Source organism: Arachis hypogaea, chromosome 16, assembly GCF_003086295.3.
Source record: "Arachis hypogaea cultivar Tifrunner chromosome 16, arahy.Tifrunner.gnm2.J5K5, whole genome shotgun sequence".
NCBI classification, from domain to species: domain Eukaryota; kingdom Viridiplantae; phylum Streptophyta; class Magnoliopsida; order Fabales; family Fabaceae; genus Arachis; species Arachis hypogaea.
The window spans coordinates 14193816-14265320 of record NC_092051.1 but is presented as its reverse complement, the minus strand read 5'-3'; the positions used below and the strand labels follow the sequence as shown (position 1 = coordinate 14265320).

The 71505-nt window shown below is 35.7% G+C and overlaps 7 protein-coding genes and 1 pseudogene across 17 annotated transcripts in view; 2 read left to right on the top strand and 6 right to left on the bottom strand.

Moving 5' to 3' along the window:
- Positions 1 to 281, top strand: part of LOC112756443 (auxin-responsive protein IAA30) — an 877-nt gene extending 596 nt beyond the window's left edge. Inside the window, exon 2 of the mRNA XM_025805037.3 lies at positions 1 to 281. This exon is cut by the window's left edge and continues 72 nt beyond it. The gene's annotated coding sequence lies outside the window, so the exon portion shown is untranslated.
- Positions 282 to 1064: 783 nt separating this feature from the next.
- Positions 1065 to 2608, bottom strand: LOC112759127 (chitinase 10). Its single transcript, XM_025807951.3, has 2 exons — positions 2132 to 2608; positions 1065 to 1614 (listed from the first exon to the last, which is right to left on the bottom strand). Exons 1-2 carry the CDS (start codon positions 2575 to 2577, stop codon positions 1248 to 1250), a joined length of 813 nt encoding a protein of 270 aa, XP_025663736.1. The 5' UTR covers positions 2578 to 2608; the 3' UTR covers positions 1065 to 1247.
- Positions 2609 to 31461: 28853 nt separating this feature from the next.
- Positions 31462 to 32742, bottom strand: LOC112756710 (uncharacterized). The gene is made up of 2 exons (XM_025805334.1): positions 31726 to 32742; positions 31462 to 31605 (listed from the first exon to the last, which is right to left on the bottom strand). Exons 1-2 carry the CDS (start codon positions 32740 to 32742, stop codon positions 31462 to 31464), a joined length of 1161 nt encoding a protein of 386 aa, XP_025661119.1.
- A 2465-nt stretch (positions 32743 to 35207) lies between these two features.
- On the bottom strand, positions 35208 to 35789 carry LOC140180003 (uncharacterized). Its single transcript, XM_072220382.1, has 2 exons — positions 35629 to 35789; positions 35208 to 35550 (listed from the first exon to the last, which is right to left on the bottom strand). Exons 1-2 carry the CDS (start codon positions 35787 to 35789, stop codon positions 35208 to 35210), a joined length of 504 nt encoding a protein of 167 aa, XP_072076483.1.
- A 2216-nt stretch (positions 35790 to 38005) lies between these two features.
- LOC112759593 (5S ribosomal RNA) lies at positions 38006 to 38124 on the bottom strand (annotated as a pseudogene).
- Positions 38125 to 47439: 9315 nt separating this feature from the next.
- Positions 47440 to 49174, top strand: LOC112757396 (probable WRKY transcription factor 47). The gene is made up of 2 exons (XM_025805985.3): positions 47440 to 48142; positions 48221 to 49174. Exons 1-2 carry the CDS (start codon positions 47756 to 47758, stop codon positions 48986 to 48988), a joined length of 1155 nt encoding a protein of 384 aa, XP_025661770.1. The 5' UTR covers positions 47440 to 47755; the 3' UTR covers positions 48989 to 49174.
- Positions 49175 to 54909: 5735 nt separating this feature from the next.
- Positions 54910 to 58589, bottom strand: LOC112757394 (probable polygalacturonase). 11 transcript variants are annotated; one of them, XM_072219868.1, is made up of 8 exons: positions 57872 to 58121; positions 57279 to 57368; positions 57054 to 57169; positions 56800 to 56920; positions 56547 to 56721; positions 56323 to 56393; positions 55411 to 56085; positions 54910 to 55301 (listed from the first exon to the last, which is right to left on the bottom strand). In XM_072219868.1, the coding sequence occupies exons 2-8, from the start codon at positions 57322 to 57324 to the stop codon at positions 55273 to 55275; spliced, it is 1233 nt and encodes a 410-aa protein (XP_072075969.1). In that variant the 5' UTR covers positions 57325 to 57368; positions 57872 to 58121; the 3' UTR covers positions 54910 to 55272. The 11 variants fall into 11 exon arrangements, with proteins under 11 accessions (XP_072075969.1, XP_025661769.1, XP_072075968.1 ...); XM_025805984.3 differs by having other exon boundaries at positions 54910 to 55304; positions 55392 to 56085; positions 57872 to 58104; XM_072219867.1 differs by having other exon boundaries at positions 54910 to 55304; positions 57872 to 58104.
- Positions 58590 to 68178: 9589 nt separating this feature from the next.
- The window catches only part of LOC112757364 (proline--tRNA ligase, cytoplasmic), a 4396-nt gene continuing 1069 nt past the window's right edge, over positions 68179 to 71505 (bottom strand). The window contains exons 5-13 of the mRNA XM_025805952.3: positions 71387 to 71503; positions 70892 to 71079; positions 70492 to 70558; positions 70189 to 70311; positions 69950 to 70102; positions 69581 to 69865; positions 69258 to 69476; positions 68590 to 68683; positions 68179 to 68429 (exon numbers count right to left, since the gene is read on the bottom strand). Coding sequence (XP_025661737.1) covers positions 68365 to 68429; positions 68590 to 68683; positions 69258 to 69476; positions 69581 to 69865; positions 69950 to 70102; positions 70189 to 70311; positions 70492 to 70558; positions 70892 to 71079; positions 71387 to 71503 — 1311 coding nt within the window. The 3' untranslated portion in view covers positions 68179 to 68364. The remainder of the gene's footprint in view (positions 68430 to 68589; positions 68684 to 69257; positions 69477 to 69580; positions 69866 to 69949; positions 70103 to 70188; positions 70312 to 70491; positions 70559 to 70891; positions 71080 to 71386; positions 71504 to 71505) is intronic.

Below are 71505 nucleotides of genomic sequence, written 5' to 3'. Positions count from 1 at the left end.
ATCTCTATTTGTTTTCGATTAATTAGGTAGCTTCAGAGACACCACTGAGGTTTCCAATTTTGTTCTTAGTACTACTACTACTAGTTTAGTCTTAATTACAAGTGTTGAATCATCAAAACTATGCACAAAGTTAAGTCCTCAGTTATATATACTACATGCATAGCTTGCTCACTAGTCACTCCTTTCTTCTTTCCTTCAACAACATGTATAATTAATTAATTAATTAATTCCTGTTGTACATTCATTCCTAATTAGTGTATGTCACAGCTTCTTTTTATTAATTAGCTTTTTATAAAGGCAAAAGATAGATTGACATATAAAGGTTATATTCCATGAACTAGAAACAAGTAAAGGTTATATTCCATGAAATTTGGTAAGTATTTGTTGAGTTTAATTAGGGCCAAGTTCACCTAAATTTTAAATAAAAAAGTAAAAGCTACAATTTAATCAATTGTGATAAATTAAGGACAGTTTGGAAAGTTTAAAAAGTTATTTTTTTTAGTTTTTTATTTATGAAGAGTAATAATATTAATGGCTGATGTAATTTTAAAAATTAAATTATAGCTTTTTAAGAAATTATTTAAGTGTTTATGGAGAAGCTAAAAAAATAATTTTTTTTATAATAAAATTTTTTTATCACATTTCTTTTAAAATAAGCATTTTTAGAACTAAAAAATTAAACAAAATAATTTATTTATAAACTATTTTTAATATAAGTATTAATTATTTAAGTTATTTTAAAAAAAAAATAGCTTAATTAAACTGTTTATCAAAACTAAACCCAATATCTAAAAATAAATAACCAGCTTCAATTAAGGGACACAAATCTCGTGTGTTAGAAGTTAGAAGTAAATGTAACTACATTGTTAAAAAATCTGAAAATCCTTGCCAAAACATTGCATAACAAAACAACTTTAAATAACACACAAGATCAAGACATGGCGTCGCATTAAAATTGATATTATGAGTGTATTACAGCATTTGGTGCTAGGGGTGGAAAAAACTGTTTCAACCATGGGGTATCGTCAGAAACTCAGAATCACTTATTTTATTAGGAAATGGTTGGCACAAACATTTTATTTATATAATCTAACAAACAATATTAGAAAATATCTTGATACATTTGGGTCCACTACAAAGGGAATAAAGGATAGGATAGATCCATATATATCGGACAATTATTGAGGAATTTTTTACTAGAAAAAGAATAAATAAAAGAAAGATTAATAAAGAGTAGTTACAATTATTTACAAGGGTTTCTGAAATGCACAATCCAAGTTAGGTCCAGTATCGACGTTGAACAAGTTGGTATATCTTTTGAAAAATCCAATCCTATCCTTGACCCTTGGATCATTGGGGATTCCACATTCAAGTGCACCATTGATGATGTTAGTAACCAAGCCATAACCAGCTGTTCTGTTTGCTGCTATGTCGGCTTCTGAAGGCACATATTTTCCAACCATAACATTGTGGCAAGAAAGTGTTCCTCTTGTCTCTCTCATCCAAAACCACAGAGCACTTCTGAATGCAATCACTGAATTGTTTGACACAATCTCAGGCTTCCTCAACCCATCAAATCCCAACTCCTTCCCTGCTGGACCATAATTGTAGTTCCTGCATAAATCCATAAATATGTTGCATACTTTTTTTCAGTCATACTGTATACACAAAGTATCATTCATCAATTAGTCACTACGTGTAGAAATATGTATTTGGTAATCTTATAAAATCTTTTACTATACTACATTCTACTCAGTCGTGCGTGCGTGCAATTTATTCACGTAGTCAATGTAAAACGTAGTTATTTTTACTAATATGACATTATGTGATTAAATGCACGTGTTACACGGACATTACATCAAAATTAAATTTCATAAATTTGATTATTTAATAATTAATTATGTAGTTAGAACAATGAATAAATTAATATGCATAATATATACAAATAAATACAGATTTGTTGTGTGCACATAGTATTTTTTATTTTTCTAAGAATAAAAACTAATTACTATATCAGTCATATTAGATGTATATAAAAAATTGGTCACTATATTAGAAAATATGTTAAAATACACATTTAAAATGAATTGATTTATATAGAAATAATGCATGATTGGTTTTGCTTGCATACCAAGAAAGTTGAATGGGTCCTCTTCCATGGTAAGATTTTCCTGGGAAACAAGGCCATTGTTTGTTAGTAGAATCACAGTAGTTACTCTGAGGATTAATCTCTTCCTTAAAGCAGAGACCCCAAGCATATGGACCATCAGGTGCAGTAGCCCATCCACCAGTCGTCTCATGAGAAATTTGAGCAAGAAATGCAGCGATCTCACGCTTCCGTGTGTCTAAACTGCCGGTGGTGCCGAATTCAGGGAAGGTTTTCGCGGCGCGAATGAAGGCCTTGTAAGGGTAGAAGTTCTTAGCAGGGCATGCATTGTCATCTTTATGTAGGAACATGGTATCAAAAAACTTCTTTCTAATGAGAGAAGAGATTGGTTTCGCTTCCAAAGAAGAAGCGAAACAGGGCAATAAGACACAGAGGAAGAGAGTAAAAGAGAGCAATGTTGAAAAAGCCATTTGCTGAATATAGTTCAAAAAACACAAGCATCAAGGAACTTTAATTTATAGATAGGTATAAAGAGGGAATCTTTTCATGTTCAGAGTACCTTTTATTTGCCTAATAGCTTATTGCAATATAAAATTTGTTGTTGACAAATTATGGGAATCAACTGTTGAATTAGATACCCTCCTCCGCCGGCTGGGTTTTAGCCATGTTTCAATTCGTTGGATAAGATGAATCATATAATATATAGTGACAGAACAAAATGAACAGTAATGCACGGTGGTACTTAGTTCCGTTTAAGTGTTTGTCGTTGGTCAATGGGGCGGAATTCGAACTCCCGACACTTGCTTAAGCGGACTAGTGAGCTAACTATTAGACCAACCCAACTTGGTTAAATCTGACTTAATTAAAAATAAAAAAGAGTAATACCCCAAATAGGTCCCAAGGATTTGGTCGTCCGACAGATTTGTCCCCCAGGAAAATTAACTAAGTCTCTGGTCCCCAAAATTATTAGATATATGTCATATACGTCCCTGATCCAGGTTTAACTGGTTAATCGAACAGTCTCTCTCCTACGTAGAGGTGATTAGTGTGACATGTCAGGTTAAAAGCTACCAGGACACATTGGTCCCTACACACGTGTCCAAAACGACGTCGTTTTAGGACTTCTTCAAACGACTTTGAGTGGGACAGATTAGTCCCCAAACTTTCTCATGCCAGTGTTATAAGACGGCAGCGTGTGGAAAATGTGGAGAGCCTGGCCACAATGCTAAGACCTGCAAGGGAGCTCCTAAGGCTGGGATTAATCCTAAAAAAACAATCAAGGAAAAATCCAAGAAAAATTCATCTGCAACACAAGAAGAGGTTCAGGTTTCTCAATCGGCACCCATAACTCAAGTATTCATGATTAACACTTATCTTGTTATACTAAATATTCTATATTGTGCGGCTTGGGATCTGTGATAACTTGTTTAAGACTCAGAATTTTTACAGCCATTAGTTGTTCTATTATAAGGACCATCTTGACATATAATATTATTGATCAGGGACCTGATTGACTTATAGTATAAATTCTAAAGGATCTATTTGACTTATAACATACATCATAAAGGATTTAATTGTTCTAACAAATTTGCTCATGTACGAGATTACTCAGCCTGAGACACCAACAAATGCTGCTAAACCAAATGTTGGAATGAATGTAAATGCTGAAACTGTAAGTATGCTTGATAATGTGTTTCACTATTAATTCCTAAATACTAGATACTAATATCTTATGTTAGAATACTCATAATTGTTTAAAATTCTATCAGGGAAGACAGACTCAGCCTCAACCTCCACCTCAACAACCTTTCAGACGTCTAAAGCAGACAATAATTAGGCCCAAGAGTCAGAAGAGTGTGAGTGATGAGACAATGACAGCTGCAAGTAGTGGCACAACCTCCAGAATGTTCAAATTCATTCCAACTCCCGGACTGAATCTCTCTAAGAAGAAATAATGCTTCCTTGAAATTTATTGTGGAAGAGACAAGACCTTGTTTGTCATTTTGAAGAAAATAGACCTTCACTTTTAAGTCTTTTTGTGTCACCACTTTAATGAGTGTGTGTAGAAGGAAATGGACCTTCTTTAGTTTGTAAACATTTTGATACTACTTATGTGCATACTTATGTTTATGTCCCTTTATGTTAATATTTTGATACATGACATTTGAATATTCTGGTTTGGATTATATACTATATTTTATAATATCTACTTGGCCAACTTATTTACATGCTACTCCGATTTGGATATGACTAACTTCTGTTTAGTATCATTGTCAACCTCTAGTGTCCATTTAACTAAAATGATTCATTCAAATACAATATTTTTTCAACAAACATACAATGCTAATTTCTTATATAACCACCACATAGATACAAAATAAAATCACAACTACAAGTGCACCCATTATTACACTACTAAACAACCTGAAAACACTATCTTTCTTGATTTTTGAACTATCTTCATTCCTCTTTATCAACATCTCCTCCAATTGTTTCACTCTCTCCTCCAAAGTATAATTCAAACCTGCACCAAATTCTTCACCCTTACATGTCTCCATAGAGGCCAATCTACTGCTTTCAACTACATCATCCACCAGACACCCAAAAATCTCATCAAACCATACAAAAAAATTACAATAACCTTGCTTCTCCTGCCATCAGAATAACAAAACAAGAATCATAACATTAGCCTTAGTCTTCAATTTTCAAAATTATAGCACCACAAAAATCAATCACATTGAAGTACCTTGAAGTGAGGACAGCCAAAGAACAGCCTATTTGGGTTCTCTGTTGTGCGAGACCTAGATATTACGGCATATGTATTGCACTTGCACTTAGGATGTTCTCCTCTTCTAAGTTGCCCCCTTAGAAAGCCAGTCGAACCGCTGTCAACACGGAAGACATCATCAATAGTTCTCCAACCACGTCTCCGACTTGCAACTGATGTGTTGCCTCCACTCGCCATCACCTTCTTCGAAGCCAGAAACTCTCTCTCACATACTAAGATACATGGGTTGGAGACAAAGAGACAGAGGTTAAAGATGAAGACCTAATTCATGTTGATCTCCCTTTTGAAACGGCAACGTATAGGTCCTTATTTACACGCTGCCGTTTTATAACACTGGCATGAGAAAGCTTGGGGACTAATCTATTCCACTTAAAACGACGTCGTTTGAAGAAGCCCTAAAACGACGTCGTTTTGGACACGTGTGCAGGGACCAATGTATCCTGGTAGCCTTTAACCTGACACGTCACACTGATCACCTCCACGTAGAAGAGAGACTGTTCGATTAACCGGTTAAACCTGGATCAGGGACGTATATGACATATATCTAACAATTTTGGAGACCAGGGACTTAGTTAATTTTTTTTGGGGATAAATCTGTCGGACAACCAAATCTTTGGGACCTATTTGGGGTAAATAAATAATCTAATTAGACCTCTAAATGTAATAAAGGAAAAAGGTCTGAAGCCTTAGCCCATATCAATGTGTTTTTTGTAATTTGTTTGAAGGCTATAACCACCTTAAATGGGCTTGGTATATGTTGAAACTTGGTTTTTGGGTTAAATTATAGGCTTGGGTAAGGGACCCAAGTTGACAATGAATATATTAAAAAATGTTTATTTAGTTATAAAAAAAAATGTTTATTTACATATTTAATTTGTGGAAGTAAAACCTGTCATGTCAATACTCAATAAAAAAAATGTCAACATTAATTAATTTTTTATGATAAAATTATTTTCTTTAATTTTTATTTTTTAAAATTTAGAATTTAAATTCTAAAATAATTTTGATAAAATTAATATTAATTGAAAAAAAAAAAAGATTTGGAATCAAAGTCTTTGAAAATTTAAAAGCCAGAGTGTAATGAAGCAATTAAAAGTTGGAATAATTGAGTGCAATGTTTCCAAGCTGTGAAAAAGGTGGGGCGTTGTAGCATGTAGGTCATTATCAAAGCAACGGCAATGTTTACTTTGTTTTGGTCAGTATCTTGTCGCGTTATCCTTCTATATTAAAAGTCAAGTATTGGGCCAATTTTTGACAAAGGGAAAACCCTCCACTCAAATCTATTCCGTCAAACACTTGGACCACTATACCCCCCTACATTTATGCCAATTATGCTCTTTTTTAATTCCTCACAAAATTAAAGAAACTTCTCCTAACATGCATGCTATATCTATGGTCCATCTTATATTCTTATTTAATATCCAAGCAATATATATGATCCCTTTTCAATAATTTCATTTCATGAATAGAAACTAAAATTCCTTTTTCTTTTTGTATGGGAATACAGATATTAAATCCTATCATATGCATACAGTATTAGTCAACAACAAACCTTTAAATAGAGCTCAAATTTATGACGAATTAATCTTTAATCTACCGAATTTAGGGATATTGTGAGAAAAAAATATATATTTTTCTAGAAGCATGTTGGTATTCCTATTATGAGATGGGTTTGAGCAATGGATAAGAGTGTGGATGGATCAATGTGTGGCTCTTTAGCGCTATGCTGAATTCCTTGTATAATATGTAAGTCTGTGTGTTTTGAACATTTATAGTATTTTCAAACTTAATTATTAAGCTAACCACTTTAATTTTACTTTGATTCCCCAATCAAACACTTAATTTTGGTCTCATCATATGTTTCTCTCTTGTATCTAGTATAAAAGAAATTAAATTCAGTTGCAATAAAGCATGCGTTTCTTTTTCTCAAAGTTTTTTAATGGAAGCGCAAAATTTTAAATCCAAATCCCTTGCAACTAAATAATAATCCAATTCATCCAATGGCTTGGTGAAATTATATTTGTTATATACTTCTTAGTTACTGCTTGGTGATTGGTGGTTTAATTTTCCTACACTTGAAAAATAACATTATTTATTTCATCTCAGCTGTAATAATCATTATTAAAGAGAAGACCTAGCTCTGATCTATAGCGATTATTTCTTATCGAATGCATTAATTATGCCTTTTGAAAATGTCGCTAGCTTGTCGATATCGGTACGTATATATATACACACGTCACGTCGCAATTAATTAACGCCAAGCGTAGTACACCGGCACGTATATGTATGTATACGTATATATGTAGTTATACACTTATACTGTATGTAGTAATTAGTACTAGCTAGTAAGGATTATTGTGAAGTGAAGTGGGGGCTTGTTGAATTATGGGTCACTCATCACTTTCGTTTTCTTCTACTAATTGAGTTCACGCAAAATATCAAAGCAAGTGGACAACGGTGCATTCAAAACAAAGAAGACGACATCACTTTGGAAGAAAATAAAGTATTTATATATAGTCTATATGGTTGAAAATGGGGACGATGTATCCTCTCATCTTTTCTTTTTATTAGGGTTATTATATTTTATGTGTTCATTTTATCTAATATTCATATTTTTTATTCAATAAAACATAAAAATTTCTACGTCCAACTTAATAATAATAAAAAAACTATTGACTTGACATACAAATTAAAAAAATATATAATTGAGTATAAATAAATAAGAACAATCCAACATGACCAGTATATATATTATTATTTTTTATCAATAACAATAATTTATATCTATATTTATAAAAATTTTGCATACAAGTAACATATAATTTATACTTATATTTATCAAAATTTTATATACATAAATCAATACAATTTAATTTATATTCATATTTTTCAAAGTTTGCACACATAAATTAATAAAATTTATTTGTTAAAGACAATTTAGTATCTGTACTGATCAAATAATGACCAAAAAGAAAAATACTAAAAGATCATTAGAATTTATTATTTTTTACTATTAGTTAATCATCAATATTTAAAAGTATGAGATAAAATATATTGTTAAATTACTAAACTAAAAAATTAGACTAAACAAATTAAGTTAGTGACTAAATAATAACCAAAAATAATAAATTATGATAAGTCCTAATATTTTTTAGCCAAAAATATTAAAAATTATCAACCTCCAAAAATTTTTCATAAAATAATTATTTATGAAAATATATCTAAAATTTATTAAATAATTTAACATATTTAATAGATAAGAAAATATATATACGTGAGTAATCGCATACAAATAATACATATATATGGAAGTGAATAGATATAACATATAAGTAGGTCGCCTCTATTTCCAAATTGTTAAGAGCAATGAGGGTTGGCGTCTCCATATTGCAAACCGTGACTTTTAGGTTAAAAGTCGCCGCCCTATTTGGCTATGCATACAATTACAAGATATCAAAGAAATCATAACATATTTCATTAACCTTGTATTTTGGGTGCAATGAAAAGCATCTCTTTGTCGGTTTTTTATGACTATTTATTTAGATATATATTATGGTTTTCCTTTAATTCTAATCAACCACGAAATTGGGGTTGCAAAAGCGTGTATTACTATTTTTGTTAATAGGTTATTTTTTTTATTTTTTATTTTTTAAATCTTGCAAACGACAATGAGATTAGGAAAATGAAAATTGACCCGTACTCAACTATGGTTATAAGATAGATAATTAAAGTTTATTTTACTTACTTTCACTTAGTAATGAATGCATAGCAAGGACAAAACATACCTAATGTGCTGGATGCCTCCGGTACGGATTGAGAGATGGATTGGGAATTTGCAGGTCGAGGCAGATGCCGTATTATTTGACTGGAGCAATGGGGGTGGTACCTGCAAAGACACTCCGACGCTCAAGTCAGAATGGATCTAAGAGGTAGAAGGTGTGAGGAATGAATGAATACCTGGAGGGACCTGGGTCCTCTATTTATAGGTGATGGTAGCTATCTTATCTTATCTTGTTTGGCTAAGATAAGGGAGACGTTTGAATTCGAAAGTTGGTTAGGAGCTCTAATGGGCCGGTTCCGAGCCTTCTAGAAGGGCAAAGAGGGTCGGACCCGGGTAACCGAGTTCGGGGACCATTCCGGGCGTAGGATCCGTGGGCCTGATTCGTAAAAGTTGCCCCCGGAGCGAGAGAGTGAGGGTGCTCGGTCTCATCGCTGGAGGAATCTGTTCCTCGCCGTTTGCGGTTTGGCAAGGAGATCGTTATTTGGTTTTTCCGGTCGAGGTTGAGGATTTAGGGAGTTCCTGGCCGTTTCATGGTCAGACAAGGAGCATGTTGTTTGGGCATCTCATCACATGCCGGGTTTGATGACCGTTTCGAAGAAGGGCCCGGAGATCGGGTTTGGAACAGTTGCCCCCGGAGCATGAGAGTATGCTTTCTTGGTCTCAATGCTAAGTCGTTGGGGAGTCCGATTCTCTGTAGTTTGGGAGACTGTGAGGGGCCTGAAAAGGGCGTGACATCATCTTGCATCAATTGGTAGGATGTTGGTCAGTCTGGCTTTCTGCGAGTTGGAAGACCGTCAGCTCATGCTTGTTTTGTGTGGCCTTTTTTGGGCCGTTATTATGAACTTATTTTAGGCCTCTTGGTGGGCCGATTTCAAGACTTTGTTTATTTAGCTTTATTTGGATTTCCATTTTGTTGGCTTTGCGGGTGATCGATTCACGAGTCACTATTTTTGTTATTTGGATATCCGTTTTGTTATTTGGATATCCGTTTTATTGGCTTCGGGGTGATCGATTCCCGGGTAGCCGTTCACTTATTTGGATATCCATTTTATTATTTGGATATCCGTTTTTGTTATTTGGATATCTGTTTTGTTGGCCTCGGGGTAATCGATTCCCGTGTAGCCGTTTACTTATTTGGATATCCGTTTTGTTATTTGGATATCAGTTTTATTGGCTTCGAGGAGATCGATTCCCGGGTAGCCGTTTACCTATTTGGATATCCGTTTTGTTATTTGGATATCCGTTTTGTTATTTGGATATCAGTTTTATTGGCTTTGAGGTGATCGATTCTCGGGTAGCCGTTCATTTATTTGGATATCCGTTTTATTATTTGGGTATCCGTTTTGTTATTTGGATATCTGTTTTGTTGGCCTCAGGGTAATCGATTCCCGTGTAGCCGTTTACTTATTTGGATATCCATTTTGTTATTTGGATATCCGTTTTATTGGCTTCGTGGTGATTGATTCCCGGATAGCCGTTTACCTATTTGGATATTCGTTTTGTTATATGGATATCCGTTTTGTTGGCCTCAGGGTGATCGATTTCCGTGTAGCCGTTTACTTATTTGGATATCCGTTTTGTTATTTGGATATTCGTTTTATTGGCTTCGAGGTGATCGATTCCCGGGTAGCCAGCCGTTCACTTATTTGGATATCCGTTTTATTATTTGGGTATCCATTTTTTTTATTTGGATATCCGTTTTGTTGGCCTCGGGGTAATCGATTCCTGTGTGGCCGTTTACTTATTTGGATATCCGTTTTGTTATTTGGATATCCGTTTTATTGGCTTCGAGGTGATTGATTCTCGGGTAGCCGTTCACTTATTTGGATATCCGTTTTATTATTTGGGTATCCGTTTTGTTATTTGGATATCCGTTTTGTTGGCCTCAGGGTAATCGATTCCCGTGTAGCCGTTTACTTATTTGGATATCCGTTTTGTTATTTGGATATCTGTTTTATTGGCTTCGTGGTGATCGATTCCCGGATAGCCGTTTACCTATTTGGATATCCGTTTTGTTATTTGGATATCCGTTTTGTTGGCCTCGAGGTGATCGATTCCTGTGTAGCCGTTTACTTATTTGGATATCCGTTTTATTGGCTTCGAGGTGATCGATTCCCGGATAGCCAGCCGTTCACTTATTTGGATATCCGTTTTATTATTTAGGTATCCATTTTTTTATTTGGATATCCGTTTTGTTGGCCTCGGGGTAATCAATTCCCGTGTAGCCGTTTACTTATTTGGATATCCGTTTTGTTATTTGGAGATCCGTTTTATTTGCTTCGAGGTGATCGATTCTTGGGTAGCCGTTTACTTATTTGGATATCCATTTTCTTATTTGGATATCCGTTTTGTTGGCCTCGGGGTAATCGATTCCTGTGTAGCCGTTTACTTATTTGGATATCCGTTTTGTTATTTGGATATCTGTTTTATTGGCTTCGAGGTGATCGATTCCCGGGTAGCCGTTTACTTATTTAGATATCCGTTTTATTTTTTGGATATCCATTTTGTTGGCCTCGGGGTAATTGATCCTCGAGGGTAGCCGCATTTGGTTCGTGCCGTCGAACGGGGCAATGCTTTTGAAAAAATGAATTTCATTTGTGGTTTGGGCCTCGTTAAAACATCCCGGTGTGGGTAGGAAAGAGTGCCCAGTAAGAAAATATACGATTAAACAACTTAAGCAATAAATGCAAGTGAAAAAGGCAAAACATAAAGGGTAAAGAGATAGTCTTAAACGACATCGATCTTGTTGTTTTGGAAGGATGTTTCTACATCTAGTAGCGCCGTAAGTTGGTGGAATTTCAGGATCTTGGGAGCTTGGTCCCGTCTAGTCTTTCGAGCCTGTAGGCTTCTTTTTCGATTTCCATCTTGATTTGGTAGGGACCCTCCCAGTTGGGCGTGAGCTTCCCTTCTCCGGGAGTGGGTAGACCGATTTCTTTTTGTCGTAAGACGAGGTCTCCTAGTCCAAAGTCTCGTCGTACCGTGCTGTCATTGTACCTTAAGCTTATTCTCTATTTTAGGGCTAGCTCCCATAGGTGTGCTATGCTCCTTCCCTTGTCTACAAGGTCCCACTCTGCTTCTTTGTCATTTCCTCCCATGGTTCTGCGTGGACTTTGGTCTTGGCGTGCATCAAGATCGGCGAGGAAGTTGCCTACCGCATCTCGAGATCTCTTGCAGAGGGCCGAGCTGGTGTTCTCACACTCTACTGCGACTTCCCGGTCCCCGTGTATTATTTCGATAGTGCCATTATCGGCCTGAGACTTCATAATTAGGATCTTGGTGAAGATGACGGCGGATAGGTTGTTGATCATCTTTTTTCCGAGGATGATGTTGTAGGCAGTGGAGTCCTTGAGGACCACAAACTCGGAGAGGATGGTCTTCCTCTGGTTTCTGGGTTTCGATGGTTAGTGGTAACACTATAGAATCATCCGGTTTGAGAAACTTGTCTCCGAGTCTGGTAACCCGGTTGTGGTGGGTTTGAAGATTTTTGTTTCAGAGACCCAGCTTGTCGAAGGCTACTCTAAAGAGGATGTTGGAATCAGCTCTGGTGTCGACCAGTATTCTTTTCACAAGTCTGGTTCTGACTTTTGCCGAGACGACGAATGGGGCGTCTTTCGCCGAAGTGCCGTGTTGGCAGTCATTGGGAAAAAATGTGATTGCTGCTAGAATCGAGGAGATTAGTGCTTGGTTTCTTACAGCTAGGACTTTGAGATCCTTTTTTATTGCTGATTTTGACTTTTTCAGCCCGTCCTTTCCAATGATGACATTTACGATTATGGTCGGTTTCTGGACTTTCTTGGGATGCCTATCGTATCGTCTTTGAGTTGCGTCATTCACGTTCTTGTGATCTTTCTCTTTCAGTTCTCCGAGGTTTTCGAATGATTTTGACAAACTCGGGGAGTTTTCCGTTCGAATGTCTTATTCGAGGGCGTCTTTTAGGTCGAAGCAATCTTGGATTTTATGCACATATCATCGGTGGTAGTTGCAGCTTGTTGCCACCTGTCCGTTACTTTAGCTGTCGTGCTTTCGTAAGGATGCCTCGTTCTGCTATTTGGTGGCAGATTTCAGTGATGGGCGCGGGTAGGGGGTGTAGTTCGAGAACTTTCCAACCCTGGGTGGTTAGTTGGCGTTCACGGGTTTGAGGTGCTCTTTTGGTGTATCTCTTGGTGGTGGGTTACAACGAGGTGCCGTGTTACCGTGCTGTCATTTGTTGGCGGCCATGACTTGGCTTACCTCTTCGTCGTTTATGTATTCCCCTGTGATGCTTTGAATTTTGTGCATGGTCCAAACTGGTTTGGTGGTGAAGTGTTTCTAGAAGTCTTCATTTATGAGGCCGTTGGTTAGACAGAGACTGACGACCGAGTCTGTGAGTTTGTCGGCTGTTAGGCACTCATCGTTAAACCTATTGATGCGTGAGCATCTTTCCTATCTTTTCCTAGTGAATTTACATCTAATTTGTTGAGTTTAATAAAGAATTAATTATATTTTAGCCACTATGGATGCTATTTTGAGTTTTGTGCAATACTGTTTATTTTAGGTAGCATTCGACCGGATTTGATGGAGTTTCTGCAGCACAGGAATCAAAGGAGATGGCAGCGAGGAGCGACGCGTACGCGTGACTGACGCGTACGCGTGATTTGAAGAATTGCTCAGCGACGCGTACGCATGACCGACGCGTCCGCGTGACTTGCGAAAAAGAACCATCGACGCGTACGCGTGACATGTGCCACATGTAGAAAATGCAGAAAAACTTTGGGAGCGATTTCTGGGCTGTTTTGACCCAGTTTCCAGCCCAAAAAACACAGATTAGAAGTTGCAGAATGGACAAATCAAGTGGTCCCCACCCATCAGCTGAAGATTCGTTAATTAATTCGAATTTAAATTCAAATTTGATTTTTGAATAGGAAAAGATATTATTTTAATTTTAATTTTAGAAATTTGATTTTTAAATTATTAAGATTAGTTATAAAAGGGGATTCAGATCCATCAGATTGTAACGGAGTACATTTTTTTACCTGAATCCTTATTTTCTACTTTAAACCATGAGCAATTAATCCTCCATTGTTAAGGTTAGGAGCTCTGTCTATTTCTATGGATTGATTTTATTGCTTTTTCTATTTTAATTTATGTATGGATTTATAATTTAAGAATTATTTTCGCTCTTTATTTTATGAATTTGGGTGGAACGGAAGTATGACTCTCTTTCTATTTGAGTTCTTGTATAACTTGGAAAAGCTCTTTACTTGAACAACTGCTTGAAAACATATTCTCCTAAATTTTAATTATCTGGATTTAATGGGATACGTGACATATAATCCTTTTATTTTTAGGTAATTAGAATTTTTGTGGTATATAAACTGGAATTTGATCATCACTCTCTAATTGGAATTAATTGACCAAGGAATTGGCTGTTGATGAATTTTAGAGGAGACTAGGAAGGTCTAAAGAATTAGGGTCTAGTCACATAGTTTGCCATAAATTAAATCATACATGATTAAAATAGTTAGTAAAAAAAAATAATTCCAGAAAATAGATAACTCTGAAGCCTTAACTATCTTCTCCATATTTTCTTCCCAAAGTATTTACTTGCCTTTCTTCAATATTCTTTATATTGTTTAATGTCTTTTATATTGCATCTCAACACTATTTTCTGTTTGTCTAACTAATCCTATCAAATACTATTGTTGCTTAATCCATCAATCCTCGTGGGATCGACCCTTATTCACGTAAGGTATTACTTGGTACGACCCGGTACACTTGCCGGTAAGTTAGTGGGTTACAAATACCATACCAAGTTTTTGGCGCCGTTGCTGAGGATTGACTGTGATTAACAACTATTAAGTTGTTTGATTGTTTAGATTAGGCGTTTTAATTTTAATTTTATTTAAATATTATTTTATTATTTTTCAAAAAAAATATAAAAATAAAAATAAAAAAATAAAATTTCTTTGTTTTTTTTTTCGTTAGCGCCCCTGTCCCCGTTTTCTTTATTATCTTTTTTAAATTCCGTTTAAAAAAAAAAACCTCGTCGATTTTTTTTATTTCTCTTTTTATTTTCATTTTTTTTCTCTTCGTTTTACCTTTTTTCTTTTTTTTTATTTTTAATTTTTATATTCTATTAGAAAAAAATAATAATATAATAAATAACACTAATATTTTTCTTAATTTCTGAAATTAAGTTTGGTGTTACCCAATTAATTTTATTTTAATTTTTCTTTTTATTTTTCCTTTTAAATTTTTGAATTTATTTATTTATTTATTTATTTATTTAGTATTTTTATTTTATTATTTTACACAGGTTACCTCACAGGGACTTCTCTGCACTCTGACGTAGAGAGTCCCATTTTTTCTTGTTTTCTGCTTGTGTATGCACAGGAGTAGAGACAAAGAACATCTCTTAGACTTTGATCTTGAACCTGAAAGAACTTTCAGGCGACATTTACAACAAGCAAGATTTTACAAGGTTGCAGAGTCCACTATGGCAAATAATAACGCTGTTAATGTCAATGTGGTAAATCTAAATGGGGATGATCAATAGAGGAGAGTGCTTGGCTCTTATTTTGCCCCTACTGCGGATCTCTATGGAAAAAGCATTGTGGTACCTCCTATAGCTGCAAACAACTTTGAGTTGAAGCCACAATTGGTCACCCTGGTGCAACAAAACTGCCAGTATCACAGACTTCCTCATGAAGATCCAAATCAGTTTATTTCTGGTTTTCTGCAGATATGTGATACCGTGAAGACAAATGGAGTGAATCCTGAGGTATACAAACTCATGCTCTTCCCATTTGCTCTGAGGGATAAAGCAAAGCTATGGCTAGATTCCCAACCGAAGGAGAGTTTGGATACTTAGGAAAAGGTGGTTACTGAGTTTCTCACTAAATTTTTCCCACCAAAGAAGCTGACTAAGCTTAGGTTGGAGGTTCAGACTTTCAGACAGAAGGAGGGAGAAACTCTTTATGAAGCTTGGGAGAGATACAAGCTACTGAATAGGCAATGCCCTCCAGACATGTTCTCCAAATGGACCCAACTGGATATCTTTTATGAAGGCTTGGGTAAGATGTCCAAGATGAGCCTAGACACTTCTGCAGGCGGTTCATTGCACAAGAAAAAGACACCAGAGGAAACTATTGAGCTGATTGAATTGGTTGCAAGCAACCAATATTTATACTCATCTAACAGGAATCCTGTGAACTCTGAGACCCCTCAGAAGAGAGGCGTGTTGGAAGTAGAAGCTGTTAATGCTCTTCTTTCTCAGAACAAGCTGATGTCTCAGCAAATAAATCTACTTACTCAACAGATGGGTGGCATGCAAGTCTCAGCTATCAACACCCAAAATCCACCACAGGAAGTCTCCTATGACATGGCAGGTAACTTTATGCAAAATGATAATTATGATTATGCTCAACCCTCTTCTGAATAGGTGAATTACATGGCGAGTGGTCCTAGAAATCCCAACAACGATCCATATTCTAAGACATACAATCAGGGGTGGAGGAATCACCCAAATTTTGGGTGGAGAGATCAACCTCAGAGACCTCAGAACTTCAACAATAGTTCTCAGGGCGGTTTTCAACAGAACAACTATAATAACCGCCAATTTCAGTCTCAGCAACAACAACCACCTCAGCAAGCAAATTCTAAATCCTAAGAAGATTCTAATTGGGAGATGATGATGAGTTTCATGCAAGAAACCAGAGCCTCCATTAGAAACTTGGAGGTGCAAATAGGTCAAATGAGTAAGCAATTACCTGAAAGGTCTTCAAATACATTCCCTGGTGATACAGTGGTGAACCCAAGAGAAGATTGCAAGGCTATTCAATTGAGAAGTGGTAAGGTAGCTGGTTCTGAGACCAAGGTCAATGAAGATCTAGTTGAAAAGGAAACTCCAGAGGAGAAGAAGGAAGAAGTAGAGCACGCCCCTCCTAAGCGTGTAGACAACCCATTTCCTGACTCTCTTGACACTTATCCCACCTTACCAAAGGCCCCTGAATACAAGCCAAAAATGCCATATCATCAGAGGCTTCAGAAGGCGTCCAAAGAAAAGCAATTCTCTAAATTTTTAGATGTCTTCAAGAAGCTGCAGATCAACATTCCTTTTGCAGAGGCTCTGGAGCAAATGCCTCTCTACGCTAAATTTATGAAAGAGTTGTTCACCCACAAGAGGAATTGGAAGGAGCAAGAAACCGTGGTGTTAACCAAGAAATGCAGTGCTATTATTCAACACACCCTTCCTGAGAAGATGCCAGACCCAGGAAGCTTTGTCATTTCTTGCACCATTGGAGAATCGGCATTTAGAGAGCTTTATGTGATCTTGGAGCTAGCATCAACCTCATGCTACTTTCAGTGATGAAAAAGCTTCAAATTGAGGAGGTAAAACCTACTCGTATTTCTCTTCAACTTGCTGATCTTTCTATTAAATTACCTGTGGGTGTGGTTGAAGATTTACTTGTTAAAGTATGACCATTTATTTTTCCTGTTGATTTTGTTATATTAGACATGGAAGAGGAGGTAAAACCCTCTATTATACTTGGTCGACCATTTTTAGCTACAGGTAGAGCTCTGATTGATGTGCAAAAGGGTGAATTAACCCTGCGGGTCAATGAAGAATAGGTGGTCCTAAATATTTTTGAAGCCCTCAAGCACCCCAATGATTCTGAGGGGTGTATAAAAATAGATGTTATTGAACCACTTGTTCAAGAAGTACTGGAAACTGAGGTACTTGATGATGTTCTGGATCCTATTTCTGAGTGTGAATTAGTTGAAGTTGACGATTCACCACCCCAAAAGGAGCTGATGAACACGCCAATCAAGGAGGAGGAAGCCCCCAAGCTTGAGCTCAAACCCTTACCCCCCTTCTCTGAAATATGTGTTCTTGGGTAGAAATTATTCATATCCAGTAATTATTAGCTCTTCCCTGAAGCCTGAAGAGGAAGAGGCGCTTGTTTCAGTGCTCAAGAGCCATAAAACAACTCTTGGGTGGACCATTAGTGACTTAAAAGGGATTAGTCCAACCAAGTGTATGCACAAGATCCTCCTTAAAGATGATGCCAAACCAGTTGTGCAACCACAAAAGAGACTCAATCCAACTATGAAAGAAGTGGTCCAAAAAGAGGTAATAAAATTATGGGAAGCAGGTATTATTTACCCTATTTCTGACAGTCCTTGGGTAAGTCCTGTGCAGGTAGTTCCCAAGAAAGGAGGGATGACAGTGATCAAGAATGAAAAGAATGAGCTTATTCCTACAAGAACAGTCACAGGATGGAGAATGTGTATAGACTACAGGAGGCTCAACACTGCTACAAGGAAGGATCATTTCCCCCTGCCTTTCATTGATCAGATGCTTGAGAGGTTAGCTTGTCATGCTTTTTATTGTTTTCTAGATGGATATTCTGGATATAATCAAATTGCAGTGGACCCTCAAGATCAAGAGAAGACAACATTAACATGCCCCTTTGGAGTATTTGCCTACAGGAGAATGCCATTTGGACTTTGCAATGCTCCAGCAACTTTTCAGAGGTGTATGCTTTCAATTTTTTCTGATATGGTTGAAAAGTTTATTGAGATATTTATGGATGACTTTTCTGTTTTTGGTAATTCTTTTGAATCCTGTCTTAAACATTTATCTCTTGTCTTGAAACGGTGTCAAGAATCAAACCTTGTTTTAAATTGAAAAAAATGCCATTTTATGGTTACAGAAGGCATTGTTCTTGGACACCAAATTTCAAGTAAGGGGATTGAGGTTGACAAAGCAAAGGTGGAGGTAATTGAAAAATTACCACCACCAACTAATGTTAAGGCAATTAGGAGTTTCTTGGGTCATGCAGGATTTTATAGAAGATTTATAAAGGATTTTTCTAAAATTGCTAAACCATTTAGCAACCTGTTGGTTGTTGATGTTCCTTTTATCTTTGATTCTGATTGTCTGCATGCTTTTGAAACTCTGAAAGCAAACCTTACCTCTGCTCCCATTATAGCTCCCCCTGACTGGGATTTACCATTTGAATTAATGTGTGATGCTAGTGATTTTGCTATAGGAGCTGTTTTAGGACAGAGGCATGGTAAGCTTGTACATGTCATTTATTATGCCAGTCGTGTGTTAAATGATGCTCAAAAGAATTACACAACTACAGAAAAGGAATTATTAGCTGTTGTCTATGTTGTTGATAAGTTTAGGTCCTATTTACTTGGTTCTAAGGTTATTGTTTATACTAACCATGCTGCTTTGAAGTACCTTCTAACCAAGCAGGATTCTAAACCAAGATCAATCAGATGGGTGTTGCTCCTTCAAGAGTTTGATATTGAGATAAAAGACAGGAAAGGGTCAGAAAATCAAGTAGCTGACCATCTCTCCAGAATTGAGCCTGAAGCAGGAGTACAACCACCTACAGCTATGACTAAGACATTTCTAGATGAGCAATTGTTCCTCATACAGCAGGCTCCATGGTTTGCAGATATTGCAAATTATAAGGCCATGAATTTTATTCCAAGGGAGTATAGCAGGCAACAAGTAAAGAAACTATTGACTGATGCAAAGTACTACATTTGGGAGGAACCATACCTTTTTAAAAGGTGTTCAGATGGTATAATAAGGAGATGTGTCCCAGATGAAGAAACACATCATATTCTTTGGCACTGTCATGGTTCTGAATATGGAGGCCACTTTGGTGGTGAAAGGACAGCTACAAAGGTCCTTCAAAGCGGGTTCTACTGGCCTACCCTCTTCAGAGATTCAATAGAATTTGTGAAGCACTGTGACAGATGTGCAAAAGCCACAAATCTCCCTGCCAATCATGAAATGCCACAGCAGGGGATTCTTGAGGTTGAGTTGTTTGATGTGTGGGGTATTCATTTCATGGGACCTTTTCCACCCTCACATTCAAACAACTATATTCTAGTGGCAGTTGATTATGTGTCCAAGTGGGTGAAAGCTGTGGCTCTACCCACTAACGATGCCAAGGTGGTAATGAGCTTTCTTCAGTGGTATATCTTTAGCCGGTTTGGCGTCCCAAGGACACTCATTAGTGATGGAGGAAGTCGCTTTTGTAACAGACAGCTGGATTCTCTTCTGCACAGATATGGAGTCTGTCATAAGGTGGCAACCCCCTATCACCCTCAGACGAGTGGACAGGTTGAAGTTTCCAACAGGGAACTTAAGAAAATTCTAGAGAAGACCGTCAGCGTTTCAAGAAAGGACTGGTCTAGGAAGCTTGATGATGCTCTCTGGGCATACCGGACAGCGTACAAGACTCCAATTGGCATGTCCCCTTATCAGTTAGTCTATGGCAAAGCCTGTCACTTGCTAATTGAGTTAGAGCACAAGGCTTACTGGGCAATCAGATATCTGAGTCTTGATTCAGAAGCTGCAGGAATTAAGCGGATGCTTTAGTTGAATGAGCTTGATGAATTCAGATACTCAGCCTATGAGAATGCCAAGCTCTATAAGGAGAAAACCAAGCTACTGCATGACAAGAAGATTGCCATCAGAGTCTTTGAGCCAGGACAGAGAGTGCTTTTGTATAATTCAAGACTCAAATTCTTTCCCGGGAAGCTGAAATCCCGGTGGTCAGGACCGTTTGTGGTTACCAGGGCTTCTCCATATGGTCATGTGGAAGTACAGGAAGAGAAATCTGACAAAAAGTTTATAGTGAATGGCCAGAGGTTGAAGCTCTATCTTGGAGGTGAGATTGATCGCCAGAGGTCCACTCATCTGCTGAACTAGCAGAACTGACCGTCAAGCTAGTGACATTAAAGAAGAGCTTGTCGGGAGGCAACCCGATAATTTTGTATCCTTAGCTATTTTTCGTAGTAGTAGTTTTCTTCCTTATTTGATTTTTTTACTAAGTTTTTACTATTTTTTTTCAGATCATGCAGCTATCTTAGAACAGGAGCCGGACGGTATCTAAAATAAATAAAAAAAGAGAGAGAGAGAGAGAGAGAGAGCACACAACGCGCAAGCGTCGCTGACGCGTACGCGTCAGTCAGGTGTGCGTGAAAAATAACTTTGAACAGAGTTGCGCGGGAATGATGCGAAAATGATGCCTCTAGCACAAACAAACCCACACGTACGCGTACCCCACGCGTGCGTGTCAACCATGATTTTGGCACTCCACGCGTCCGCGTCATCGACGCATATGAGTGACTTCGCAAATCGGCGTAAAAGGTGTTTGGGCAGAAAGTTGTGCTGGCTTGGGGCTGGAAGTGTGCTAAAAGCACAAAATTGCCCGCACGTACGTGTCCCTGACGCGTGCGCGTCATTTGACCAAACGGCCATCCAAGCGTGCGCGTGCATGACGCGAACGTGTCGTATGCCAAATTTGGTTCCCTAGCCACGCGAACAGAGAGTTGCGTGTGCGCGCGGCTGGCTTCGCGCGAATCGCACAAAACCCAGGGCACGCGGATGCGTGCCTGACGCTGACGCGTCATTAAGGAAGTTCCGCGACCCACGCGTACGCGTGCCGTACGCGTCGTCTTCGCCGCCCAGTTTTAATTTTCTTTCTCCCTCTCCCAATCTTAATTCTCTCTTGTTCTTTTATCCTTTTATTCTTATTTCATTCTAATTTTTGTTTCTTTTTATTTTCAGTTCTTCTTTGCTTGAGGACAAGCAAACCTTTAAGTTTGGTGTTGACACTTCGCTTATGGGTTTTCTGTTTATTCCTATGGCTCCAAAAGGGAGGCAAATCATCTTCACTGAGGAGCACAACCTAAAGAATAAACGACCGCTAGGATAACTAAGGTGGTTGAGTTCCTTTTATTCTTTATTCCTCCCCTCTTTTTGTATGATATGTTTTGGTTTTCTGCTATTTTGCTTTGTTTGTTGCATGATCCTTTATTAGTTAGAATCCTAGGACTAGTTTAGTTCTCCCTATTGCTTTAATTATGAAAATATGTCTCATGTATTACTCACTGAACTTGAATTCAAATAAAAAAAATACAGGAGTGATATATTGCATGAGAAAGTGGGTCTATATTGAAGAATAGTCTTATTTACTTAAATGTGGTGGTATTTTCTGTGATTCTGAATGCATGAAATGAACAGTGCATATTTTTTATAGTGAAGTTTATGAATGTTAAAAATTGTTGGCTCTTGAAAGAATGATGAAAAAGAGAAATGTTATTGATAATATGAAAAATCATAAAATTGATTCTTGAAGCAAGAAAAAACAGTGAAAAATACAAAGCTTGCGAAAAAAATGGCAATATATATATATATATACAAAGAGAGAAAAAGAAAAAGCAAGCAGAAAAAGCCAAGAACCCTTTAAAGGCAAAGGGTAAAAAGGATCCAAGGCTTTGAGCATTAATGGATAGGAGGGCCCAAAGGAATAAAATCCTGGCCTAAGCGGCTAAATCAAGTTGTCCCTAACCATGTGCTTGTGGCGTGAAGGTGTCAAGTGAAAAGCTTGAGACTGAGCGGTTAAAGTCGTGATCCAAAGCAAAAAAAGTGTGCTTAAGAACTCTGGGCACCTCTAACTAGGGACTCTAGCAAAGCTGAGTCACAATCTGAAAAGGTTCACCCAGTTATGTGTCTGTGGCATTTATGTATCCTGTGGTAATACTGAAAAATAAAATGCTTAGGGTCACGACCAAGACTCATAAAGTAGCTGTGTTCAAGAATCAATATACTGAACTAGGAAAATCAATAACACTATCTGAATTCTGAGTTCCTATGGATGCCAATCATTCTGAACTTCAAAGGATAAAGTGAGATGCTAAAACTATTCAGGATTGCAGTTGTAAACCCCACTATAAGAAGAGACATGAGCTTAATCGAACTCTCATTCTCATGCAAATTCACATCCTAAGCTTATATTAGTTTTGGTTGCTTGAGGACAAGCAACAATTTAAGTTTAGTGTTGTGATGCGTGAGCATCTTTTCTATCTTTTCCTAGTGAATTTGCATCTAATTTGTTGAGTTTAATAAAGAATTAATTATATTTTAGCCACTATGGATAAACTGGAATATAAACTGGAATTTGATCATCACTCTCTAATTGGAATTAATTGACCAAGGAATTGGCTGTTAATGAATTTTAGAGGAGACTAGGAAGGTCTAAGGAATTAGGGTCTAGTCACATATAGTTTGCCATAAATTAAATCCTACATGATTAAAATAGTTAGTAAGAAAAATAATTCCAGAAAAATAGATAACTCTGAAGCCTTAACTATCTTCTCCATATTTTCTTCCCAAAGTATTTACTTGCCTTTCTTTAATATTCTTTATATTGTTTAATGTCTTTTATATTGCATCTCAACACTATTTTCTGTTTGTCTAACTAATCCTATCAAACACTATTGTTGCTTAATCCATCAATCTTCGTGGGATCTTATTCACGTAAGGTATTACTTGGTACGACCCGGTGCACTTGCCGGTAAGTTAGTGGGTTACAAATACCATACCACCTATCGAGGTATTTTCTTGTGGATTCATCTTCTGTTTGGGTGATTCCGAGCAACTTTATGGGGGTGTTTTGCTTTGGTGATCCTGGTGGTGCACTGGGCCATGAATTTTCTGGAGATGTCATGAAAGCTGGCTATGGAGCCGTTTGGAAGGGCGTTGAACCATTTGATTGCGGGGCCGGCTAAGGTTATCGAGAAGCCCTTACACCGGACCATGTCGGCGGCTCCTTCCAGGTTCATCCTGGCCTCGAAGGCCGTTAGGTGTTCTTGGGGATCTTTGGTCCCGTCGTATTTCATGTCAGTGGGCTTGTTGAAGTCCTTCGGGAGTTTGGCTCTCAAGGATTTTTCTGTGAACGGGATGGCTTCCATTATCACGTGCATGTTTTCTGCTCGTTTGGCCTCCCGATGGTGCCGTTGGTCGTCTTCTCCGCGTCGGTGTTTGGGTCTAGAAAAACGCTACGGTCGTGCCGTTTGCTGTGTCGTTGCTCAGGCGGCATGGTGTTCCTGGCATTGCGGTGAGATCAGGTCCTGGAGGTCGCTTGGCTTGCGTGCTCCGGGTGGTACCATTCTTTGGGTGTAACTCGGCCTTTGGGATTTTGCACCCTAAGGCACAGCTCTTGGATTATCTAGATTGCCTTCTCTCCTAAGCCGTCGGGTGGCCGGGCTTCAGTGGGAGGATGATTGTCTTCTCTTGGTTATTGCTAGGTTGGGGTTGGTTGGCGATGTGTCGCGCTTGTTATCCTCCCGTGGGTGGGAGGAGTGTTATCTTGGAGTTCGGGAGTTGGGCTTCGTGGGTTTGAGTTGGGGTGTTAGCTGGAGGATTGCTCCTCAAGGTTCTCCGTCATGCCGTCACGATTTAGCAATCCCCCGCATCTATGCAAGAACCTTGAGAACTTTCTTGATCTCTTGGCTCCTGAGAGGTTTGAGCTTGGCCACGGTGGTGACGTTAAAGAGGTCGTTCATGATGAGCTTCCTTATGAATTTTCAGTAAGGTTCGAAGGGGGATCATGGCGATAGAGTTGTCAAAGGTGAGGTGGCGGATGGCACAGGTTTGGAACCTGGTGTTGAAGGAGGTGACCTCGTGGGTTTGGAGGGAGAGCTTGAAGAGTTCAAAAGATGAAGCAACTACGGTAGGCATGGAGCCGAAGTAGAGGGAGAAGATGGGGCCATGGCGCTTGGATAGACGGATGAGGGAGTGGTGAATGAGAGGGTCCAAGAGGTGGAGGTGTCCCACTAAAGGGAGGCGAGACTTTGGGCTCAGAGGATTTGAAATTTAACCGTTGGAGAAGGGCGAAGGTGCATAAAGAGTGTTATCACTAAGAAGGTGATTGCAAGTAATATTGTTCCTTTGGGATTTCGCCATTGGAATAGGGTGAAGGTGTGATATCACTGCAAAGGTGATGCAAGTTAAAGAAATATTATTCCTTTTTGTTCTCAGTAACAAGCAAGAAATCAAGTGAGTGAATTTGAGGATTACTCTTCTGGGTTATCCGCCATGCCGCTATGACGTTGCAAATTCCCCACAAACGGCGCCAATGTACTGGATGCCTCCGGTATGAGTTGAGAGATGGATTGGGAACTTGCAGGTCGAGGCAGATGCCGGATTATTTGACTGGAGCAATGGGGGGTGGTACCTGCAAAGACACTCCGATGCTCAAGTCAGAATGGATCTAAGAGGTAGAAGGTGTAAGAAATGAATGAATACTTGGAGGGACCTGGGTCCTCTATTTATAGGTGATGGTAGCTATCTTATCTTATCTTGTTTGGCTAAGATAAGGGAGACGTTTGAATTCGAAAGTTGGTTAGGAGCTCTAGTGGGCCGGTTCCGAGCCTTCTAGAAGGTCGAAGAGGGTCGGACCCGGGTAACCGGATTCGGGGACCATTCCGGGCATAGGATCCGTGGGCCAGATCCGTAACACCTAACATGATAATTATTTTTATAATTATATTTATTATTATAAAATATAATTAATTTTTAAATTATCTTACAAAAAATTAAAACACTAAAATAATCATTTAAATAATAACACATTGTTAAAAAATTATTTAATTTTTTAATTTATTTATAGACAATACATATATTAATTATAATTATAAATTATACTATTTTAAATTAAATAACTTATATAATGATGATTTCATTTATGATTATAAATGCTAAATTAAATAAATCATAATTCCTTTTTATTTGGAACCAAATGAGAATAAAATCAATAGATACAATTTTTATTTGGATTGTAGAGTTTAATGGGTATCATGCTCAAATATAAATAGTATCAAAACTGCCTCCATAGCTCTTTTTCATCAAAGAGTTGTGATTCAGCTCTATTAGAAATACAAAAAGCTTTGATCGAAGAAGATCAAAGAACCAAATTTTTTTAATCACTTTTATAAATACAGGTACGTTTTTACACTATAATGTGTGTGTGTGTATATATATATATTGACAGAACTTATTATCAATGTTTGATTATTTTATTAAAAATACCACTTATAAATTAATATTTTTGTATAAAGACTAAATATTAATATTGTGCTAGGTCTTTGTGATTGGTCCACCATTATATGAATTTTATTCATATAATATGTAGTTTGTGTGAATATATTATTTTGCTTTAAAGTTATATCTGCCAATATTAATTTATTTTTAAATAAATTTTTTTGAAATTAAAAAAAAAGAGAGACTTTAGTTGATGACTTATATTTTATCAAATTAATTATTATTTCATATGGTCTTTTGAGATAAATGTGATTGATGACTTATATTAGTTTAGTGAGAGGAAATATATTTTATTATTTTTGTATGTCACGACATACAAAATTATAAATAAGGTTATATATTTAATTCTAAGGAAGACAAGTATAGTCTCATTAAGTGTCTCAAGAAAGTTATAAATCTCAAGAATACATAAGGTTTATCATACTTTAGCAGTAATTTAATAGATAATAAATTTATACACTTACAGTTATTTGTGTACTATATTAGTTTAGCAGATATTTGAGTCAGTTAAAAATGGATCATAAAATAGTAGACAAACAAGTTTTGTTAGAGTAAAATATTATATGTTCACACATATAAAGGTAGAAACTAAAGTTAGAGATGATTTGATATTCATATTCTGATTTTGTTGAATGCCAAGGCAATTTTAATCCATTGCATGTATATTCATATGTTCATTGAAAGAGTTCTTTAGAAAGGTGTTAAAATGATACTTATTACTCTTTCTACAAAAATAACTGAATATAAAACCCCTTTTGAAGGCACCATTTTGGTGATTACAAATACTTGCCACAAAATATGAAAAATAAATTTAAAAGACTACTTGAATTATTTTGTGACAATGTATTAGTAGTCTGTTATTTTAAATTTTTGTTCAACAAAAGAGTTCAGAGTGCTTAAGTGTCTTGTGAGCAAGTTAGCACAAACTCTATAAATGCATGCATATTTGGTTAGTTAGAAACAAACATCCATGGTCTTTCATGTGGATACTATTCAAATGAGTGTTATATCATTTTATGATATGTTGTTTCAGTGGGAGTGTATATTTAGATGCTCATATAGTTTAGACAAATTTACGAATATAAATAATTTTACAGAAATAAAGTATTAAGTTTCATTTTCACTTTGACTCATGATCTCATAAAGTTTATCAAAGTTGGACCAGTTGAAAATAGATATACCTGAGGTTATTTTCGCATGTAATTTCTGAATTTTTTCATCTAAGTTTGATCTATGTCGTTGAGTATATTAATATAGTCATTATCGTGGTTTTGTCGCGACAGTAATGTGATAAAAGCTCTGGTAATTTCATAATTAATATATAAGACAGACTAGATTGTTAAAGTAATAAGGGAGATAGCATTCAGATGCGCGCTGTTTATAAGATGTGATTATTTCAGGAAAGAATATATGTATATTCCAAGTGGGAGATTGTTGGAAAATTATTTAATTTCTTAATTTGTTTGTGGATAATACATATATTAATTATAATCATAAATTATGCTATTTCAAATTAAATAACTTATATAACGGTAATCTCATTTATTGTTATAAATACTAAGTTGAATAAATCATAATTACTTTTTATTTGGAACTAAATGAGAATAAAATCAGATACTATTTTTATTTGAAATTTAGGAATTTAATGAGTGTCATGTTCAAATATAAATAATGACTTCATAATTTTGTCTTCTAACATATCAAAACTGCCTTTGTAGCTCTTTTTTCATCAAAGAGTTATAATTCAACTCTATTAAGTATACATAAGACTTTAATGGAAGAAAATTAAAAAAACTAAATTTTCCTAATACTTGTATAAGTATAGATATATTTTTGATATATATATATATATATATATATATATATATATATATATATATATATATATATATATATATATGTCGGGTACCGAACGGTTCGGGTTGATACTTTGGTTGGTAAAAAGGGGGGAATCGCCTGGTCTTGGGTTGCTGGATCGGAGGAAGTGAAGCCGACTTCCCGAGCTCTTCGTGTGGAGAAGGGGGGGTCACCTGCAAAGACACTCCGACGCTCTAGTCAGTCAAGTGTGCAGGCGAAAAGTGAGAGAATGATGTGTGACGTACCTTGGGGAGGGGTAGAACCCTCCCCATATATACCATGTCAGAGGTGGGTCCCACAAGGGGAGACCCACCTTCCTCGAAACTTCTTTCACACAGCTGTAGCGGAACTGTCAGGGACGCGTGTCCGGGTGAGAGGTTGAGCAGCTCTAGCCCGACCGTTCGGGTCGGGTCGGCCCGTATGCTGTTTGGGCCCGGCCGTAACAGTGCCCCCAACGCGCCAGCTATAGACGTGAACACTGTTGGTGGCGTGTTATATTTTCCCTTGTGTCGTTGCCAGGTCGGCCGCTCGTGGAGAGGACGTGCCTCTTGCGCGTGTGTCTTTTTGTTGATGGGGATAACCGTTCGTCGCCTCGTTCTTCGTGCCGGGCATTTAATGTTCATAATGGGTTGTTTCAAATCCTGTGGGTAAAGACTCTTTTACCCCTGTCTTTCGCGCTTCATGTCAGTTTTTAACCCTCTAGTCAGTTTCACACTCCATTTTAATTCCATTTTCTTGTTCATCTTCATTCCTCTTCTCTTTGCATTCTCCTTCTTCCTTCCTGAATTCCCTACTGTGATCTTCACGTTTTTTAGCATCAATCCCTTCCTGTTTTCCTCTCAGTTATCACAGTCAATCAGGTAAGCACTCTTCTCCTCTCTCTCTGCTCTATGTGTGTTTTATCTTCATTATCATTTCTCCTATATGCATGTTGCTTGTTTGATTTGCATGCTAGATGATCATAGTGTCAAGTACGTGCGTTAGGGGGGTTACCATTTCAGGGTGTTAGATTTTTAGGTTTTTACTTGGATTCTGCTTTAGCCATGTTTGATCTTAGTTATTGAATAGGCTAGATGTAGTTTCTGGGCTTTTTCTGGACTCCCGACCTCATAGACTAACCGAGTGGTACCCCACTGTAGGTATGCCTCGCGTCGTTTCTCGAGCTTCCACCTCCGCCGCGGGTTACGATCCCTACGCGTGGGTGACTTCCGACGTGAAGGACTCCCCGAACCAGATGGGCGAGGAGGAGTTAACCGAGTTCCGCCAAGCTGAGTACTTGTGTGGCGGGACTGACGAGGAGGCCAACTACGACATCTTTGTTCCTGCCCCCAATGAACGGCTATACGAGCTCAATTTCCATTCTCCCGGGTTGCCGATTGGATTTGGTTCTATAAGTACATGTTCACCCAAGTGGTGGTTCGTATTCCGTTTTCAGCTTTTCAAATGGCGCTCCTTAATCGGATTTCCGTGGCACCGTCGCAGCTGCATCCAAACAGTTGGGCTTCCATTCGCTGTTTCGAGATGGTGTGTGAATATCTAGAGTTGTCGGTGTCCGTTGACGTTTTCCTTTTTTTCTTCAACCTCACGAATCCTTCCAAGGAGGGGAAAGCAAGGAAATGGTTCATTTCCTTCCGATCTGCCCAGGGTCGGAGGATCTTCGGCTTGTTCGATGACTCTTATCATGGGTTTAAAGACAAGTATTTTAAGGTGCGTCCAGTCAAAGGTCGCCACCCCTTCTGGTTATCGTTAGAAGGGGAACGCCTCATCCCAACGTACTGGAGTTTCGGGGCAGGGTCCAACACCTTTATCAAGGTGACTTACAAGGGGATGTCCGCTGTGGACAGAAAGGTTGCCTACGTGTTGTTGGCCGTTTTTGGGAGGAATCATGTGAACCCCCACCTTTTGATGGGTGACCGGGAGGTCGCCAGAAATTATATTTGTGAGTAATTTTGACGTTTCCTGCATTATTTTTGCTTCGATTGGTTATGCCGATTTCACGACTAACTTGTCTACTTATTTGTTGCAGTGGAGATGTCTGCTTCAGTGACAGGGCTTGAGGGTTTGTTCAAGACTTTCTTGGCGGAAAGCGATGAGGAGAAGGCTGACAAGAAGGCTGACGGGAAGCCGAAGAACCCTCCTGAGGACAAGAAGGATCAAGCGGTGCCTTCACCTCGTGACACTGAGATGTCGGACAAAAACTCTGGCGGGACGCGCGTTTCTCCTATTCGTGAGGAGACGGCTGGCACCAGGCATTCGTCCTCCACTCAACAAGAGAATGATAACTTGAAGCTTATTCCCACCCCCAAAAGGCAGAGGGCATCCTCCAGCCCTGAAGGAGTTCTCACCATGATGGAGAGGAACTTCGACGCTGGGGCCTTTATAGACTCCCAGTTGCTCCCTGGCACGGAGGATCACTTCCTTGGCACCGAGCTTGCGGGTCAGGTGAGGTGGATGTACCGTACCCTTCTCCGTGGTGCCGCAATAGCTCGGAAGGCCAAGTTCAAGCTGTCGGGGATGCAGTCGCTGCGCAGGAAGCTTGATTCTGCTGCCAAGTCCAATAATGAATTCAAAGCTCAAGTTGAAACGCTTCGGGAGTAGCTGTCCAAGATGGGGGAGAAGCTTAAAGCTGCCGAGGAGAAAGCTGCGTCTGCCGAGGAGAAATTGAAGACCTCCGATGCCACCGTGTCCCATCTAACCAAGCGGGAGATGACTTTGGAGAGCCAAATCAATGCCGCGCAAGGTCGGCTGGTCGCTTTGGAGAAGGAACATGATGTGGCCGTTTCGTCGGCTAAGGCTGCTCAAGCTGAGGTCGAAGAGCTTAGGAAAAACATAAAGAGACCGTGAAACAAGGAAAGAGCGCGATCCTGATGACTGAGGAGGCTCTCAAGGCCCAGGTGAAGATCGTGGCTCCTGATTTCGACACGTCGGCAATTGGGGTCTTTAAAACAATCAAGGATGGCAAGATTGTCGACATGCCCAAAATGTGATTTCTTTGTACTTTTTGTATGGATCTGTGATTATGTTGTAGAACTTTGTGGAACTTACTCTTGTTATACTTTAATAGTCGCTTGGTCGACTTGTGATTATCATTTTTTCTTCGCTTATCTGGTAGCATTTTCGTTTTGTTTTGTTACCGTTTTGCCGGCGTAGGCTTGTCGCTCGTGTTCGTTTACCCTTATGTTGGTAACTCGGCAAAGCCAGGTCGTGGCTTTGCTATTGCTGTAGCCGTTTGTTATGGCTTTAACTTAGTTGGCTCCCGGGGTGATCAGTCCCGGGGCACCGTGTCGTTGTCCCATTTACCATGCATTATAAGGAACATGTTGTCGTGGGACGCATAAATGGGAAAAAGTAGATGGAAAAGTAATTTTGACAAATAAACATTAATTTTTTGACAAGTAAACATTAGTCGATAGCTAAACAAAATTATTGCCATGACAAGTATTCAAGAAAGTAAATTACTGAGCTCGTCAGATCGCCTAGTCGGCGTGTTTGAGCTAAGAATAGAACCTTCTTAGGTTACCTGCATTCCAAATTCTCGGGATTTCCTTGCCATCGAGCTTCTCCAACTTGTAGGCGCCTTTGCCAATTACCTCTTTGACCCTGTAGGGGCCTTCCCAGTTTGCCGCGAGCTTGCCTTCCCCCTGAGTCGGGAGACCGATGTCGTTGCACCGTAGGACGAGGTCGTTTTGTTCAAACTCTCTCCTAAGCACTTTGGTGTTGTAGCGTAGGGCCATTCTTTGCTTTAGTGCTACTTCTGACAAATGGGCCATCTCCTTTGCCTCGTCTACTAGGTCCTTCTCTACAGCTTCTTCCACTCTGTTTAGAAGTAGTCGTGGGATCGGCTCGCCGATCTCTACGAGTATCATTGCGTCCACCCCGTACGTCAGGCGGAAAGGGGTTTCTCCCGTGGAGGACTGCTCGGTTGTACGGTAAGACCAGATAACTGAGGCAAGTTCGTCGGCCCATGCACCTTTTTTATTATCCAGCCGCTTCTTGAGGCCCAGCAAGACGACCTTATTCGCAGCCTCGACTTACCCGTTCGTCTGGGGATGCTCCACCGAAGAGAATTTCTGTTTTATGCCCAGACCGGTGAGGAACTCCACAAACTTTTTATCAGTGAACTGCGTCCCGTTATCTGAGATAACGACTTCCGGGATGCCGAATCGGGTTATCACCTGTCTCCACATGAACTTTTGACAATTGGATGAGGATATACTGGCCAGCGTTTCAGCCTCTATCCATTTGGTGTAGTAGTCAATGGCAACTATGAGATATTTGACTTACCCCGGACCAACCAAGAAAGGTCCCAAGAGGTCGACCCCCCACTGTGCGAAAGGTCGGGAGGACGTCAGTAAGCTCAGTTTGGTAGCCGGTGCTTTGTGGAAGTTGGCATTCTCTTGGCACTTGACACACTTCTTCACGAATTCTTTGGAGTCCTCCATCATTGATGGCCAGTAATATCCAGCTCGGATGAGCTTTCTTGCTAGGGCTTTGTCCCCGATGTGGTGACCACAATACCCCTCGTGGACTTCCTTGAGTACGTAGTTCATTTGGTCGGGATGCAGGCATTTCAGCAAGGGCTGGCTGAGTCCCTTTTTGAACAGTTGCCCTTGTATGATCGCATATTTGGCTGCCTCCCTTCTCAACGTTTTAGTTTCCTTCTCATCTTCAAAGAGTTTGCCGTTTTCTAGGTAATCAGTGATGGGGTCCATCCAGGAGGGACTTATCTTTGTCAGGTGGAGGACAACTGCTGGTTCTTTTGTCATGCCTTGAATGAGGGACTGGTTGCCGGCCCCCGGTTTCGTGCTCGCTAGCTTGGATAGGAGGTCTGCCCGTGTGTTCCTTTCCCTTGAAACGTGTTGGACCGCGACCTCCTCAAACTGTTTGCTCAGCTCTTTGACCTTCTCCAAGTACTTTTGCAATAGCGAGTCTCTGGCTTGGTAGCTTCCATTTACTTGCGAGGTCACGACCTGTGAGTCGCTGCATACTTCCAGCCTCGTAGCCCCGACTTCCCGAGCTAAGATCAAGCCGCCTAGAAGGGCCTCATATTCCGCTTGGTTGTTCGATACGCAAAACTCGAACTTGATTGATTGTTCGTATATGACCCCGGCAGGACTTTCCAAGATGATCCCGGCACCCCCGGACATTTGGTTGGAGGCCCCGTCCATATGGAGCCTCCACCGTATGCCCGCTTCCTCGGTCGGGTCCCCCGCTACTTCTACCAAGAAGTCTGCCATTGCTTGTGCCTTGATCGCATGTCGGGGCTCGTATCGCAAATCATACTGAGATAGCTCGATGGCCCAAGTTATCATTCTTCCTGCTAAGTCGGATTTTGGAGCACTTGGTGGATTCCCTGGTCCGTTCTCACGACCACCTGGTGACCTTGGAAGTATTGCCATAGTCTTCGGGAGGAGGTTAGCAGTGCTAGAGCCAGCTTCTCTAGTTTGCTGTATCTCAGTTCTGCTCCTTGCAGTGCTCTACTCACGAAGTAAATTGGTTGTTGAACCTTCCCTTCTTCCCATACCAAAACTGCTGCCAGCGCTTCATCCGTTATGGCCAGGTATAGGTAGAGCGGTTCTCTGACTTTGGGCTTCCCGAGCACGGGTGGTGTGGCGAGGATCTCTTTGAAATGTTTAAATGCTTCCTCACATGCCGGGGTCCATTCAAATACTATCCCTTTTTTCATAAGATTGAAAAACGGTAGCGCCCTAGCGGCCGACGCCCCGAGGAAACGGGATAGGGCGGTGAGTCTACCTGATAACCTCTGAACATCCTTGACGTAGCTCGGACTCCTCATTTGGAGTATTGTTTGGCACTTTTTCGGGTTGGCCTCGACCCCCCTTTGGGTTATCATGAACCCTAGGAACTTTCCTGCCTGCATCGCAAAGGCTCATTTGAGTGGGTTGAGCCTCATGTCGTGTTGTAGGAGGGAGGCGAACACATTTCCCAGGTCGCTTATGAGGTCCTCGGGTCGGGTGGTCTTTGCAAGGATATCATCTACATACACCTCCACTGTTTTGCCTATGAGGTCACTGAATATCTTGTTCATTAGCCTCTGGTACGTGGCCCCAGCGTTCTTCAGGCCGAACGGCATTACTTTGTAGCAATATATCCCTCTTGGCGTTATGAACGCCGTTTTCTCTTCGTTAGGCCGGTGCATCGGTATCTGGTTATAACCAGAGTAGGCGTCCATAAAGCTTAGGTACCGATATCCCGCCGCGGCGTCGACGAGTGCATCAATGTTGGGCAGGGGGTAGCAGTCATTGGGGCATGTTTTGTTGAGATCAGAGTAATCCACACACATCCTCCATTTCCCATTGTGCTTTTTCACTAAAACTACATTCGACAGCCATGTTGAGTAGTCAAGTTCTCGAATAAATCCTGCTTCGAGGAGGCTAGTCGTCTGCCCGGCCACCGCTTCCGCTCGCTCTTGCGATATTTTCCTTCTTCTTTGAGCTACCGGTCTGGCCTCCGCCATCATGGTCAAGTGATGTGACATGAGTTGGGGGTCTATTCCCGGCATGTCGGCTGGCGTCCATGCAAATAGGTCACCGTTAGCCCTGATCATTTCCATCATGGGCCCCTTTCAGGTCGTGTGGTAGGTTTCTGTTCACGAAGGTGAACTTCTCCTCTGTGTCGCCGACTCTGAATTTCTCCAAGTTCCGTTCCGGCTCAGGTCTGGGTTTGTCTTCGACTCTAGCGTCTAGGTCGGCAAGGAACACTCCCGCTGCTTCCTTGGACGTCTTCCTTAAGGAGAGACTGGCGTTGTCGCAGGCGACTGCCGTTTCCAAATCTCCTTTTATGGATCCCACGGACCCGTCGTCAGCCACGAATTTCATTACCAGCATCGTTGTGCTGATTACTGCCCCGAGATCGTTGATGGTCTTCCTCCCCAGGATGATGTTGTAGGCTGTGGAGTCACACAGAACCACGAACTCGGCCATTGTTGAGCCTCGTCCCTGCCCGTGTCCTACTGATAACGGCAGGGAGATTATCCCGTCTGGCTTGATGAAGTGGTCGCCTAACCCTACAACACCGTGCTGGTGGGTTTTCAGGTCGGCATCCCGCAGTCCCAAAGCATCGAACACATTACGGAACATGATATTTGAGTCAACACCGGTGTCTATGAGGATGCGCTTGATGAGGCCGGTTCTCACTCAGGCCATGATGACCATAGGGGCTTTCCGCGACCTCATCAAACCACTGGTCCTCCGGGCCGAATGAGTTGGATGGCGACCTCGACCTCTTGGATTTTCTACAGATGATGAGAAAATCGCCAGGACTTTGGCGTCTTTCTTGTGTGTCGACTTCGACCTTAGGGGTGCGTCTCTCGCTGTTACGACGTTCACTATGGTGAGACCTTGTTCGCTGTCGCCCTGGTCATGACGTCGCTTTACCACGCAAGTCTTGTCCTCTACCTCTCGGTCGTGATCTCGTCTTCTGGGCTCCCTGATGAGATGGGAGAATTTAGCCAGTTTCCCGTCCTGGATTGCTTGTTCTAGCGCATCCTTGAGGTCGTAGAAGTCCTGTGTCTTATGTTCGTAGCCCTTGTGGTAATCACAATAAAGGCTCTTGTTTCCCCCGGTCCGGTCCTTCAGTGGTTAGGGCTTCGACAAAATTCCCTTCTCGGCTATCTGCTGATAAACTTCTACGATGGGGACGGTGAGGGGGTGTAATTGGTGAACTTCCCGACTCGAGGGAACGGCCTGGGCGTCCTGCTTGGACCGCCGTCTCTGGCGTGTTCCTTCTGTCTTTCTCCGCTTCCGTGTTGCCGGGTTTAATTGTAGGAGGGCTGCCATTTGTTGGCAGCCACGACCTGGCTGACTTCTTCATCATTAATATATTCCCTGGCTACACTTTGGATCTCCTGCATTGTCCACACCGGCTTCGTGGTGAGGTGCTTTCTGAAGTCCTCATTTAGGAGTCCATTAGTTAGGCATAAGCTAGCAACCGAATCAGTTAGCCCGTCGATCTCCAAGAACTCGTCGTTGAACCGGTCTAGATATTTTCTGGTCGGTTCGACGGACCTCTGCGTCTCCCCGAGCAGATTGATCGGGTGCTTTGCCTTTGCGATTCTAGTAGTAAATTGGGCTAGGAAGGCGTGGCTGATATCCGAGAACCTGGCCACGGAGCCCCGCGGGAGGCTGTTAAACTATCGTATCGCAGGTCCCGCGAGGGTGATCGGGAAAGCGCGGCACCTTATTTCGTCTCCCACTCTCTCCAGGTTCATCCTGGCCTCGAAGGCCGTAAGGTGCTCCTGCGGGTCTTGGGTTCCATCGTACCTCATGTCCGTTGGCTTGTCAAAGTGCTTTGGCAGCCGGACTTCGATGATGGAACGATGAAATGGGGTTGCGCCCATTATCACTGGTCCTCACGTTCTTCTTGTTCTTTCCTCGCCGTCTTCCCGTCGACCTTCTTCCCGAACTCGATCTGTGGTGTGCCTCCTCTTGTGCCGGGTGTAAATGATGGGATCGCGGTGTCTTCTCGGGCGTCCTTCCTCCCTGGCGCTCTCGGACTCAGATCGTGGGCTAGCTGTTCGCCGGGAGTGGCTTCTCGGAGGCGAACGGGAGTAGCTTGATTCGGGAGTTCGTTGGCGATGTTCTCGATTTGTCAACCGGTGCTCCAGGTAATACATCCTGTGATGCAGTTCCTGCATTATTCTGGCGCTGTTGTCGCCAGTTCCCCCGAAGAGGCGTCTTTCTAGAGATCGTGAGATTCGTCGTGGAGGGGACCTCGTGCGCTCCCGGGAGGAAGCCACGGAGGCTTCCCCTCTGCGCTCGGTCTCGTGGCCTGTTCCTCCGGGATCTAGTACAACGTCCATTCTGGCGTTCCCACAGACGGCGCCAATGTTCGATAGGTCGGGTACCGGACGGTTCGGATTGATACTTTGGTTGGTAAAAAAGGGGGGGAATCGCCTGGTCTTGGGTTGCTGGATCGGAGGAAGTGAAACCGACTTCCCGAGCTCTTCGTGTGGAGAAGGGGTTATCACCTGCAAAGACACTCTGACGCTCTAGTCAATCAAGTGTGCAGGCGAAAAGTGAGAGAATGATGTGTGACGTACTTTGGGGGAGGGGTAGGACCCTCCCCATATATACCATATTAGAAGTGGGTCCCACAAGAGTAGACCCACCTTCCTCGAAACTTCCTTCACACAGCTGTAGCGGAGCTATCAGGGACGCGTGTCCGAGTGAGAGGTTGAGCAGCTCTAGCCCGACCGTTCGAGTCGGGTAGTCCACAGGTCGGATCGGCCCGTATACTGTTTATATATATCAATTTAATATGAATAATATGGATTCATAAAAAGTATTTATTCTGACACACATAACTTAAATAATTATTTAAATAATAGCCTGTTAACAATTTAACATCAAAAAATTAAATTTATTAATTAAATATAATTTTAAAATCAATTCATAAAATAAAATAAGAAACCGTTAGAAAAAATAATAATGAAACCATATATACATATAACATACTACTACTGTTTGGACTATAATTTTTTTTTTATTTGTGATAAAATTAATTACACAAATAAAAAAAATGTGTAATAAGACATAAGACATAAGAGTTTTATTTTTTCTACATACATGAACTAACTCTTACTTTATTAAAAAGACCTTAAATAAAATTATATTAAAAAAATAATCGAAGTTATCGAATACTTGAAGTTATTAATATATTTAATCGGAAGACATTAATTTTAGAAATGAAGGTAACAATCACTCACGTAGTCTTTATAAGGTCCACTTTAGAACACAAGGCCTCACAAGCCCCCCACACTCACTCACACATCGATCCGGTTCCGGCTCTGATACCATTTATAATAGTTCAGACCACCCGCTAGTACGATATTGTCCACTTTGACACACAAGACTTCACAGTTTTGTTTTTGACGATAAAGATGATAGCCAAAACTCCCCATACTCACTCGTTAAAATACGTCATGTTAAAAAGAAGTATCCACAACTAATAAGACATGCTTTGTTTCCTTTTCCAACCGATGTGGGATCTTACAGTCTCTGTAACAAAGCAACATTCGGAAAAGAAACGGATAGTAAAATTGGATATTTGGATTATTTATACAATTGTATGTTAAGTAAAAAAAAAGTTAAAGAGCAAAAAGGAAAAGAGTTAAATGAGAAACAGAAGCTTTAAGAAATTGGAATTATTCCAATTGATTAGATTACTATTATTAGTTTTTTTAATTGTTTTTATTAAATAATTAATATAATATTTTATAATATAGTAGAGTCATTTAATCTCTTTTCTTTTCATTTGTGTATGAATGCTCTGAATCCTGTGACCAAGAGAATAGATAAAGTGATGAGTGGGTCAAATTTATTTATTTTGTGGGAGCAAAAAATATTTTTGTTTACTATATATTATATGAAAGATTTTTAAAAATCAGTGGGAGCACTTGCTCCCCACATACTAAATGTAAATCTATCTCTGCTTCCAGATATAGCTAAATGACTTAATTAATTTTATTAAGATATTTGTGTGTATATTATAGTTTCTCAAGTGTATATAAATCAAAGTTTCATTTTAAGATTTTTTTTTTGGTGATTTGTAAAAGAAGTGCAACACGAGAACTTTTCAAGAAGTCACCCATTCTAGTACTACTCTTGCCCAAACACGCTTAATTGCGTAGTTCTGATGGGATCCGGTGCATTAGTACTGGTATGATCGCACCTAGTTTGATTTTAAGATTTATCATCATCAACAAATTTCTTGTTGCATACACAATACTAAAATGAAAGTGTAATTATTAAACTGAAAACAAGAAATTAATTAGTGTTTTTATTATGGTCCCGTTTCTACAGCATAGCAAATATGCACGTCATGCATGCATTATGCTGATATATAATAAGGTGGATACTACAATGAAGATGGCATAATTGTCTTCATATGAGTATATTTCTTTTTGACCTTTGGATGATGGATTGTATGGTTAGATTTTGATATTTATAAAAGTGTTGTTTTTGTTTAAAGTGTGGCTAAATAAATAAACCACACTTTTAACCAAAGCATCTTCATGAGAAGATATTTTTGCCATCTTCATTGTAGTATCCACCATATAATAATGCATAGAGACAAATAAACCAACTAACGGAGAAACTAACACTCGTTAATAATTAGGCGCGGTGTTAATTAATTAATTAAAGCTAATGTTAAGGGAGAGTCTAGTAATTAGTCTATAATGAATAGGGGGAGGCGTCAATTGAGAAAAGAAGAGTATAGTATAGGAAGCTACCTAGCTAGTTTTATCATATACAATCCAAACACGTGAAATTTGGGGTTTGGTACTTTTTGTTGTTGTTGCTTTTAATGGATTGAACGTGCGGGTTAACTTGTGTGGGGTCATTCTCGTGAAGCCTATCTTTGCGGCTATTATCTTTTTTTTTTCTTTTCATTATTCTCTTCTCTTTTCTTTGAGGCTTGTTTGTGTGCGTTCGTGCGTGCGACTGCTTAATTTAATGTAATTGTTGTTCATGCATGCAATATTAATGGCCGCTATTCTTTACTTTCGATTCTCTTTTTCTCTTCTTCTACCTTACCCTTTTGACTCTCCATTTTATAGCTCTGCACGTAATACAACCGCCAGCTAATGAAACAACTTTCCATATCAACTATATATGTTAACTTTTAGTAGGAGTACTGTTTACCGATTGAGTCGCATTCGAATTCATCAAAATCATAATGAGAGTTTGATTGGTATGTGGATATAACACATTTTAACATTTTCTTAAAAAAGAAATAAACTTTGTTTTTATTTTTTTTTTTTTATGATTACACAATTTTTCTATATGTTTTATTTCAAAAATATTAGTCTAACATTATTTTTTAAATAATAGAAATAAGTTAATTAATATAAAAAGAGAAATAAAACAACCTATAAATAATATTTATCTTTCTATCATATCTATAGATATAATATCAATATCCAGTATAATATATTTGCAGATTCAATTGGATAATATTCACAAAATTCAAATAAGATACGGAACAAATCAGAACCTTTTTTTTTTAAATCCCTAATCATTAGTGTTATGTTTCTATATATCCATTCTTTAATTTCTTACTAAACTATATGTATTTGAATAATTAATTGCACTCATAAAACCTTTTGTTAATTTAGTATTTTGGTCCATGTGGTTTGATGATAATATGTATGTATATCATGGTTTTGATAATCGGACCAGACTGCCAGTCGAACCGGTTCAACCGGAGACCGGTAATAAAATGGTCCGCTCCTCTATGTAAAATTGTTGGAAGAAAAACTGCTTAAAAACTGACGTACCGGCCAAGAATCAGTCGATTGGATCGGACCAATAACCGCCCGGTTCGTATTAAACGGTACCGTTTTATTGATTTGTATTAAAAAAAAGGAAAGCAGGCCTGTCGCGAACCGAACCTCCCCCCCCATCCTTTCTTCCCCAATCATTCGTCATTGGAGAAGTCCGAAGCAAAGGGAAAAGTGGAAAACCCTAGCCCTTCGTCGCTGCTGCCGTTCCTAGATCCTCAGCGCCATCGCCTTCTTCCTCTTCCTCGTGTCCAGAACCCAGTAGTTCAGCACATCGTCTCACTCTTCATCGTCGCTGGCTTCTTGGCACCGCACCCAGGTTAGTGGCTTCTCGTCTTCATTTCCAGGAATGTTCGGTCTTCTTCTTAGTTTGAACTTTGAAGTTTTGAAATTGTTGTTATTCGGTCTTCTTCTTCGGTCTTCTTCTTCAATTTTTGTTCCATTTTGCTTGTAATGTTTTGTAAATTGTAATTACCCGTTGCTGATGAATTTGTCTTGTATGATGGCTGGTTGGTGATGGCTGTAAGATTTTTGTTCAAATTTTCTGATGAATCTATCTTGTATCTTGATTTTAATTGTTAACCACAATTTTGCTGATGGATTGATTGCTCTGTTAGTCACTTAGTCTGTTATTCTGTTTTAGTGTTTTCTAATTGTTCGATGGCTCTGATAGTGTTTGGCTGTTTTACTAGTTGCTGATGGTTCCTAATTTTTTGTTCAGATTTGTTGTTCTACTGTTCTACACTTTTACTGGTTGCTGATGGCTTTGTTTGTTGCTTAATGCTGTAAAGTGTAGACAGAATTTACTCAATTTAGATATGGTGTCTTATTGATGATTTTTTTATTTCTCATTGTTTTGCTGCTGTTTTAATTTCGTATCTGTTTTATTAATTTCATTTATGGATAATAGTATTAATCAAGAAGCAGATAATAATACATCTGTAAATAATAACTTGTCTGTTAATTCTCCTATTTCGAATATAATGATGTTGGAATTTAATATTTAGATATTTTTTTATTATTTAATTTTTAAGTTTGTATTTTGATAACATCATATGAATTTAGTTAATGATATCTTATATAATATTTTTTAAATTTCGAAAATATTTTAAAATTTATATTAGACTATAATTATATTTTAAAATATTATTTATAATTTATTTATTATTTTATTCTAAAACGATTTTTTCAATTAAACTATCGATTAAACTAATAAATTAATAAACTAATAACTAAAACGGTTCAATAATCGATTCGATTTTAAGAACCTCTATGGATATAGTATATACGCGTGCGCTGTGCTTGTTTTATTGTGGGATATTAATGTCATATCAATTAGCTTGCCGCTTGGTTATTTAACTCTTGGAAGGAAAAAGCTGCCTCGCCTTGGTTATTTTACTCTGTTAATACTAGTTACGGTCATATTGATGATTTCTTTAATACTTTTGTTTTTATTTTAAAAAATTTTCATATTTTTTTCCATCAAAATGTTTTAAATAGTTACAAAAAGACATCTCAGTCGTTGTTTTCAATTCTCCTTATTTTTTATTTTTTTTTGTCCAACTTAAAAAATGTTCTTTCATTGATCTTGGATAAGATCATTGACACTCAAAATTTGATATCCAAACACTTCATACCTACTAAACATATACACAGCCTAAAAATAAGTAATGTACATGTTTTAAATTGTTATTACATAAAATACATACATTATCTTCGTAAATAATAATCTTAAAATGATTTAATCTTTTTTTATATTTACTCCTCCTATCAAAACAAATTAAGTAAATAACTTGAAAGAAATTAGCTAGTATTCAGTTAAGTTATATTATAAATGTATTAATATAATCTTTTTAATATGAAAAAAAGGAGAGAGATTAATGAAGCGGGTGTGTAGCTAGAAGTCATAGAATGATAGAATGATCGGTTGAAAATATCAAAATTCTAATCTAAATCTCTGGAAAACCTTTGTCAAAATGATGGACAAATAAGGAAAGAGATTAAAAAGAAATTTTATGAACCTGCTGCCATTGACTTGGAAGTTATTCAATTATGGTATATTTGTTTGATAAACATCGATCATCTTAGTTTAATTTGTAACTCATCACATCAATGGTTATTATATATTTATCAGTCAATAAGTCTTTTATATTACTATATAGACCATAGAAAATGCATGCTTTTTATTTATAAGATGATAAGTTGATAAGATACTTATTATTAATGAATTAGCTGCGCTAACTAGTCCACGAGAGCAAGAGTTACGAAAGAAAACCCAGCTGGATATTTATTTATTTATTATTTATATCTAGTCAAGTTGCACCATTATTCAGATCTCATAATCTTGAGTCAATGACTTCATTTTCCATACCTTGACAATAATTAAAACCACACAATTTATATTTCTAACAATTTTTTATACATTATATTTGCCCATTGCATTGCTTGACCAAGGCTTCATATTCTACGGTTTTCCGTTTTCGCCCCTCTCTAGAAGTTTTTCTTTTCTCCTCAAAAAAGAAAATAAAAGATAAATAAATAAAAAGAAGAAGAAGAAAAAAGAGTACGCGGGTTCCAAAATTTTTCAACATAATAATATAACAGCTGGTTTCTGTATGAAAGGGACATGGAAATTGATGAAGAAAGCTCAGCAGAACGTATGCTGCACGTGAATCGGATAATATTTGCATATCTGCAGTAATTATTTGCATTTAATTCGAATTTTGCGGATATTATCTGATCGGATCAGATCTGATTTGCATTATGATAGGATCGGATTGTAAATTTGGCAGTGATATCCGATTCGCAAATTCGCATATTCACACATCTCATATAAATAATATAGTTTAAGAAAGTAAACCTAATGTGATGTGAATTTTAGTGTGTTATTTTATGAATATTATGATATATTGTTTTTAATTTTTTATGTTATACTTCAACTTAGAATAATTAAACTTAAATCTTGTGTTATTATTTTGTTTTTGTTATTCAAAAAAAATTTATTGATAATATTTTAGAAGTAAATGGGCTTAAACAGGTGAAAAATGAGTTTTCTGGATATTTTTTTTTGTAAAAACAGCCAAACAAAATCTTAAAATAGTCTTTTTGAATTATGAAGATATACCCGATATCCGATCCGCAAGTGATCGGATCCAGTCTGAAAAAATGCAGATATCGTATCCGATCTGATCCGATGAATGCATTACAGATCGAATAAAATTTTAGCCTATATCCGATCCGATCCGATCCGTGTACAGTCTTACCAGAACGGACCAAAAAGCAAAAATATTTGATAAAAAAAATAAAAAATAACTTAAATTTATTTTATTTAATATTTATTAAATTTATTATAAATATTAAATAAAATAAATTTAGATTTTTAAATTAATTTTTTATTATCTCTTTAACATTATCCGTTTAATTACCCAACTCTATTTCCGAGCAATACTCTGCTAGAGTAGAAATTTGTACCAACTCTGAGATATGCAAATCAAATATGTTGTTGCATAGTCACCAAAAAAAAATATGCTGTTGCATAACTCTACAATTATATAGCTAGCTTTGCGCCCATGCCATATATTAAATTACAATTTTAAATAAGAACTAATTAATATCATTGGTCAATGCATATGTAAAATGCAAAAAATTGTTTTTTCTTTAAAGTCCTTAGATGTAAAATTTTTTATTTTTATAAAAATCATGGTTTAGGACGACGAGCAGGATCATATGGAATACAAAATAATTTAATTTCAATTTATCAATTTAAAAAGTTTCTTACAAAATCATAGTGTATTTTCGTTTCCACACTAAATCTTTTTGTATATGGCCATATGAGTTAGGGTTTTTCAACGATCAATTTTTTTTAAGTCTTTTATATTTTTGAAAAATTTTAAACTCGGACATAGAATTATTGATTTACAAATTAATTTATATAAAAAAAATTTAGAATTAACATTATACAACTAATATTGCAGTTAGAAATGATAATTTTTTTGGCAAAACAGATATCTACAAAAATTTATCCGCAAAAAGATAAATACAAAAAATCAGATATTGTTGCTTAGGGAATTGAAGCATTTGGAGATCTCCTTGATGCAATCGACAATAAAGCGAGCGAGGCGGTATAACAGGATGACAGGGAAGATAGAGACGGTGACGGCGTTAGGATCACGAAAGCGGAAATCAGCATGGATGCCGCAATAGACAATTTCTCAGAGGTTTGTTAGTGTTGGAGTTATGAATGGTAAAAAAATTTATACTGGCGGTGATTATTATCTACGACGAAGAAGCTAGTGGGGACTCACAAAATTCTCACATTCTCACAGGAATGGAACCCGTCCTCACTAATAAATGGGGATGGGAGTAGGATTGAGATATTTCATTTATGGGAACTCGTAAAATTTTTGAAAAAACTAACTTAAATGTTTTTTTATATATAAATTGTCTAAATAACTTCTAATTCATTTTATTTTAATTGATATGTTAAAAGTTTTGTGTATATATATATATATATATATATATATATATATATATATATATATATATATGTTATTATGTTAAATTTGTGTTTAAATTATGTTTGATTTGGTATATTTAGTTGAACCGTATAAGATTTTATTATGTTTGTGTTAATTTTCTTAAAAATTAATAAAATTTAATTATTCATAGATATCCACAAATATCCGCCTTTTTTACAGAGAAAAGTAAATAAAAACTCATGACGAAGATAACAAAAATGGAGATAGAAAGTGTTAGTTATACTTCAACTCAATAAAACTATAAATCAGAATTTAGTTAAAACTAAATACACACGTGTTATATTAGGAGTACGTGTAGAGTACGTGTTTTGCTCTTCAAACGGACTTACCTAATAAAATTAAGTAACTATGTGCCAACCCAAATGGGTACAAAAATTTTTTCGCAAATCTTTCTAAAGAAGCTCACTAAAGAGAGCACTTTGCTCTAAGAAAAATCAGTTCGAATATCACGAGAACGAGCTATATTTTGGAGTCTATTTTTACACAAAAACAGAAAGTATTTTACTAAATGAAGATGGAGGAAGGCGAGACAGAAAAAGTCTCCATTTCTGTAGAAACTTATTATCATCCCTAGTTAAAGTGTGAATAAAGAATTATTTATTGGAGCTTGAATTCATGATGCCGGAGGTGGAATTTGAACAAAAATTTTTTTTTTTCAATTTTAAATTTTTTTTTCCAAAAATGTCCATGAATATCAACAGGGACTTGAATATTTAGTGAATATTGTGTATCTGTTGTTATCTTTAATTGTAGCTAATTAACATTTAACATTAAAAAATCTAAAATTCAATTAAAAAATATCTAAATTTTAAAATTAACAAAATTTTATTTTTAATGAACTTTATATTATCGAAGATGAATATGCAAAAAAAACTTTCTTTGTCTAAAGACCTTATCTCTTAAACATGCTATTATCAATTTTTTTAAAAAATTTTTATTTTATGTCTTATTACTTTTATACCCCTGGCCTGGTTGCGATAATTATAAGCAAATTCCTTTTATTGCAATAAAATTATTATCTTTGAGAAAAACAATGAACTTCATATTAAATTTATTTAACAAATTAATATAGTATTAGTTGAAATTGACTGCTATAGTATTAATTTCTAATTATTACTCATTTATTATCACTAGTTTGACTTATCTCTTGATGATCGGATAGTTAACATTTTTGCTATGCAAATTACACTCTCATGACCAGGGATGGACCTATGTATATAGTAGTACGGGTAAGTGTTCCCAGTTCAAATTTGGAAAATTACTTAATAGCATATATTTATTTATCCTCGCTAGTTTGTTAATTTTGCTTCCACTTTATTAGATGAATATACAAATTATTTTTTTAGATTTGGCTCTATATATAAAATTATAGTGTTAATTAAATTGATATCATAAAATTACTTTATTAAACTAAATTATTTTATTAGAATTAATTTTAAGTTAAAATATTTTATCAAATAATTAATATATAGATAACTTTATTTAGATCTCAAGTCTCAACCGTTATTTCATAAAAATTATGTTTATCTGTTAGTGATTTTTATTTTGAAGTTATCTTTGATTTTGGCAACCGTAATTGAAGGAACTATTTGCTAGAAATATTATAAGGAAAAGTTTAAGGCCAGCAACTTTTTTAAATTTTCGCCATCATGTAACCAGTAAATAAAAATGAGTCATTGGATAAAATTTCACACCATTAAAATCAACATTAATGACTATTTGATAACTACAAATCACAAAAATTGCTGGTCCCTAACACTCCTCATATTATAATAAAGAATCTATTTTGTCATTGTAAGAAATATTTTTTTTAATAATCATTTTAAAAAAATATGAATTATGCTCGTCTAAAGTGAACATATTGATAAAAAAAAAATTAACCGACTTTAAATTAAGATAACAAACTCGCAGGGAACAAAAATTATTATAAATTTATTAGTGATTGAAATATTATTTTCTCACTTTAAAAACTCTTATTCTTAAATCGATGATGTTTGATTGAATTAACAATAAAATTGTCCAATATATTTAAAATATAAGACAAGAAATAGATACATTTTAAATGATATTTTATAGTTTTAGATTATTAATTAAGTGACAAAACCGATTTTTTAAAAAAAATATATTTTGCAAACCTAATTTAATATAGACAGTATATATATAGCAATAGAAAAGGTTTAGAACTAACACTTTTATTTAAATTTAACCAATATTTAATTAATAAAAAAAATAAATAATTTTATACTATTAAAAATATTAATAATAACTAATTGATAACTACAAATCAGCAATAATGAACTATGATGCATGTATCATGCATGTTTATTGTACTAATGAATTTAAGTGAAAGAGAGTGGTGTAGTTAGTTGACGGGTTTACGAAAATAAATGCAATGGTATATATATATATATATATATATATATATATATATATATTTTTTTTTTTTTTTTCCTTGATGGTTGGTACGTGGTAGCGTAGCAATACATGCATAGTAGAGGAGTATAGTTATAGCCCTTGAAAGTCACTGGGATTAGGTTATTCCAAATCACGCGGGCCCCACCGTCTCTAACTACCGTCCGATACACAGAGCCGTGCCGTCAACTCCGTTGACCTCAGGGGACTCCCCTCCACGTGCACGTGCACTTCCTCCTTCTCCCATCCCCATACAATGCACAATCTCCTTCCTTCCTTATTCAAATAATCTTTCCATTTTTACATTACAACTTGGTAACAAGAGTACTGTCAAGTGTGAACATAAAACCGGATAAATTCGTTGCAGCGTTGGTGGCCTAAGGTTGACGTCACTTCTGCCCAAAACGGCTGCTCACTTGCCATTTCTTCCTCTTTAAAATCCTTCATCTTACTTTTCATTCACTTAAATTACTTACTTTGTTTTTTACTACTATCATCTTAGAAAAATATTTAAGGTTTAGTTATTTTAATTTATGTTAATCAATCATTTTAGTCTAATAATTTAATATTATATTTATATTTAATATTTTTAAATATTAATAATTAATTATTCATCGAAAATAATGTTATACTGATATTAATATTATTGGGTAAGAGGAGGTGGGGCCCATAGGCCATAGCTCAAGGTCGAAGGAGTGCGTGTGTGTACGCGCGAGCTACCCCCATTTAAAACCACTTCCCCAGTTGAACCCACCACTTTCTTACTTCTTCTTCTTCGTCGTCGTCTTCCTCTTTCTCTCTCTCTCTTTCTTTAATTTCTATTCGTATAAGAAATGGATAACCCACACCCCCGTGAATTGACTTTCTTACCCTAATTTATATAACACGTAATGTGTTCAACAAATAAAACGAATTTCAATATTGGTATATTTATTATTACAATAAATCAAACCTTACACTCACCTTTACTTAAAATATCAGTTTATTATATGTGGGAAGTGCTAAGTAATTCCAAGTAATAACACATAGATGTGATTGTGGGAACAGAATACTGGTGTCAAGAGCAATGGGATGATAAGTGGAGAAAAAGCTGTGGAGGGAGATGGAAGGGCGAAAGTAGAGATGAAGAATAACGATGCTTCGGTGTCTGGTGATGAAAAGAGAGAAAGAGAGGTATCAGCATCAAACAATAATGGTAATAATGCAGAGGAAGTAATGTCAAAGAAGCATGATGAGAATGATGATCATAATGAAGATGATGAAGATCGTTTGACTAAGCTTCATTTGGGAAAGCAAGTAGCAGCATCTGCTACAGAAGAAGACGTCCTTGAGCGATCTTCTTCTCAGAGTTGGGGATCATGCAAGACTCCCAACTTAGAAGAAACCAAGCTTCCTTCTTCTGACCTTCCTTTCAGGAAAGCCAGGGTTTCAGTGCGCGCAAGATCAGAAGCTCCTCTGGTAATTATATTATCCAACTCTAAACTTTTAAATCAGACGTGTATAAATGGTTATATCTCTAACACAAATGAAACGCAGATTAGCGATGGATGCCAGTGGAGGAAATACGGACAAAAAATGGCTAAAGGTAACCCCAGTCCTCGAGCCTACTATCGGTGCACCATGGCTGCTGGATGCCCAGTTCGGAAGCAGGTTCAAAGATGCGCAGAGGACAGTACAGTCCTAATAACAACCTATGAAGGTAACCACAACCACCCTCTTCCGCCGGCAGCCACCGCCATGGCAAACACGACTTCAGCCGCAGCAGCCATGCTACTATCAGGATCAACCTCATCATCGTCGAAAGAAACCCTAGCAGCTTCAGCAGGATACTTCTCTTCATCAATGCCCTACACATCAATGGCGACGCTATCAGCTTCCGCGCCATTTCCCACCATCACTCTCGACCTCACACACAACCACCACAACGCACTCCAACTCCACCGTGTGGTCCCTCCTCCCGGTGTTACCTTCCCTCTCCCATTGCATGCAGTTACTCCTCCACATCAGCTTATAGCAGGGCACCCTTTCTTAATCTCTCACCACCAGAAGCTGATGCCTCCTTTGGTTCATCGACAACAACCACAGCCTTCCAATAATTCCCCGTCTATGGTGGAGACAGTGAGTGCAGCCATTGCTTCGGATCCAAACTTCACTGCGGCCGTGGCTGCGGCACTCTCATCAATCATTGGAAGCAGTAACAATGGTGGAAGTGCAAGTACCGTTATTCACCCTAATGCTATTTCTGTTTCACCGAATGGATCACCGCAACTTCCTCAGTCATGTACTACATACTCTACCAACTAGCTTCTTCCATTCAACACGACACGTGTCACCGCTATCCTGCAATTTTATTTTCTTTAATTTTCTCATCATAATTATATTGCCTAGTTAACTTAAAAGTTAAAACCAAGGTATATATGTACAGAAATTAAAGAGAATATTACTTATTATACTCTTTCTATTACGCAAACAGATTAAAGAGTTAAGTTACTGCTCTCTCTCAATGCCTAATTAACTGAATAATAAGCAATATCTATAGCTGGCTATATCGTTGAAACTCATGTTATGTGGCTTTTACACTGAAGAAATGAAGAATCAAGAAGCCAGATTTTCTAAAAAGAGAAAATATTGATTTTGGACTCTCTCTCTTTATTTGGCAAGGATTCATCAACTAATATTTTGACAAAATAAATAAAGGGTTCAAGTCTTGACTATGATGTTTTAGTCGATGTCATGGTTAATTTATCTTAGACTTATTATTATTTGAAGTGTGAATAAACTCAACCAGATAAGAGCATACAATTTCTTCGGACCAATATTGATTCCCCGATTTTTAAAATTCAACGTTCGTTCATTCAATGATGAGATATGCAAAATTTGAAGATCCCGAAAGGATATCCATTATCGAGGAATTCTTGGTAGTGTCATCTACCAGTTTGTCTAAAAAGATATATTTATATTATTTACAAATGTTTGCATGCAGAAATTCGATATATTGGATCTTGAATCTGACCATTGTTTTACCCCGTTATTCTAAATGCTGGCATGCATTTGCTACTGCTTTTCTCTATTGGAACATTATTTTACAATTATATTAAGGGAAATTATAAGGTACAGATATGAATATACAGATATTCTATTTTAATCAATAACATAGCGACACGTAGTGTCTTTTCTAGTGCAATGAGAAGTGGCTTCACAAAGTATTAAATGGCTTAAAGTTTCACAGGAGCTAATTATTATTGCTAGCTCATAGACTTGCACACATAGTAATAATCAATTTTTGTTTTTGTTTTTTTTCCGTAGGAAGAATAGGATCATAGTAGTTAAATTAAATACTACTTGAGAGCCAATGAAAAACATTAAATTTCTTGTAGCAAAAATCAAGTGTATATTAACAATTTAACATTGGCTTGTTCACAATTGCCATGCTATTTGTTATATTAAAATTTTTTGCTTTGATATAATTTAAATAATTGTTTTGAAGATTATTTTTGAGGGAAAAAAAAAAACGTTTTATCAGGATTTCACACAAAATTTAGTTTTTTATCTTCATAAGATAAATAAATTCAAATGTTCAATTTTAATTTGAACATCTTAAATAATTTTAATTTTCTTATTTAAATATGCATAGCACATTTTTGTCATACATTTAATAAATACTAAATTTATGTTATCGTAAAAAAAAATTACAAAAAAGTATGAGTTTTTATGCAAATATTGATAATAAAAAAATTAATTAAAATTATAATCTATATCTAAAGATGAAAACAAATCAGTTTTAATTTTTAAGTGGTATTTGAATGTTAATTTTATTTGGCACAAAATTATTGATTAAATATTTATTATGAAAATAAAATTTTTTTGGGGATAATTTGGTTTCATTTTTGTAATGATCAATTATGTTTATATTTTTTAATAGTTGAATTGCTCCTTTAGTATTAATCAACATTAAAGGTGATAAATATTTTTTTTGTTGAAACTTATAGTTAACAGTGCATTGTAAATAATATTTTTTTATAAAATAGTGTTATAAAATATTTTTTTTAAGTATTCTCAAACTAAATAATTATTCAAATCACTAAAAGATTTAAGAATATTAGATATTATTATTGCATCAAGTCTTCTCAAACTAAGCTTAATCACTAATAGACCGGATATAAAAATTCAATAATTTTATCTATGAACTACACATAAAAAATTCGAAAGTTAACTTCAAGACATAATAAAATGTAAGAATTTCTAAAAAATGTGTTTACTAATCAAAAGAATTCAAAAGAATCATAAAAGTGTGTTGTTCAAAAAATACTCTAATTAAATATTTATCATTTTAGTTCTAATATTTTATTCTTTACTTTGTAAAATCCCTTCTAATTTCATAAGAGACTTTTTGTAGTTATTTTAAAAATATTTCAATTTATGATTCTTTTGACTAAAATAATCGACATAATATTTTAGTGTTTTAAAACTTCAATTTAAATTTCTAATTTATAATTCAATAAAAAATCATGATATTTTTGTCTTTTTAAATTAAAATTTAATTTTGATACACTAACAATGTAAAATATTTTATATAGTCGTTCAATTACATTCTTTTTTTTAATGATTATTCATACTATTAATGTAAAACGTAGTTATTTTTCTAACATATTCCTATATAATTGGATATGCATGTATAAAATTATTTTACAGTATTAAAATAAAATTATTTAAATTCATGCTAAATGACATTTTAGTCTCATCTTTATTTTAGTATTCTTAAAAGTTGAATTTTATAATTTTTAATATAATTAAATAATCTTAATTTTAAAGGGTTAATTTTAATGTTTGTAGGATTAATCTTAAAATATTATTTTAATTCTTTTAGAATTAAATAAAAGTTATTTTAGAATTTTAAATATTAAATTTAAATTCATAGTTGCTAATACAATCAATCAACTTCAGTTAATTATATAAGAATAATTTAGTATTTTTAAATTAATGCTTAAAAGGATATCTTAATTCTTTAAGAATAAACTAAATGGTATTTTAGTTTTTTAAAATCAATCTTCAAAAATTGTTTTGTTCTTTTAAAAATTAATTATGAAAGTATTTTAATCTTTTTAAAATTTAAAATTTTAAAATGAGTTATACTACGTGTATACCAAAATTAACTACCAAAATCAGGTATCAATATAAAATATATGTTGAAATACAAAATACACATTAAAAATAAATTAAACTACACATATATTTATGCACAAATATATTAGTAGCTGATTTTAGTGTACAAATAACATTGTTGTTTTGAAATATGTTTGATGTGGCATTTTCATATTGCCTGTTTCTTGTATTAATTTTTCAACTAATTATTTTCTATTTTTATTTAAATCTTATATAAGAGAAAAAAAGATTTTACAATTTCAAATTGTATTTACAATTAAATATATTCTAAAAAATGAAAAAGAAAATCAATTATTCTCAACATGCTTTTTTTATCTTTTTTTTTTTCCTAGTTCAATAGACTTGTTTTATATGATTATTGTTTTCTGCTTTTAAGTTAACCCAACTTTTTTTTTTCTCACTTTCTTAATAAAATCCAAAATTCGTGATCCGAGTCCAAGGGACACTTGCTATATCCAAGCCAGACTAAATAGATGCTCACTCAGAGCTAATGAAGAATAATTAAGCCAACCAAAGAATATCCAATACATGTGTAACGAAATAAAATAAAAAAATAGAATATCTGTAAATATTGATCTGTACTGTAGTGCGACCCTTATATTAATTGTATACTAAAACCAGTTATGACCGTTAATATAAAATATATATTAAAATATAAATGGTAGAAACTCAGGTGCAGTCGATTTCACGTGAAGTTGATAGTTGAAAATTGTTAGATGATTTGACTGATTTGACTAAATTTTCATCTAACGGCTCTCAACTATCAATTTCACGTGAAGTCGACTGCACCTGAGTTTTAACCAATATAAATATATATTAAAAATAAATTAAATCATATATATATTTATATATAAATAAATTAATAACTAATTTTAATAAATAATTTTAATTTACAAATAATATTTTTATTTTTCAATTAACATATACCAGTAATTTTAATGTATAATCACTAGTATTTTTAGCCAACAGTCTTATTTAGTTTGTGTTTTTGTTTTTTATTTTTAATATTTTTTATTTTTAGAATTTTATAAATAAAAAAATAACAAACTAAAATTTTATTATTTTTACTTTTTTTGTAAAATTTAAAAAATAAAAATACTAAAAATAAAAAAGAGAAATTAAAAATACAAATAAAATACATCTTAATATTTTTAGTTCAGTATTCTAATATTATATTTTTTAAAATATTACTAACTAATTAGCAGCAAAAAAAAAAATTATAATATCATGTAATATTACGGTAACATATATAGGAACAGTTATTTAAGATACGTACATGTAAATGTAATAATTATTTAAAGAATTTAGTTATCTTATCTCTTAGTGTTAACCATATAATTTAATGATATAATAATTTCTTTTGATATATTCTATGTTGAAAATGTAAAAATTAAATGTCATCGTTTATAGTACTTTTAAAATATATCAGATTTATTTTAAAAAATCATATTTATTTTTGAGATAACTAGTAAGTAAATGTGTGAACTTTATATAATGATATGCTTAAAGTTTAGTGAAACATTCAAAAAGTTGGTGAAATATAGTTTTTCATCATCGTCAACCAAAGGAAAAAATGTTGCTGAAAGTTTCAATTCATTCTTCGCAGGCGATAAGAAATGAAATAACTACGTACTTGAATTTTGGCCGCCACACCTAATATTTTAGCAACAGTAGTGTTGGCATCATTTTTTTTTTTTTATAGTTTTTTACGCATTTTTGTAGTATGAAAGATATTTTTTCTATTTTTTTCCGATCATTTTAGTATAAATTAAAAATTATACAAATATAATGTAGATAAAATGGTACGTATAACATTTGTTTTTGGTCCTGGTACCTATAACATTTAATGTTGCTCGAAGTGTTTTATTCTTTTGGGGATACACTACCTAATTTTTTGGTTTTTATTCCAACAGGGCCTATCCCAAAGAAAGTACAAAAACTAGAGTGGTCTGGGGAATCTATGTTTTCGGCCTAAATTCGAGGTTTATTGTTTTTGGTCAGAGGCCCAAATTCCAAGTTTAATTAAAGCTGAAACTCAGATGGCGGGGTTCTGAGGCCCAAAACTAAGCCCAATGGGACTACGGTGTTTGTTGGCGCTGCATGGCGCGAAGTGTCTCCACTGTGAAAATTGTCGGTACAATGTTTTTCAGCAACTCACCTAAAGTAAATTTTATGATACTTATAATTTGGTGTTTAATTTTTATTTAACTTAATTTTTATAATAAATTTTAAATATTTATTAATTATTTATTTTTATATTTTTAAAATTAAACATTAATTTTTAATTTTTTTTAATAAATTAAGTAAACACTTTTAAACACTATTGCAATCACTGGAATGTTAATTGCAATATGAACTTGAAACATATCTTTTAAGGGTGGGCGTGTGTGCAATCATCAACAAAGATGCAACTGAATTCTCTCCTAGATAGATAGTACATACTACATAGCTAAAGTATCTTGAAAATTGGGATTCTAACCTTAATTGATACTACTATATTTCTTGATTCCTTCATTGTTCATTCATCCCTATAATTATATTGATTCACCAGTTCCAAGTGTACTTGGGATGTTCATCTTTTGTGACACTTGGATTTCTTTATGATTTACACCTGCCTAGTATTGTTCCAGTCAATTTACTTCTAATTTCTAAATATATGGCTCACTAAACATTTTTATTATATTTTTTTTAAAAATGATATTTGTACTATTTTTATATATATTTTCTTAGTACACATTTATTTTATGATATAAAATACATATTATTTAGTATTACTATTTGATTTATCTTTTTTTCAATTAATAAAAGTGTACATAAGCAGAGATCATTAAGACTTAAATATCCATCAACCCAAAAAATAAAAATAAAAAACTGAAAAGAAACTGACAAATAGTAAGTTATCTGATGGTGATGATGACTAATGTGCTTTAATTTTTTTTTCATTGTAAAGAAGAGGTATGAAATTGATTAGATTCCACTTTTCTAGGAAGCTTGTTTATTGGATTCCTTATTCAAATCTAAGGATGCAGTAAAAGGGAAGCAAGTCAGCAACTACCTAGGACTTGTGCAAATTCTCCAACATCAAATAAAGTTGCAACAGAAAAGGAATTTAGAGTGGTTACAAACTAACTAACAGCATCTCATTCTCTTATCTATCAACAACCAAACACATTCTTTTCCTTCAAAAAATAAATGGCAACACAAAATTTCTTATCTTTTTCTCTCTCTCTCCCCCCCCCCCCCCCCCCCAAAAAAAAAGCCATATGTATCTAGAAAAAAGAAAAGACATGAAATCATTCAATTCAACTTCCTATTTTATGATAAATCACTCAAATTATTGTTTACTGCACACAAGTTACAAGAAACAATCATCTCTCTCAGTATCTTTCCGCAGATGCACAACCACAAGATCAGCAACTCCCAACTCAACATTGTATGTCACCTGAAATTTGTCCTGCTGAAAAAATGCACCAATCAAATTTCAGCTATAAAGTGACCTTTTTTTTTTCGGGTAGCATATAATGCTATAAACTCCACAATTTACCAAGATAGTAACCAAGCACCTCTTGTTTGATTATTTGAACTTTGCAGGTGATTGGATAAATTGTAACAGTCTGAACAATGCTCTGGGAATATTCTCTCCTTGAGAGGCTTGCAAGCTTCCGGCGAAACGAAATCGGAATATCCTTGGACATTAGAGCAGTTCCATGAATAGCTTGAGCTCACATTAAGGATGATGTTTGATAGACAGATGTTTACAAAGTTGTCTCCTTCTATGCCTTCTAGAAGGCCGGCGCGCTTGATGTTTTGGCCAATCACATCCTTGATTGTAATCTTTTCTATCAATGGTAATGCATTTGGATCAAATTTATCATCAGGATGATCCCCATATGTACCAGTGAACCTGATAGCAATGTCAACATTTTCTAAAGTCATGTTAGAGACAAAGACATTTCTAACATAACCACCTCTCCCTGGAGAAGTCTTTATTCTGATGGCGCTGTATGAATCGAAGAAGCGAATGTCTTGGGCATGGACTTCTGATACACCACCAGACATCTCACTTCCAATGGCAATCCCTGCACTCGTTGCCGTCCTCCCGGTGAGCCTGTTGATGATAATGTTTGTGCTGGGACGGCCGAATGCTATGCCATACTCGTCCCAGCCACTTTTGATGGCAATCAGATCATCACCCGTGCTTATATAACAGTCTTCAATGCATACATTGTCTGAAGAATCTGTCCACATTTTAGAGTTGTATGTGAGAATCTTAATTACAAGGACATAAATTCTATCACAACTATGCTATGTGTACACAGAAAAATCGGCTACCAAATCAGTCACTCGTATATAATATATGTTTAAATACAAAATACATGGTGGCTGATTCAGTGACTGATTTTTCGTGTGTACGTAGCATTTTTTATTCTCTAACAGGATGGATATTATTAGAATATGTGAGAATCTTAATTCACCTGGATCAATCCCATCTGTGTTTGGAGAATCAAGAGGAGCAAGGATCTTGACTTTCTTAACTGTAACTTGGCTGTTCATCCAGAAAAACAGTCTCAAATCTCCCCCCTAAGCATCAAAGCCCCACTATTGCACAGCTTTTGAATGGTAATGGAAGAAGTACTTGAAGTGCAGAAGAAAATAAGAAATAAATAACATAAACTCAGTCCTTCCATAGAAGACAAACCTGCAATATACAGGGTGGATATTCCAAAATGGAGAATCTAAGAAGGTTAAATTCGAGATGAGAACCCCCGCCGAGTTCATCAATTCTACCAAATGGGGACGCGTATAATCCAAGGTTTTGTTCCTAAACAGGCTCCACCATATACTCCCTTGACCATCAATTGTTCCATTGTTACCTTCATTGGAACACTTACAGAATCAATAAACTAGCTAACATGTACATAGAAGACAATCATTTGATGAATATTATCAACCTGTTATAACAACATCAGTCAAATCTTGTCCATAAATGAGGCTCTTGTGCCTTCCACCCGGCAACTCCCTTCCTCGCCCATATGACGGTAGAGGATCAACAACTGGCCAATCATCGGGGTTCTGTAATAAGTAGCAGGGCATGCCATTAAGATATCTTAGAAATCACCTATCACTCTACCAGCTACCGATTAAGACAATAGAATTTGGATTATCCTACTCCAGCATCTAACCAAATTAAGAAACAATGTCTTACTGTGGATCCAAGAATTACAGCATCTTTGTCCAACCAGAGAGTTAGATGGCTGATGAGATCAAAACTACCGGTCAACCAGCGGCCAGCCGGGACAAAGAGCTTCGCTCCGCCTTTGTCTGCAAATGAATTAAGGTAAAATATTGCATTCTGAAATGCTTTTGTGTTGAGAGTGACCCCATCTCCAACCGCGCCAAATTCTGTAATACTAACGCTGTGAGGTCTAACCTCCAAATTTGTCTGCTTGCAAAGTGAGCTGCTCCACACTCTCCATGGGCCACAGCTGATTAATGTAAGTACCAGAAGCACACCCACAAGCTGCAAGAGAAAATGTTTAGCCATCAGTAACTACTATGAAGCTGCACCTAAAAGTGAGAACCTTCCCCATTTTGGAGCCTTATCAAGCCATGATGACTACAATATTTCACATGCTTCTTCAAACAACAGTAGCTAACAGGGCAATGATTATTAAACACTATGAAGTTCAAGCAGGATCTAGACAGGGGTATTCGATTAACTCAAGAATTTCAAATTGAGAAGCTGTAGAACTACTCAGATCAACTACATTTCATCACAGTGCATAAAAAATCTCAAATTTTTCACAGAAAGAACACCACCCAGTTTAGCAGTCAGTAACAAAGTGCAACTTGTTTGAAAACGAGGGATAACAATCAACTAAAAAATGCACTAAAGATAAAGAATAGCTGATCCATCTGCAGTTTAATTCTTGATCTGTGGCTTCTAGATCTCAATTAGGCCATCATCCACTAGTAACTACAAAGCATGAGAGTGAATTAAAAGAGTATAAAGCAAGTACTCACTGTAGAAGTTCTCCTCATATGACTGAGATCCACCTTTCCCTTTTGAAGGGCACCTCCAAATTCCAAAATGCTGCTACTATTGATGAAAGAGACCCAGAAGAGAGAGAGAGAGAGAGAGAGAGAGAGAGAGAGAGAGAGAGAGAGAGAGAGAGGAAGATGAGAGGAAGGTTTGGTTTATTGAATTAGCAAGGTGTGAAATTGATTGGGTGGGTCATTGAGAAAGAGAGAGAGAGAAAGAGCAAGAGAGGGTAAGCAGTGATAATAAGAACCACACAAGTATAAATCATTGACAGAAACTGTTACTGCCCGCCAAAACAATAAGCAGTAGGACCCTCCTTCTTCTGTCTTCTCTTCTTCAAACTATGCAAAAAACTAGCACTCAACTCAAGTACAGTGAACACTACTCTCTCCCTTGAATTGCAAGTGTAACCGGTGATGAATGAATCTTGTGTTTCTTGGCTTGGGACACAGACAAAGTAATAAGTTGTTTTCACACAACAATAATTGACCTTTGCATGCATCACAATTCACAACACAACAGTGTTGTTGTTTTATTTTACTGTTTATCTCTTCTCTCTAAGAGACTAACTTGTAAGCTCCGTCAGATCCTTTAAATCACTTCATTCTGCTAATCATTTGCTCCCTCTTTTTCTTAGTCAACATAGTAATTAAACACTTCAAAAGCTGCTAAAACCTATGACTACTTTCTTTTCTCTTTATTGTTATTTGTCTAGATTTGATTAATATATGTTAGAGCCATGTGGTGTGGGGGACAGTAATTTTGAAGAAGAAGAAGAAGAATGGATGATGGTCAAATTTGAGAGGGATAAAAATAAATTAAAGGAAGATTGGGACAGACAAATTTTTAACCATAAAAAGCAAAACAGGTTTGTGTTTGTGTCCTTCGGAGTTATGGCTAAGTGTCCCTCTTCTTCATCTTTCTTTGATTTTAGTATATCTTTTTTAACTAAATCAACCAAATAATTATTATTAATTTATATATAATTACATTATAATATTTATTGAAGAATATTTTAGTCAAATAAATTATTTTAAATTTACAAAAAAAAAAAAAGAGAATTGTCTAGACATCTTATAAAAAAAAATATTTTTATATCATCTAATAATTTTTAACTATAAATTTTACATGCTAACTTTTATTCATGTTTAATATAAAATTCGAGCATGGAGGTTGATTGGACCGGAATGAACTGTGTCGTTTATTGAGCAACCAGTAAAAGAAATGAAAATGAGTTTCATCGTTTTCAATCCTAAGATTAATAAATAAATAAATAAACAAATTCAATGTGAACCGTCCATGATAGCGGTCTTAGCTCGTTTTTTATTTGTTACAGCTTTGAGCTTCGCGCTGGGAAACAAGTAACACAAAAATCAAATCATTTTTGCAGTGAAATACTTAATATCATTTTCTCAAGGGAGAGACACAAAGTTTGGTCATAAATCTAAACCTCAATCATGTGAAAAAGCTAAGGTTCCCAAAGTCAGGTATCCTATGCCCCAAAACCAAACGGTAACTAAAACCTATAAATATATTAAGGAATTTCACATATAACATGACGAGGCTCATTTTATTACAATATAAAAAAAAATTAGCGATATGACGATGAATGAATTTGACAAACACATATGTATGTATCATAAGTGAAAAGGTAAACCAACTTGTCAACACCAAAGTGTCATTGATCATGATGCATTACTTCTTCAAATATTATGATAATTTACTTCTTTTACAAAATAAATTAGTCAAGTGCATTCAAGAGAGGCCATTTTTTAACTTAGTTATATAAAGTTTGATTTTAATACATTCGTAGGTATAACATAAAAGGTTTTGATTCTTATTAGATTACCTTAAAAGGTTATAACAAAACATATATATTAATGAGAAATGATTTTGCAATTAATTGACCATATACAATACTTTATATAGTGACAAAGAAGCAAAATTAGTTTCATTCTCTTATGTATTGGGTGTTTTTATGAATTTAGTTTAGGAAGGGAGAGAAAGATGATAGAAGTTAAGTCCCATTTGTTTGAAGTTTATTATAATTTAAATTTCTATTGTGGCCTAATTGTAATTATTTATAAACTATTAATGATTTAATCTCATCCGTTAATTCTAATGTTTGATGGACGCATTAGATTTAAAGATAATAATACATAAAAGGTGGTTCTCTCTCTACCTCAAGACACACGACGTTTTACAGTTTTCACTCACTGAAAATACCGTGAAACTGCTATCCTGAAGAAAAGGAAAGGGAGAGAAACCAGTGTTGAAGATCAACTCTACTGTAACCAATACTCTGCAAAATCAGTCTTAAAGTTCAACTCTAGCGTAATCAGGATATGGCAACCAATCCAGGTATGAAAATCACAACTTTTAAGATCCTAATTAATGCTTCCGCTAAACTGAATTGGAAGATTGATTATTCATTGTGAGAGGAGGTTGAAAAAAAAGATGTAGGGTGATTTCTCACCGAAAGATGATAGCTTATGTATCCTCTTTAAGGAGGATACCAAGGCTCTGATACCATGATAAAATTGTGAAAGAATAAGAAAATAAAAGATGAAGAAATTTTATTGATTGTTGATTGATTGAATTGTACTGAAGTGTTTGTAAACTATGAGGGTAAAATTAAATATATATAGAGTATTGTCCTATGAAAGATAAAAGCAAATAAAGATAAGATAAGAACAATTAAAGATAAGATAAAGATAAGATAATAAAATAAGAAATTTAATGTTTACATGTGGTATTAGAGCATGTGTTTTGAAAGTATGTGATTTTCTATGATCTAATTATGATATCCACGGTGTTTAATGTTTCTGATTAATTATTTATAATTGGATTTTAATTAAGTGGGTTTCAAATTTCATGCCATCAAAACTGTATATTTGTGGTTGTATATGTTCTATATGTTTTCTTTTGAATATTTTAATTTGATCATAAATTATACTCATGTATGAATTTAATCTTGAGTTTAAGTTTAGTATGGATGACAATTATGAAATTATTTTAAGTACGTAATGTACTCTAATTTTATGAAAAGTCTATAAATATTTTATTTATAGTATTAAATTTATTTAGAATATTTACTGCTTGTGTACACCAAAGTGACCAAGTTATAACGTAAAATGCCAGTATATTTAATAATGTGTTAATTAATTTTAATTAGATTTACCTAAAGGAAATCTCTTCTATTATTAATAGACTTGAACGAGAAAATTTATTATTCTTAGGTCAGATATATGTATTCTCCAAAGATGGTATATGTATTTGGCAGAGAATTTTAATCTTCAAGTATGATAAATATGACATTTATTTGTATATTAATATGTTAGTGTATTATAGAATTTTACCTAAAGGTGAACTGTAATATGCTTGTTATGTTCTGTAATCTGAGTAGATAATAAAATTAAAATTAATCTGAGCATTGTATGATTAAATGACAGGTATTTCAATTCATTCGCAAGCTTCATCTGTTACCATGTTTAATGGCTTAAACTTCTCTGAATGGAGTGAACAAGTGAAGTTCCATTTAGGTCTTTTGGATCTTGACTTGTCACTTTTGGAATCACTGATGATAATGATGAGGATGAAAAATATGCACTTAAGACATGGGAACGTTCTAACAGATTAAGCCTTATGTTTATGCGAATGACTACTGCAAGCAATATTAAGACTACCCTTCCACAAACAGAAAGTGCTAAAGAATATCTTGCGTTTGTGGAAGACCGCTTCTGTTCTGCTGATAAGTCACTCGCTAGTACATTAATGTCACAGCTCACGGCCATGAAGTTTGATGGGTCTAAGAGCATGCAAGAGCATACTATTGAGATGACTAATATTGCTGCAAAATTAAAGACACTGGGTATGACAGTTGATGACTCCTTTATGATGCAATTCATTCTGAACTCATTACCTTCTGAGTATGGAGCTTTTCAAATTAATTATAATATCATGAAGGAAAAATGGGACGCTAATGAATTGATTGGAAAGCTCATACAGGAAGAAAATAGACTTAAGAATTGTGGTGGTCATTCTGTCAACTTGGTTCAAGGAGCTGGCAAATCAGAAAAGAAATTAAAGACAAAGCCCAAGAATTTTAAGAAGAAAGGACATGCCAATGCAAAACAGTATCATTTCTGTAAGAAGGAAGGACATTTCCAAAAAGATTGTCTTAAACGTAAGGCATGGTTCGAAAAGAAAGGTATATTTGAAACATATGTATGTACTTATGAATCAAATTTAATTGATATTCCTCATAATTCTTGGTGGCTTGATTCTGGTGCTACAACTCATGTATCTAATATAATGTAGGGATTCCTTACGATCCAAACCACAAGCCAAAGTAAGATGTTCCTCTACATGGAAAACCATGTGAAAGCGCCAATTGAAGGAATAGGAACTTATCGTTTGGTGTTGGATATAAGCTTTCATTTAGATTTACCTAAGACTCTTTATGTACCTTCAATGTCTAGGAATTTAATTTCTGTTTCAAAGTTGGACAATTGTGATTTTTTTTTAATGGTGGACATAGTTGTTTTAATTTATTTAAAAATTCTAATATTGTTGGTTATGGTGTTCTAATTGATGGCTTATATAGATTAAAACTTCTTGATCAATTTTCTGAATCCTTGCTTATTGAGTACCAGAATGACGTAGTTAGGCCAAATACGCCTAAAGAAAGTTCTGCATTCTTGTGGCATAAACGCTTGGGTCACATATCCAAGGAAAGAATAGAAAGATTAGTAAAGAATGAGATTTTACAAAATTTAAATTTTACTGATCTTGGTTTATGTGTGGATTGTATTAAGGAAAAACAAACCAAACAAAACAAGAAAGGTGCCACAAGAAGTAGTTAGCTTCTTGAAATTATACACACTGATGTATGCGAACCTTTTGATGCTCCATCTATTGGTGGAGAAAAATATTTCATCACTTTTATTGATGACTTTTCACGTTATGAATATGTCTATTTGCTTAAAGAAAAGTCTCAAGCAGTTGATGCTATTAAGATTTATATTAAAGAAGTTGAAAGGCAATTAGACAAAAAGGTAAAAGTTGTTAGGTCAGATAGATGTGGTGAATATTATGGAAAACATAATGAAACAGGACAATGTCCTGGTCCATTTGCAAAACTTCTAGAAAGACATGGCATATGTGCACAATACACAATGCCATACACACCTCAACAAAATGGTGTGGCAGAAAGGCGTAATCGAACATTAATGGATATGGTTAGAAGTATGATGAGCAATTCTTCTTTACCCAAATTCTTGTGGATGTATGCATTAAAAACTGCCATGTATTTGCTAAATAGAATTCCTAGTAAAGCTGTTCCAAAGACTCCTTTTGAGTTATGGACTAATAGGAAACCTAGTTTACGACATTTACATGTTTGGGGTTGTCCAGCAGAAGCAAGAATATTTAATCCACAAGAAAAGAAATTAGATTCTCGAACAGTGAGTGGCTATTTTATTGGCTATCCGGAGAAGTCTAAAGGGTATATTTTTTATTGTCCAAACCATAGTCCAAGAATTGTAGAAACTGGTAATGCAAAATTCTTTGAAAATGGTGAAGTTAGTGGGAGTGAAAATCATCAAAATGTAGAAATAAAAGAAATTAAAGTTAATGTTCCTATACATATTAGTGTTCCTTTATCCACACCTACTCAAAGAGTTGTTCCAACTATTGTTGAACACATTAATAGTGATGAACAAGATTTAAATGATAATGCTCCCAATGAAGAAACTAACTCACAAATATCAGAAAGAAATGAGTCTCAAGAAATACCATTGAGGAGATCTCAAAGGGAAAGAAAGTCAGCTATTCCAAGCTATTATGAAACTTATTTACAAGAAGAAGATATTGAAATATCTAAAGATCCAGTTTCATTTACACAAGCCATAAATAGTGATGATTCAGAAAAATGGATTGATGCCATGAAAGAAGAGTTAAAATCCATGGAAGATAACAAAGTTTGGGATATTGTTGCATTGCCAGAAGGTGCTAAATGTATTGGTTGTAAATGGGTCTTTAAAGTTAAGCGAGACTCAAAAGACAATGTTGAACGATATAAAGTTAGACTTGTTGCTAAGGGATTTACTCAAAAGAATGGTGTTGATTATAAAGAAACATTTTCACCTGTTTCTAAGAAAGATTCATTGCATATCATTATGGCACTTGTGGCTCATTATGATTTAGGGTTACATCAAATGGATGTAAAAACTGCCTTTTTGAATGGTAATCTTGATGAAGAAATTTATATGGATCAACCTGAAGGTTTTCCAACTGAAGGAAAAGGTCGTATGGTGTGTAAATTTAAGAAATCAATATATGGACTAAAACAAGCCTCACAACAATGGTATATTAAGTTTAATAATACCATTCTTTCTTTCGGTTTTGAAGAAAATGTTGTTGATGTATGCATATACCAAAAGGTCAGTGGGAGTAAGTTTATTTTTCTAGTCTTATATGTTGATGATATTTTGCTTGCAACAAATAATTTGGGAATGTTGCGTGAGACTAAAGAATACCTTTCTAGAAACTTTGAAATGAAAGATATGGGAGAGGCATCCTATGTGATAGGAATTGAAATTTTTCGTGATAAATCACAAGGACTGTTAGGATTGTCTCAGAAGGCCTATATAAATAAAGTTCTAGAGATGTTCAACATGGAAAAGTGTTCCGCAGGAATTGCACCAATTCAAAAAGGGGACAAATTTAGTCTTATGCAATGCCTAAAAAATGACATAGAACGGAAGCAAATGGAAGGAATTCCATATAGTTCTGTAGTGGGAAGTCTTATGTATGTGCAAACTTGCACAAGACCAGACATTAGCTTTGCAGTAGGAATGCTTGGAAGGTATCAAAATAATCCTAGAATGGATCATTGAAAAGCTGCAAAGAAGATTTTAAGATATCTTCAAGGTACAAAGGATTATATGCTCATGTACAAAAGGTCTAGCCAATTAGAAGTAATTGGTTATTCAGATTCAGATTTTGGTGGATGTGCTGACACAAGAAAGTCTACATTTGGCTACTTATTCTTATTTGGAGAAGCTGCCATATCATAGAAAAGCTCCAAGCAAAGCGTTGTGGCAACATCTACTATGGAGGCAGAATTTGTAGCATGTTTTGAAGCTACAAATCAAGCTTTATGGCTGTAAAATTTCATTTCAGGACTTGACATTGTTGACTCAATTGCTAGGCCATTGAAAATTTATTGTGATAATTCTGCAGCAGTATTTTTCTCAAAAAATGATAGATATTCTAAAGATGCCAAGCATATGGAAATAAAGAACTTTGGCGTTAAGGAGGAAGTTCGGAAACAAAGAGTGTCCATAGAACATGTTAGAACAGAACTTATGATTACTGATCCATTGACTAAAGGATTGCAACCAAAGACATTTAAGGAACATGTACATAGAATGGGTCTTGGTTCTTCTGAATGATGCTAACACTCTGAGCTCACTATGTTTATTTATGTGTTTTCTGAACATTGATAGTTTGTTGTTTCTAGTTAAAGTAATATTATTGTATGAGTTATAACATAATGATCTAGAAACTTTATGGGACCGATATAAAATTGTGTTATTTATGTAGCTTGTGTAGTAAGATGCTAGTGGTTGTAGTATATGGAAAGAAATGTGTTTCATATTAAATGCATGACTGTCATAACTCACACAAAGTATTTTACCATATTAAAGCAATTATGTAATGTGTGAGAATATGATTACACTTAGGCCAAGTGGGAGAATGTTGGAAGTTTATGATAATTTAAACTTCTATTGTGGCCTAATTATAATTATTTATAAACTATTAATGATTTAATCTCATCCGTTAATTCTAATATTTGATGGACGCATTAAATTTAAAGATAATAATACATAAAAGGTGGTCCTCTCTCTGCCTCAAGACACACGACGTTTTACAGTTTCCACTCACTGAAAATACCGTGAAACTGTCATCCTGATGAACGTCTGAAGGAAAGGAAAGGGAGAGAAACCAATGTTGAAGATCAACTCTACTGTAACCAACACTCTGCAAAATCAGTCTTAAAGTTCAACTCTACCGTAATCAGGACTTGTTATGGCAACCAATCCAGGTATAAAAATCACAACTTTTAAGATCCTAATTAATGCTTCCGCTAAAATAAGTTTACACCATTTACAAGTTTTATGATTCAAAAAATGAGGATTTCGGAGGTTATGTTAGTTCTCAAAAACCTTTTAATCCTATAAGCGCAATGACATTAATTATGTTTGTTGTATCCTGTGCTATCCTTCCATAAAGCACTTCTCTCCCCAACAAAAGTTAGCAGTTGTTTATACTTTCATTATGCACGGAAAAATACATCCAACATGCTTATGTTGCATCATTTGATTAGTGCTTTCTGGTTTGGTAATTGGCATAGTTAGTAGAGTAGTTATCATTCAAATTCAGGTGGGCAATTCATGTTTTGTCACTCTAATTAATGATAGAATCAAGTCACCCCCGACACTGTCCCAACACACATTAAATGGATTTGCAACATTCATATCCTGAGATTAGACGATAAAGTCAATTATCCTTAAGATTAATCATTAAGAATTTAGATGTTTTAAAGTGAGAAAGTTGATAAAATAGTAAAGTGATAAGTTTTTTTTTTTAGTTCAAGTAAAGTGAGAAGTTAATCACCATTGATTTTGTAATTTTCATTAAATATATGCCGCACTATCTTAATTTAAAAGTGATTAACTCTTCTCTTTATCAACTTTCTCACTTTAGAAGATCTTAATCAAATTATTAAGGTTCACTGAATCATCAACTCTATTAAGTAAAATTTTTTTACCATCTTTTTGTCTTTCTTAATTCTCTTTCTAGGCCCTCTATCTAATGACAAAATTGTTAAGTATTATAATTCTATTAAGCCCTATTTCCTCAACTTTACATCAATTAAGATGCTTACATGTTAACCAAAAAGAGTTGTTGCTGTGTCATCCTCAATTGACCAACATATTATTGGAGTTGCACACAAAAAATTGACACAACTGGATAGACAAGGTTCAATATAATTAGAACTTCTATAAATCTTATTATTATTGTTAAATCGAAGGAGAAGAATGAATTAGGTTTCCAAACAATTACCAACAAGGGAAAAGACAACAACGCGAGAGTGATTAGATTAAGATACATTTGTCCTTTTCACTTTATATAGTCATATTATTTGTGTTCCTCTGTTCAAGATGTCACATGGCACAAGAGGTAAGAGCTAGTTTTGAAGGACCATATCGCAATGATCGGACAAAGGAAAAGAAAAAAAAATATCGTAATTTAATTAGGTACACTGATAATTGACATAAATATTGAGGAAATATCAGCATGTCGAGTACAGACATATAGAGACCTATCAACTTTTTCCATAAAATATTTGACATATTGAATTGTTGTGCAGGTGTTAACGTTATGGTCTTATATAATAATATATGGAAGCCATTGCCCACCTAGAGAACAAAAAGAAAAAGAAGCCACCGCTAAGTGCTATCAATATGCATCTCAATTTGATTGGTTTACGAGGGGTTGCTTCTTCTTTTGTTGGCATGTATAGTGCACTTCGTAACGCATTCAATTTTGACAAGGGGATTTTTAATACTTGCTTTCTCCTCCTGTCTTCATTTGGGTTTTGTTTATGCTTTTCTAAAAGGCACATTAAGAAATATATAATTTAACATTTTAGAAAAAAATTATGCAAGCAGTTATATTAAGTTATTTTTAAAATTTTATTTGTAAAGCAGTATAAACTTAAATTAATTTATTTAAAAAAAAAAGCAATTTTAACTTAATAATAGGGTAAAGTAAAGTGCTATTTTGATAGTTTGAATTACTTACCTTCTTTAAAAATTGAAATTATCCAAAAAGGAAAAAAGAAATTATCCTTCATGCTTACGATTGTCGTTGATGTTGGAGTAACTAATTGCTGTGAAGTCGAATACAATATTAATGAACTTGACTAACGTGAAAGTTCAATCCATAAGGTGTCATTTTGAGGAGAGCTCCCCAATCTGATTTTCGCTGATCAAACATTACATTCGTCATGTCCACAAAGAAAAAAAGATTACATTCGTGAAGATAAGGAGAGAGAAAAGGAAAGAAAATAAAAGTTAAACAAATCGAACAAAATCCACGAAGAACAACTGCTAAACATGTTTGTGGCTAGTAAAAAAGGGTCAAACTCGAGAACGTGGAGTTCATCAATTTGTGTTAGGCTAGTTATTAACAATTAATAGATGCTGTATATCATCAGTGAGTCAAGTAAATGATGTCATGTTCAATTAACTGCAGTTTTTTAAGTAATATGTAGTACAAAATCATCGAACAACCAACAGCTGAAAAAGAAAATAACCAATTGAAAAAACTAAAACTGGTGTGTGCTCAACAAATCCAGACAGGGCACCCCCCATATAAAAAAAAAGTACCACAAACTAGTAATCTAGTAACTTCTGCCCCAATATGACCATTTCTTCGCAGGTTTTTCTGACGCAAAGCACTTGGTACCTATTAAAGGCAACATAAGGTGTTACTATTCAAAATAAAAAAAATCGTGAAAAAATATCAATACGAATTGGCTAAAAGCTTAAGATAGATTTTAGAGGGCAGTTGCAGAAAACAATTTTAAGATTATTTCTAACACAGATTTGAACGACAAGGCTTATACCTTCTGGGAGTTCTGGCTGATCAAAGGGACTACAAAGTGTCTTAGCTGCTCCCATCTCACCCTTTGTCCTTGCTTTAACATCAGCTTCCACCGCCTGAAGTAATATAAATTGATAATTGATACCAGAAAAACACCAAACCATCCAGCATGAATAGTGTCAGACATTTTGAATATTGAACATAAGATAGCTAAATGATGTCCCTTGAGAGAAAAAATATGTATTGCAAAATAGGGTGTCAACACTCAACAGTATCATCAAGAGATTAGAGAGAAGCAAGTACTATAGTATGTTCATTATTAATAGCTAATCAAGTGCATTGTAAGACAATTATGTAATGGAAGTGATCTAGAATTGGAACGATTAAATGCTTTAATATTTGTAAATCTGACAACGAAGAAAACCTACAAGTACCAACAGATTGGAAGTTTTGAAATAGAAAAATATATCGTTACCATCCTGTAGGGGCAGTTTTGATATATTTTTTCATTCAACCCTTTTTGTGACAATATGCATCTTAGTTAATCATGATACACCTGAATAAGTACATGGCACAGATAGTATAGACAGATAAAAAAAGAAATGCCTCAAAAATCTAAAGCTGGAAAGGTGATCATCAAGACATAATTTAGAACATAAAATTTGGACAAAAACAAAAAGAACTTCATACCTCCTCGTCACACCAAGGAGCTAATATCATTTTTCTTTGGTTCAAAGCTTGTACAAATTCATCCCAAGTATGTACAACCTCAATGCATTCATCTCGTTTTTGTTTTGCAACATCAAAAAGGTTCTGTTGAACAGTGTCAAGTAACTTCTTAACTTCATCAACCAAATTGTCATTTGCAATGTCTATTTTTGCTCCATTATCACGTCGAACAGCTCTAGCCTGTGTGAAATTGGAATAGATTTATTTGGTTTTCAGCTCAAAACTGAGATTGATGAAGCAACATAACACGAGAATTGGTGCAGAAGTACTAAAGAATTGAAAACCTGCTTATTTGCTAAATCCTTTGGCCCAATTTCAATTCTAAGAGGAACACCTTTCATTTCCCAGTGTGAATACTTCCATCCAGGAGAATAGTTGTCTCTAAAATCTGACTCAGCACGAATACCTGCTTCACACAATGTATTTACAGTTGCAGTACAGGCATCAAAGATTCCTTGAGTATTAGCATCTTTGTAAGGCACCGGAATCACAATAACTTGGACTGAGGCCACTTTAGGAGGCAGCACTAGTCCCTTGTCATCACCGTGAACCATCACCATCACCCCAATCTGTTCAAAACAGTCAAAATCTTAGATGCAATTTGATGTGAAGGAACCCTCAGATGACAGTACATTCAAGATATCAAAGCTTACAGTTCGAGTACTATAGGCCCATGAGTTTTGCCAGACCATTGCTTTTTCTCCCTTTTCATTTTCAAAGTTTATCTCGAACATCTTAGCAAAATTTTGGCCAAGACAATGAGAAGTAGCACCTTGTACTCCACGTCCAGTGTTTGGAATAAATGCCTATCAAAGGGAGCATTACAATTTATATACAAACTTTTTCCATTCAGAAAAATAGCAGCATACGTGCATGTGTCTCAGACATATACCTCAACACTGGTAGTGTAAAGTCCACCAGCAAACTTCTCCATCTCACTTTTCTTACCCTTAATGACAGGAATGGCTAAAAACTCTTCATATATGCGCCTATATAATTCCAATATCTCAAGAACCTGAAATAGTAATACTTTAGAGAACTTTGGAAGTAGTTTTCAAAAGATGCTACTGAAACTGGAATCGCATGTGCTGAAGTCAAAAAGTAGGGACTTATCAATATCAGCATATGATATTGCACCAGATGTGGAATGGTACTACATAGCCAATGTATGTTCTTTTGTTATTTGAAGAATTACCTCAGCATCTGCCTCTTCCTTAGTTGCAAAAGCAGTATGTCCTTCCTGCCAAAGGAACTCTCGACTCCTGCAATCAAAATATGCATTTATGTAAAACAACAATAAAATGGAGTTTTGAATGTGATAGCAACAAGGGCCCAAGCTAAATTACTGAAAAATAAGTTCATTTAAATCAATCACTATTGCTTGTATTAACAACCAATTCACCAGAATTAGCGAGTCATCATTAGAGGAACTTCGATTCATTAAAAAACCATACAAAATTTTACAGTACAACAACATTGGAAGGCTGGATATTTGAAAATTTGAGGCCTAGCTTGGTTGGCTAGTATCATACTTTGAACATCATATTATAATATGGAGAAAGGAGTACAAGCTAAAATATAAAGCTTCTTGCTACCTGATGAATGGTGTGGGGTTGCTGAACTCCCATCTAACAACATTACACCACTGATTAAGTTTCAGAGGCAAGTCACGGTGTCCCCTAATCCACTTGGAGTAGTATGGATACATGACAGTTTCACTAGTTGGACGAATGGCAATGGGAATTTCTAAGTCGGTTTTTCCAGACTTTGTCACCCAAGCAACCTGTCAAAGAGTAGCACATTAGAGAAAGTCATTCCAGAAGGCAGAGAAGGTTTGTAGTTCCTTCTGCCGCAAGTCATAAATAATTCCTCATTTCAACACATCAAAATCTCATCAGCTATACAATACACGGAGGTTGCTACTTAATATTGTGCCAGTAAATCAGATCATCTAGCCATCTAACAATGGATTTCAGCTTGCAATAATCTTCTATAATGTCCCCATTTCAGAGGGGGGAAAAACAAATAATTCAAACAAATCTTAAGAGTATACATTAAACAGCCTAACCAACAAATTAGAAAATTCTCACCTCTGGTGCAAATCCCTCAACGTGCTCCTTCTCCTTTTCCAAAACTCCGGGAGACACAAACAAAGGGAAGTAGCAATTCTTGATTTTCATCTTCTTTATTTCAGGATCGAAGAATCCCT

Excerpts from the sequence above, each read along its gene's own strand:
- LOC140180003 (XM_072220382.1), bottom strand. The coding sequence starts at position 35,789 with ATGGGCGCAACCCCATTTCATCGTTCCATCATCGAAGTCCGGCTGCCA. Across the intron at positions 35,551-35,628 it reads AGAGTGGGAGACGAAATAAG|GTTCTCGGATATCAGCCACG; the intron begins GTGCCGCGCTTT and ends CTCCGTGGCCAG.
- LOC112759127 (XM_025807951.3), bottom strand. The coding sequence starts at position 2,577 with ATGGCTTTTTCAACATTGCTCTCTTTTACTCTCTTCCTCTGTGTCTTA. Across the intron at positions 1,615-2,131 it reads GGACCCATTCAACTTTCTTG|GAACTACAATTATGGTCCAG; the intron begins GTATGCAAGCAA and ends GGATTTATGCAG.
- LOC112757394 (XM_072219862.1), bottom strand. The coding sequence starts at position 57,392 with ATGGCTAAACATTTTCTCTTGCAGCTTGTGGGTGTGCTTCTGGTACTT. Across the intron at positions 56,921-57,053 it reads CTGTAATTCTTGGATCCACA|AACCCCGATGATTGGCCAGT; the intron begins GTAAGACATTGT and ends TACTTATTACAG. Across the intron at positions 56,086-56,322 it reads CACAGATGGGATTGATCCAG|ATTCTTCAGACAATGTATGC; the intron begins GTGAATTAAGAT and ends AAATGTGGACAG.
- LOC112757396 (XM_025805985.3), top strand. The coding sequence starts at position 47,756 with ATGATAAGTGGAGAAAAAGCTGTGGAGGGAGATGGAAGGGCGAAAGTA. Across the intron at positions 48,143-48,220 it reads CAAGATCAGAAGCTCCTCTG|ATTAGCGATGGATGCCAGTG; the intron begins GTAATTATATTA and ends AATGAAACGCAG.
- LOC112756710 (XM_025805334.1), bottom strand. The coding sequence starts at position 32,742 with ATGATAACTTGGGCCATCGAGCTATCTCAGTATGATTTGCGATACGAG. Across the intron at positions 31,606-31,725 it reads ACCTCTTGGGACCTTTCTTG|GTGATAACCCGATTCGGCAT; the intron begins GTTGGTCCGGGG and ends ATGTGGAGACAG.